General features: G+C 40.5%; 1 protein-coding gene across 2 annotated transcripts; it reads right to left on the bottom strand.

Annotated features, from left to right (window-relative positions):
• Window positions 1-25867: 25867 nt before the first annotated feature.
• LOC110916085 (NAP1-related protein 1) lies at window positions 25868-30498 on the bottom strand. 2 transcript variants are annotated; one of them, XM_022160845.2, is made up of 11 exons: window positions 30251-30498; window positions 28689-28811; window positions 28550-28600; window positions 28386-28457; window positions 28153-28266; window positions 27615-27697; window positions 26869-26929; window positions 26730-26786; window positions 26611-26634; window positions 26491-26525; window positions 25868-26109 (listed from the first exon to the last, which is right to left on the bottom strand). In XM_022160845.2, exons 1-11 carry the CDS (start codon window positions 30374-30376, stop codon window positions 26040-26042), a joined length of 816 nt encoding a protein of 271 aa, XP_022016537.1. In that variant the 5' UTR covers window positions 30377-30498; the 3' UTR covers window positions 25868-26039. The 2 variants fall into 2 exon arrangements, with proteins under 2 accessions (XP_022016537.1, XP_022016541.1); XM_022160849.2 differs by lacking the exon at window positions 26491-26525 and having other exon boundaries at window positions 30251-30492.
• Window positions 30499-72089: the final 41591 nt, after the last annotated feature.

Raw genomic sequence — 72089 nt, forward strand, 5'->3', positions numbered from 1 at the left:
TTAGCCTGAATAGTTCGATAGCATAACGATGAATACATGAATAATGGAAACAGGTATAAGTGGGTCGAATAGCCTGGTCGATCGAACGGCAGGTTCGATCGAGTGGGTTGTTCGTTCGCCTGGACAATCTGTTCGGACAGCCTGCTCGATCGGCCGGCAGGCTCGATCGGCTGGACTGTTCGAGTGGATTGTTTCTTCCTTTGCCTAGGATGTGTTTGTGTATGATGGTTTGAACTTTTGAAGTTTTTGTTGTAGCATTTGAGAACACTGAAGTGTACTTACCTTTCAGGTCGATCGATCGAACGGTCTGTTCGATCGGTCGGCTTAACCGATCGGTTAGGAACTTCAGTAGTAGTCCTCAGCAGGATGTCACTCGATCGAGTAGCATATTAGATCGAACAGCCTGTTCGTTCTGATAGCATGTTCGATCGGGTGGCACTCTAATGCGTCGAACGAGTTGAAAATCGATTAAGTGTTGAAGCATAGTATCTCATGATCCGAAGAGTGATGTTCACCAATCAGTCGTTCGATCGGACATTACTTCTTCAATACCATACCTCATGAACTTGTCAAATTGTGGGGCCTCATGCTAGTCGATCGGCTGACCTGCCCGATCGGGTGGGCTGTTCGTTCGAACAACCTAACCGTTCGGTCAGCATCCTGACCTGGTCGGCCTGTTCGTCTAACACTTGGCTGTTCTGGTTATTTGACGTTATATCGAGGTAGTTTGACAACGAGCTGAACCATGGAACTTCCATTCTTACTTGTTTCGCCTGTTCGGACAGGAATCACCCAAATCCGGCCAGTGAACGGTTCGGAACGGTAGTTTAATGTTTAACCCGAAATCGGTGAACCTTGTAAATAGAATCCGAATCTTGAACCACTCATCCACTAGAATACTTGGTGAGTTGACTCAAGCTCCGTTTCTACCGGTTTGAAGGCTTTGAGCGTAAAAGAGTTGAAAGAAAGTTTGGAATTCCTTCTTTCAATCATTCACATCGTGGAAATGTTTAGATCTTCGGTAGATCTTAGCTTGTTTATGTGGAAATCGGTTAGATCCAAGCTATTCATGGTGGATTGAAGTCAGGACATGGTGTTCTTGAAGAACACCATGATGACATCACCCAAGAATGCCTAGATCTTGGTGATTTCACGGTTAGAAATCAAAAATTGAAAGATAGAAAGGTGTAGGAGCATGTTTTGATTAAGAAAGTACAAGATTTAGGTTGGAAACTTACCGAAATCGGAAGAAATCTGAGGAAAGAGGAGGAGCACGAGCTGGTCGGTCAGAACTTTCCAAAAGTGGTAAAGAGTGACAATGACAGCCCTATTTATAGGCTCCAAAAGAGGAAAGGGCTGGCCGATCGGCCAGGCTTCCCCGATCGGACAGCCTGCTCGATCGAACAGCCTATTCGATCGGCTGGGCTGTTCGATCGGCGGATAGCCTGATCGATCAACAGCCTGGTTCGAGGGTTCGGGCGACGATTTTCGATATTTCGGTTTCGATCGAAGGCGTTACGAGTACGATAGAGTTTCCTATTCAAATGACTTTCAGTCCCAACTACTATATCTAACATACAATCACCTATAATTCACCTTATCCTAACGTTACCATTCGTCGTAGTTCGATTTCGATTGTATTCGATTTGAGTTTCGAGTTTCGACTGGCCACCACACCAAGCACAGAACATAAGGTAAACACGCACAGATAACACATAAGGCACACACACACGTATAACAACAACCAAAGTTCGCGTAATTCGGGATTCGAGTTCGACGATAGTTAGATCGGTTTGATTACTGATTAGTTAACTTTATCTCATTATTACTTCCTGTTATTCACAGTCGTAAATCGGTTTGCGTTAAAATATTCGATTACTTTGATTCTTTCTGATTACAACACTTACTCCACATAATACAAGTAAAACTAAAAATAGACTATCTACAGTCAAAGAAAGTCAAAGTTGACTTGGACTTTGACTTTGACATTCGAAAACACGGGGTGTTACAGCCTCCCCTTGTTTAGGGAATTTCGTCCCGAAAGTAGGCTCGAAGCTGCACAGTACTGTGAATTACCAATTTGACGCTTCAGATCTTCATTTGAACAACTGCGGGTACTTGGCCTTCATGTCGCTTTCGAGTTCCCAAGTGAAGTCCGCGCCTCGTTTGCCTTCCCATCGGACTTTCTAGATAGGGATGCGTGAGCGTCTGAGTTGCTTGGTTTGGCGATCCATGATTTCGACAGGCTTTTCCACGAAGTGTAGCGTTTCGTTGACCTGAAGATCGTCGAGAGGTACAATCAAATCATGGTCAGCTAGGCATTTTCGGAGGTTCGACACATGGAAAGTTGGGTGGACGTTACTGAGTTCCTTCGGTGGTTCGAGTTTGTAGGCGACCTTCCCGATCCTTTCCAGAATCTTAAAAGGTCCAACATATCGAGGCGCTAGTTTCCCTTTCTTTCCGAATCTGACTACACCCTTCCAAGGTGATACCTTTAGGAGTACGTAGTCGCCAACGTCAAATTCAAGGGGCTTGTGTCTTCTATCGTCGTAACTTTTCTATCTATCCCTGGCCTTTGCCAAGTTGTCGCGGATTTGGAGGATTTTGTCAGTCGTTTCTTGTAGTAACTCGGGACCGGTTAATTGCGAATGACCGATCTTGTGCCACACAATAGGCGAACGACATCTTCTTCCATACAGGGCCTCGAATGGTGCCATTTGTATGCTGGCATGATAGCTGTTGTTGTACGAGAATTTGACTAGCGGCAGATGTTTGTTCCAACTACCACCGAAATCTATAACACACGCACGGAGCATGTCTTCAAGAGTACGGATCGTTCTTTCAGTCTGTCCGTCAGTTTGAGGATGGAATGCAGTGCTCAGATTAAGCGTCGTACCAAGGGCTGCTTGAAACGTTTCCCACAGTCGCGAAGTAAACCGAGCGTCACGGTCTGAAATGATGTCACGAGGCGTACCATGATTACGAATGATCTCGTCGGTGTAGATTCGGGCTAGTCGTTCTACCTTGTAGTCTTCCCGTATTGGCAGAAAGTGGGCTGATTTGGTCAGACTATCTACTATAACCCAAATGCTGTCATGACCTGAAGGCGTGGGTGGAAGTTTGGTTATGAAATCCATAGCTATACTTTCCCACTTCCATATGGGAATTGGAGATTGTTCAAGTAAGCCGGAAGGTCGTTGATGTTCAGCCTTGACTCTTGCACAAGTCAGGCAACCTCCAACATAGAGAGCGATATCCCGTTTCATACCCGGCCACCAGTACTTGTAACGAAGGTCCTGGTACATTTTATCGGCACCGGGATGAATAGAGTATCGGGACTTGTGGGCTTCGTTCGTTATAATCTTTCGCAAATCAGTCCGTTTAGGGATCCAGATTCGGTCCAGATAATAGAAAATCCCATCTGCTTTACTTACAAGCTGAGCTCCATCGTGATAGATTCTCTCCTTCTTCAAAGTGCGTTCGTTAAAGCAAGCATGTTGGGCTTCGCAGATGAGAGCTTCGAGATTGTGCTGGGCTTGGGTATTGCGAATACTGAGCAAATAGCTCCGTCTGCTGAGTGCGTCGGCTACAACATTTGCCTTGCCCGGGTGATAACGAATCTCACAGTCGTAATCGTTAAGAAGTTTTACCCATCGGCGTTGACGCATGTTAAGTTCTTTCTGATTAAAGATGTGTTGTAAACTCCTGTGATCGGTGAAGATCGTACACTTGGTACCATACAGGTAGTGTCGCCAAATCTTCAATGCAAAAACAACTGCGCCTAGCTCGAGATCGTGGGTTGTATAGTTCTTCTCGTGGATTTTGAGATGACGAGATGCGTAAGCTATAACCTTGTCTCGTTGCATGAGGACATAGCCAAGACCAAGGTTAGAAGCATCACAGTAGACAATGAAATTGTCGTTTCCGTCCGGCAACGTGAGAACGGGAGCATTGCAGAGCTTGCGCTTAAGGGTTTGAAAAGCAGACTCTTGTTCAGTTCCCCAAACAAAAGACCTGTCTTTATGGGTAAGAGCGGTAAGCGGCACAGCGATCTTAGAGAATCCTTCGATAAATCATCGGTAATAACCCGCTAATCCAAGAAATGATCGGACTTCAGACGGGTTCTTTGGCGTAATCCAGCTTTTAACTGCTTCAATCTTCGCGGGATCGACATGAATACCCTGACTATTCACGATGTGACCCAGAAACTGAACCTCCTCCAACCAGAATTCGCACTTGGAGAATTTGGCATAGAGTTGGTTCCCCTGGAGTAACTCGAGGACCAAACGTAGATGTTGCGCGTGTTCGGCTTTCGATTTGGAATAAATCAGGATATCGTCGATGAACACAATGACGAAACGGTCAAGATAAGGCTTACACACACGATTCATCAGATCCATAAAAACCGCAGGTGCGTTGGTTAGACCAAAAGGCATCACAACGAACTCATAGTGGCCGTATCGAGTGCGAAAGGCTGTTTTGGGTACATCTTCTTCTTGTATGCGCAACTGATGATAGCCTGAACGTAGATCGATCTTCGAGAAACACTTGGCACCTTGCAGCTGATCAAATAAGTCGTCGATTCGAGGCAAAGGGTAACGGTTATTGATGGTCAGCTTATTCAATTCCCGATAGTCGATGCACATCCTGAACGACCCATCCTTCTTTTTGACGAAAAGGACTGGCGCGCCCCAAGGAGAGGTGCTTGGGCGAATAAAGCCTTTTTCAAGTAACTCCTGGAGTTGGTTTGAGAGTTCCCTCATTTCGGATGGCGCGAGTCGATAAGGGGCTTTGGCAACAGGGTTAGCTCCAGGAATGAGGTCGATACGGAAGTCGATATCACTACTTGGTGGTAGTCCAGGAAGATCATCAGGGAACACCTGAGGAAATTCACGAACCACTGGAACGTCCTTGACTTCAACCTTCTTTTTCTTTTCCTTCTCCGCTACTACAAGGTTGGCCAAGAAAGCGTTGTATTCCTTGCGGAGATACTTGCTAGCTTGGACGCATGACATAAGTTTAAGACCTTTCGAAGCTGTTTCACCGTACACACACAATAAATCTCCATTCGCGAGCGAGAATCGAATCATCTTTTCGAAGCACACAACTTCAGCATGGTTTTCGCGAAGAAAGTCCATGCCTACTATGACGTCAAAACTTCTGAGCTGCATCGGAATAAGGTCGATTGGGAAGAGGTGATTGTTGAGCTCTAGGGTACAATCACGAAGAACAGAGTTAACAGCGACGGTTCTTCCAGTAGCAACTTCGACTTTGAATGACGAGGGGAGATAAGAACGCTTACGACTAAGGAGCTTCTCGAATTCAAACGACACAAAGCAGTTATCGGCTCCAGTATCAAACAAACATGATGCATAAATACCATTCACAAGAAACATACTATTAACCACGTTGTTCTCAGCCTGGGCTTGATGGGCATTGATGTTAAAGGTTCTGGCATGAGTTGCTTGCTATTGCTGCTGAGGCTGCTGCTGTTGCTGCTGAGGCTGCTGCTGTTGCTGCTGCTGCTGCTGGGGTTCTTGCTTCACAACCCGGTTCGGGCACATGTTTGCAAAGTGGTTAGGATCACCACATGCAAAGCAGACTCGAGCATTGACCGCGGGTGCTTGAGCTGCTGGTTGGCCTTGAGGAGCTGGAAGTAGAGCTTGATGAGCGGCGGCTTGAACTGGGGCTTGACGGGGACCATGGCGGCAGTTCGCAGTGAAATGCCCGTAAAGATTGCAGTGGGCACAGAAACGACAGGCGATTCCCACCGGATGATGGTATGAGCATGTCGGGCAGAGCGGGTGGGGACCTGTGTAAGCGTGCTTAGCTGGCGGCGCATTGATCACTGGAGCTTGTCGGTGGTGAGACTGCTGCTGAGCCGGTATGGCCTGCAGAGGGGCAGCAGTCGTTGTTACAGCACAGTTCTTGTTGCTGGAACTGTTGTTGTTGTTGTGCTTCTTCTTTCTTCTTGACGACTTGGAGGGTTGAGCAGTGGTGGTGTCGACGGTTGATGTGGCGGTGGCTTGGTGTAGAGACTTGGTATGCTTATCCCAAAATCCAGACTTTACCCGCTTGTCATTGATCTCAACGGTAAGCAAATAGGTCTCTTCAATCGATGATGGCTTGGCGGCATGAACGAAATCGGCAACACAATCGGGTAGGGCTCAAATATACTTCTTGATGGCCATGTCTGACGTCTTGACCTGATCGGGACAGATGATGCTGAGCTGTTTAAAGCGTGTCGTTAAAGCAGCATTGTCTCCATCCTTCTGCTTGATGTTCCAAAACTCGTCCTCCAGCTTTTGGCGTTCATGGGGAGGGCAAAATTCGTCCATCATAATTGCCTTTAACTCCTCCCAAGTCAGCTCATAAGCTGCATCATTTCCGCGCTTGTTTCGTTCGGCCGTCCACCAGTCTAGGGCTCGGGACTGGAAGACGCCTGTAGCATTGAGGGTGCGGAGATTCTCAGGACAACCGCTTTGGCGCAGAGTGACTTCAACTGAATCGAACCATTGAAACATGGCGGTAGGGCCATCTTCTTCGGTGAACTCCTTGGGTCCGCATGCTTTAAACTGTTTGAAGCTGAAACCGGTCTTGTTGGCATCCTTAGGAGCGTCGATTCGCGACTCTTCAGATGACTTGCTGGCATTTTCAAAGACATTGCTTACAGCTTTTGCCACACTCTTGGCGATGATAGTAGCGAGACGCCTGTCTCTCTTCTCTTGGCGAGTGAGTGGGGTTCGGTGTCCAGATGACGACATGGTCTGCAACAGACATCATCGTATGTCTCAGACACAACAAATCGAATCTCACCTCACACGTCTACTACTTACTAAAGCTTAGAAACACGTCGAATCACACATCACATAAACACATAAGCACATAACCACAGATTCACGTAATCGCAGAAGCACATAAGCACATAGAGCACAGAGACACATAAACATAGAAGCACATACACAGAAGCAGTCAGAATACAGAAACCTATTATTCAAAGCTCGCGTGTCGTTTGTATATAGCACATCGAGTAGTTTCGTATAATTGTATAGCATGTCGAGTATAGTATAGCATATATCGCATTATGGTATCGTCTAGAATTGCAACGACTTGCTAGCGTTTTGAGGTAGAATAGCAATACGAGTCATGTGTGTTGATCGAAGTGATAGCAAAAATCGAGCGAATCATCAAAATCAAACACATAGACAGGAAAATACACATAAAACACATAAAAATCGACGAAGCATCAGAGTCGGCAGTTGCGGGCTCAGAATCGAAACACATAAAATCGAGGAAATGGACTGTCTGCGGCTACTAGACATTGACTACCCAAAGCGATTTGACTATTCACGATAGACTTGTCGTCACTTTCCGACTTTCGGGATCGCGTTTCTGCCTCGATTCTTGGGCATTCAACACGTATTCCCTAGGTCATACTCGTGAGTTCAGGTCGTTGGAGTCCGTCGAGGCTTTGGTGAGATAAGTAAAAGTTGGAATAAGTTGCCAAGGTTCGGGTTTCACCCCTGGCTTAGCAATTTCTTCCTTGTTTTAGTAAAATTTTGAGGAGATTGAGCAGATAATTCTGTCGAGAGTTTGCAGTTTCCACACCTATTCCCGATGAATAACCTCCTCTCATTTGTGAATAAATGGCAGCCGAAACAAATAATTTAGCCGAGGGTTTTGAGGCTTTCACACCTAATCTCGACCAAATCACTCGTTCGGTGTCAGATGATTAGGCGATAGCAGTGTAGTGCAAGGCAAGAATAATGAGGCATATAAGCTTGGTCTGTTGGTTCCTAACTATAGTGTAGGTCTCTAAGACAACGACCCGGACTAGGTCATGTCCTGCCTAATTCCCTATAGTTATGGCTCTGATACCAATCTGTCACACCCCAACCGATGGCGGAATCATCGGGGTATGGCACTGAGCGAAACAGATTGTCCAGAAGTTTCCATAACAATTATCATCACTATTCAGTTTAAATAACACGTCCCGTACCGTGTCCCAAATAACAAACAAATTATTACAGATAACAACGAGTCAAATATTCTGTTCCGACAACTCAGATTTAAATAAAACATATAAATATTGTTCGAATGCTCCTAAAGACCCAGCCTGACAAGATCTACAGACAACTATGCTCTAGTTGCTTTTTCCTGACAGACAACTATTTGTTGGGGGCCTCTAGAGCTTTATTCTAGCCTCGCTTTCCTAGCAAGCAAACATCTTAAACACCTGTCACATACGTTAAAATAAAGTCAATACATATAATGTAAAGGTGAGCATACAAGTTTGATAATAGCATATAGATTTCGAATAGTTTACGCCTAACCAGCACGTACACAGAGGAAAACGAAGCATGTTAATTATCGACATGGATCTATCGATACCAATGACTGCGGGTTGACCGTCCGAGACGGTTCGCAATACATGATTACTGTCACACCCCGACCACGTAGTACATACAGAACGTGGCGGAAACGTCGGGGAGTGTTGTAACAGAATCAGTTGTTTCAAATCCATGGCAATTGAAGTTTCGTTTTATTAATCAAACATGAATGTTTACATTGCTTTAAACAAGAAACAAAGAATACGTAACATAAATTAACTAGTTCTTGTCTTGTTTTAAGTCAGTAAGGCACAGGTTCGCCTAAGTATGTCTTGATAAGTCCTATGCATCATCTCCTGAAAACACATGTGAAAATAGGTATGTCAGCATAAAAATGCCTGTGAGATACATTGGTTTTGTGAAAACGGAATTTCATGACTTATGTTTGAGAAAATGTTTAGTCATGAACCTTGTAATTTGCTTTGTCTTGTAAATCATTTGAAAAACGATAAGATCAGATGATATGTATAAATAAGAGAACACTGTATGGTTAAACGGACAACCATGTAAAATGAGTTTGTATAAGATAAGTTGTTTGCAAAACAATGTCTCGTGAAAAGTGTGTTATTTGTATAAAATGTCATATGTCTCAAATTGAAATGATTCAAATAACGCTACGATATGTAATACCATACAAACACTTATATATAGGAAGTACCAGCGACGTATCCACCATGCTTGTATCATATTACACACGCCTCGTTACTTAATCACTTACTCAAACCAAACCATCAAGATGAAATGTTTAACAATTGTAGAAATGTTCATGTATAGTCAAATGTCTATTGTCAAATGTAAATCATGTCAACGGATACAACTGGTTTACACGGTTCAATGGTTACAGACGGTTCATGAAATCAAAGGGGTAAGACGGTTCACATAGTCAAATGGTTACAACGGTTCAAAATGTAGCATAATGTGTTCATATGCTGGATGAGCATATGCAACAGAAATGCAATGTAAAACCATGTACTAAGTATGCACACAATGGGCATACATAGCATGTAATGTAAAGCAATGTACTAAGTACGCACACAATGGGCATACATAGCATGTAATGTAAAGCAATGTACTAAGTACGCACACAATGGGCATACATAGCATGTAATGTAAAGCAATGTACTAAGTACGCACACAATGGGCATACATAGCATGTAAAGTAAATCAATGTACTAAGTACGCACACAATGGGCATACATAGCATGAACACAATGAAATCATGTACTATATATGTACTATCGAACATAGCAAGTATATGATGTGAAAACCAGAAAGCATGAAAGTAACAAGTAGGCACATGCGTTTCACCCCAAAACAGTTTGGAAAACAGTAAAAGAGGGGTTCAATGTACTCACCTGAGATTGCTTTGTAGTTCTTGTATAATGACCAAATAATGCTAGAGATCACGGAATATCAAACGGCACCTAATAGGTAGCTATATTAATATACCGGACCAAAATCGGAAGGATCGGATAGTATGCGGGTTCGTATACCAAACGAGTATGGAGACTCGTCAAATATGGTTTAACAAAGCCTACATACTAAAATGAAACCTATCCTAAGTGCTTGCGACCCATTACGACCCGTTTAGGTAGCTTATGCTACCTTAACGCGTCGTTCGCGTAGAACGCGTTTGGAACGCCTAACATCGTGACCACAAGGTATAACCTCGGAAGGTTATAGCTATGGTCACCTAATGTGTTTGGTCGGATCCTAATGATCGACCAAATGGGCCGGGTTCGAAAGTATAAGAGATGGTTTAGATCGCTTACCTTACGACCCTATATATGCACTAAACTAAAAGTGACGAGCTAAGCATGTCAGAACATGCTTAACTAAGTTTAGAAAACAGGTTTGGCATTAAAACAAATGGCTTTGATGCTCACGAGTAGTTTTGGTTACAAAATACGCAAGAATGCGCATTTTGGCCGAAACTACGACTCGTCACTGAGCCTAGATAACGTGGTACTTAGTAGGTATAGTCACTACAGACTATAACCATCGTGATCACGCTCACGTTATGAAGTTCCAACGAACTTCGCATTGACCATAAACTGGTCAATGCAGAAAGTCAAACATAGTTCGACTTTCGGACTTGAAAAGCGAATAAAAGAACGAAAGAATACTTACGGAGGGTCCCCGAATGCTAATCTAGATCAAAATGGCTTAGGTATGAAACAATGGTTCCAACTTAGAGCCTTTAGATCAGATTGTGTGAGTTTTTAGCAAAATGGGGGGGGGTATTTATAGGAAAGGCAAAGCCGTTAGGATCGTTTCTTGAATAACGTGCCACGATCTCGCCCGTACACTTGTCACAATGTTATGGTAAGTCAGAACTTGCCCCTCATTGGCTGGAAGAGACAAGGGCAATTGGACCTTTCACCATTTGAAGAGGCAAGCAGCTGGGTTCAGTAAATCTGCTGTACTGGGGACTCCTTACGGACCGTATGGCTTATGGCTTACGGTCCGTAAGCCCTCACTTTGGCAGATTTACAGTTTTGGTCCCTGCAGCCCCTAAACTTGGTATTTGATGCATTTTTGACACGTTTAAGCCCTGTTAACCCCATTTCAAAGCTCTAAAATGAAGTTAAAGTATAGGGAACTTAAAATGTGCTAAAAAATATCCCGGATGTCGGTTCATTTGGCCGTACGGTCGCGATGTTCGGTTAATTACGACGGAATGCGCATAAGCGCGAAAGACGATCCAAATTGCGCGACGAATGGATTTTTCTCATGCCATACACTAAGGCATAATACAAGGATGCTTACATAAATTTTTGGATGTCGGGATGTATTCAGAACGTAAGTTATGCGCGAAAGTGCAAACTTGTGCACTTTTTGACACTTTTAGCCCCTGAATGATCCAAAAGTTTGTTTTAGCATACCAAGCCCCTCAAAGCCTATTCCTAAGCTATGTAAAGGATATTTATGGTATGTCTAACTTATGGACATGTTCCGGAATGTTTATTATAGTTCAAATTGGCATACTTTCGCAGTTTGTCAAGTTTAGTCCCTGTAAGCGAATTAACTTGTTTTTGCCATACCAAAGCCTTCAAAACTTATTTCTAAGTTATGTAAAGGTTATTTAAGGTATTTTGAGTATATGTTGATGTTTTGGAGTAGTTGTCGCATTAAACTGAGTACGTATACGCACCAGTTTGCGTATAATTCTCCAGAAAGCGATGTAGAGTTTGAAATTGAACAAGAACTGATATGTGCAAAAGATACACATATTTATACAAGATCCCAAGTATGAAATACAATATTTCATTGGCTTGGTATTTGTTTGATGGTCGCGGTGTCACAGGTGTCACAGTCTCCCCTACTTTAGGAAATTTCGTCCCGAAATTTATTCGTAGGAGTCTATTTGTGACTTTGCCAAATACCCACCAGCGATATGCAAGGCAATATCATGTCATTTCTTTAATGGTCATTCTTCAGAAATGAAAATGAACTAACGGAGTTATTTTCAACGGTTGCTTCATTAGAGTTGGAAATGAAGGATTACACAATGGATATTCATTTCCCCAACGGATAATTCGTCAGAAACGAAAATGAACTAACGGAGTCATTTTCAACGGTTGCTTCATCAGAGTTGGAAATGAAGGATTACACAACGGATATTCATTTCCTCAACGGATAAATCATCAGAAACGAAAATGAATTAATGGAGTCATTTTCAACGGTTGCTTCATCAGAGTTGGAAATGAAGGATTACACAACGGATATTCATTTCCTCAACGGATAAATCGTCAGAAACGAAAATGAATTAACGGAGTCATTTTCAACGGTTGCTTCATCAGAGTTGGAAATGAAGGATTACACAACGGATATTCATTTCCCCAACGGATAAATCGTCAGAAACGAAAATGAATTAACGGAGTCATTTTCAACGGTTGCTTCATCAGAGTTGGAAATGAAGGATTACACAACGGATATTCATTTCCCCAACGGATAAATCGTCAGAAACGAAAATGAATTAACGGAGTCATTTTCAACGGTTGCTTCATCAGAGTTGGAAATGAAGGATTACACAACGGATATTCATTTCCCCAATGGATAAATCGTCAGAAACGAAAATGAATTAACGGAGTCATTTTCAACGGTTGCTTCCTCAGAGTTGGAAATGAATAGGGTTAACTCTAGACACATGACAGAACTTGCTGCGATTCCTGTGCACTAAATTCCATAATTATGTATGCATCCATAATTACGTAATCCCTTGCACAGTCCGCACAGTTTGTTTTGTAATGTTTTGGGGAAGGATATCAAGCTTGTGATGAGGGTGACTAGACTTCCATCGGGTCCTTTTAGTTAGATCCACAGGGGATCTTCTTAGTTAGGCCACCAAGGAGTCCTTTCAGCTATATTGTCACATGATATCCCTAACCAGACTTTTGGATGAATCTGTTTAACTAGACCACTCAAGGGGTCTAATTATGAAGTAGTACTTTATAACCCAAGGGACTTAACTGTAATGTAGAAGTCCATTAAGGATTTTAAGTAATACCTTTGGGTATCCTACGATAAATCTCTTGTACAAGGATGTAGGATTCTACGAGGATTTGGATAACATAATTTGGATCACACAACAACACATAAGGGAACACATAAGCACAAAGTCACATAATTGTTTAACTTGATTATAATTTGCTATTAACTTGTTATTGATTGAATACGGATATGGAAACCAATCGACGGGTCTCAATGTTCACTGGAATCTATCTGAGAAGATAGAAAGATCTCCCAAAATTCGGTTTTTGATTACAAGGAATCACCACATTCGAACGAAGGTATATAACAATTTAAAGACTTACGGGAGATCCTTAGGCACCCTATTAAGGATTTATAGTGGTACTTTGGGTATTCGTCTTGTGTTGTAACCTGCGCCTTGTACTTCGTTTCCTTAGAATAAACGGGTACTTAGGAATTTTGTGGAAGACGCAAGCGATTATAGAATGGGAGAATTTTGGGGGTAGTTTGTTCTTCAAGGAATACGGTTTCTTGATTGTCGGTATTGTAAGGGATATGTCGTTTATACATGCAACCACAGCAATACATTGCAATGTAAATAAAAGATTTATTTATAAACAACGATAACAACTGTTTCTTGGACTTTGACAACAAAAGAAAATAATACATAAGACGTGATTATTTCTAAACGATGTTGTCTTCTAGTCAGTCAGATGCTTATCCCTGTGCTGGATTTGCATTAGCAAGCCTTGGGCAATTTCTGCGGAAGTGACCCATCTCGCCACAATTGAAACAAGAACCTGGTAGGAAACGACCTTGAGCGGGATTGTTGCCAGCTTGGTTTGGTGCAGCTGCAGTTGGGCAGATTCTTGTTGTATGGCCTATGAGTCCACAAGTTTGGCATTTGCGGCACTGTACATTGGCGTGATGATGGAGGCTACATTGGTTGCACAAGGGTGCAGTTCCATTGTATGGTTTTCTAGCAGGGGGTTGAGCTGGTTGGTTGGCTTGACCATTGTGAGCGACCACAGCGAAGTTCTGAGAAGCCTTTCGCTTCTTTGACTTCTTAGAGGATTCAGTCTGTTCATCCATTTCGATTTCTCGACCGGCTTATGGTCACCTTTTCGGAAGAGTTTACCTTTCCTGATCTTTGATTCAGTCAAGGTTGCAGATAGCTCAATGGCCTGTCTAACTGTAGTAGGGTTGCTACCAGTCACAATGTCTTGTATTGAGTCAGGGAGGCCATCAATGTACTTTTCGATTGCCTTATCCAAAGGTGTAACCATGTCCGGGCATAACAAACTTAACTCCTCATAACGGTCCGTGTAGGCTCGATGCTCACCGCTAACTTGTTTAAGATCGTCGAACTCCGTTTCCAAGGCCCTGATCTCGTGACGAGGACAGAATTCCTTCATCATCAGAGCTCGAAGCTCTTGCCATGTTTGAGCCAGTGCCACATCGGCACCCCTATCTCTCATCACACCATTCCACCATGTCAAAGCTCGTCTCTCAAAGACGCTAGATGCGAATTCTACCTTTCGATCGTTTGGACATTGAACATGTCTGAAGGTGTTCTCTAAACTCTCGAACCATTGTAGAAGTGCAGTCGCTCCTTGAGACCTAGAAAACTTTGATGGCTTAGCTGAGTTGAACGTCTTGAAGTTGCAGTGGGCATTATTGTTGTTGTTGGCTTGGTTCCATTGAGCAAAGAGGTTTGGGAATTGAGCAGCCATTTGTTGTGCAATGATCTCTGCCAGTTTTGCAGTTGCTATCTGGTTTTCGCGTCGAGGAGGCATTCTAAATGAGAGACAAGAAAGAAAACAAATGAAATGGCATTGGGTAAGAATAGGATGTTACAATTACCAGCCATAATCATGGTTGAGGGTCATTTGTTTGAATCCACGAAGCAAACAAACAATACCAAGGCTGAGTCAAAGCAAATAGATCCTCATAGTGTATCGCGAAGACATGCTCGCCTATAAGTGGACACTCACCCCAAGAGTTCCCAGGTAAGAGTGACTGGTCCGATTATGTGGATTTGTACGAACACTCTAACCTTAGACAGAAATCCCAGGGTACAGGCATTCACTCTTCCAGTTCGCATGTGTTCACACTATTTAGGACCCAAAACCTTGACGAGATTTTGAAAACCCAAAGGGGTTCAAAACCTTATAACAGAGGGTTCAAAACCTAGTAATCAATCATCCTAGAACAGATGATTAGTTTTCAAAGCGGTTTTGAAATTTATGTTCTTGTTGTGGTCGTCGCCTAAGGATAGGTGACGGTATTGTTTTATGACTAAACGCAAGTAAACTCGCGTTAGGGCCCTAGGAAGGTTATAGACTAGGTCAAAGCATTACTAATAACCTAATTCCCTATAACCATTGGCTCTGATACCAACTTTTCTGTCACACCCCGACCACGTAGTACATACAGAACGTGGCGGAAACGTCGGGGAGTGTTGTAACAGAATCAATTGTTTCAAATCCATGGCAATTGAAGTTTCGTTTTATTAATCAAACATGAATGTTTACATTGCTTTAAACAAGAAACAAAGAATACGTAACATAAATTAACTAGTTCTTATCTTGTTTTAAGTCACTAAGGCACAGGTTCGCCTAAGTATGTCTTGATAAGTCCTATGCATCATCTCCTGAAAACACATGTGAAAATAGGTACGTCAGCATAAAAATACCTGTGAGATACATTGGTTTTGTGAAAACGGAATTTCATGACTTATGTTTGAGAAAATGTTTAGTCATGAACCTTGTAATTTGCTTTGTCTTGTAAATCATTTGAAAAACGATAAGATCAGATGATATGTATAAATAAGAGAACACTGTATGGTTAAACGGACAACCATGTAAAATGAGTTTGTATAAGATAAGTTGTTTGCAAAACAATGTCTCGTGAAAAGTGTGTTATTTGTATAAAATGTCATATGTCTCAAATTGAAATGATTCAAATAACGCTACGATATGTAATACCATACAAACAATTATATATAGGAAGTACCAGCGGCGTATCCACCATGCTTGTATCATATTACACACGCCTCGTTACTTAATCACTTACTCAAATCAAACCATCAATATGAAATGTTTAACAATTGTAGAAATGTTCATGTATAGTCAAATGTCTATTGTCAAATGTAAATCATGTCAACGGATACAACTGGTTTACACGGGTCAATGGTTACAGACGGTTCATGAAATCAAAGGGGTAAGACGGTTCACATAGTCAAATGGTTACAACGGTTCAAAATGTAGCATAATGTGTTCATATGCTGGATGAGCATATGAAACAGAAATGCAATGTAAAACCATGTACTAAGTATGCACACAATGGGCATACATAGCATGTAATGTAAAGCAATGTATTAAGTACGCACACAATGGGCATACATAGCATGTAATGTAAAGCAATGTACTAAGTACGCACACAATGGGCATACATAGCATGTAATGTAAAGCAATGTACTAAGTACGCACACAATGGGCATACATAGCATGTAAAGTAAAGCAATGTACTAAGTACGCACACAATGGGCATACATAGCATGAACACAATGAAATCATGTACTATATATGTACTATCGAATATAACAAGTATATGATGTGAAAACCGGAAAGCATGAAAGTAACAAGTAGGCACATGCGTTTCACCCCAAAACAGTTTGGAAAATAGTAAAAGAGGGGTTCAATGTACTCACCTGAGATTGCTTTGTAGTTCTTGTATAATGACCAAATAATGCTAGAGATCACGGAATATCAAACGACACCTAATAGGTAGCTATATTAATATACCGGACCAAAATTGGAAGGATCGGATAGTATGCGGGTTCGTAAACCAAACGAGTATGGAGACTCGTCAAATATGGTTTAACAAAGCCTACATACTAAAATGAAACCTATCCTAAGTGCTTGCGACCCATTACGACCCGTTTAGGTAGCTTATGCTACCTTAACGCGCCGTTTGCGTAGAACGCGTTTGGAACGCCTAACATCGTGACCACAAGGTATAACCTCGGAAGGTTATAGCTATGGTCACCCAATGTGTTTGGTCGGATCCTAATGATCGACCAAATGGGTCGGGTTCGAAAGTATAAGCGATGGTTTAGATCGCTTACCTTACGACCCTATATATGCACTAAACTAAAAGTGACGAGCTAAGCATGTTAGAACATGCTTAACTAAGTTTAGAAAACAGGTTTGGCATCAAAACAAACGGCTTTGATGCTCACGAGTAGTTTTGGTTACAAAATACGCAAGAATGCGCATTTTGGCCGAAACTACGACTCGTCACTGAGCCTAGATAACGTGGTAATCAGTAGGTATAGTCACTACGGACTATAACCATCGTGATCACGCTCACGTTATGAAGTTTCAACGAACTTCGCATTGACCATAAACTGGTCAATGCAGAAAGTCAAACATAGTTTGACTTTCGGACTTGAAAAGCGAATAAAAGAACGAAAGAATACTTACGGAGGGTCCCCGAATGCTAATCTAGATCAAAATGGCTCAGGTATGAAACAATGGTTCCAACTTAGAGCCTTTAGATCAGATTGTGTGAGTTTTTAGCAAAATGGGGGGGGGGTATTTATAGGAAAGGCAAAGCCGTTAGGATCGTTTCTTGAATAACGTGCCACGATCTCGCCCGTACACTTGTCACAATGTTATGGTAAGTCAGAACTTGCCCCTCATTGTCTGGAAGAGACAAGGGCAATTGGACCTTTCACCATTTGAAGAGGCAAGCAGCTGGGTTCAATGAATCTGCTGTACTGGGGACTCCTTACGGACCGTATGGCTTATGGCTTACGGTCCGTAAGCCCTCACTTTGGCAGATTTACAGTTTTGGTCCCTACAGCCCCTAAACTTGGTATTTGATGCATTTTTGACACGTTTAAGCCCTGTTAACCCCATTTCAAAGCTCTAAAATGAAGTTAAAGTATAGGGAACTTAAAATGTGCTAAAAAATATCCCGGATGTCGGTTCGTTTGGCCGTACGGTCGCGATGTTCGGTTAATTACGACGGAATGCGCATAAGCGCGAAAGACGATCCAAATTGCGCGACGAATGGATTTTTCTCATGCCATACACTAAGGCATAATATAAGGATGCTTACATAAATTTTTGGATGTCTGGATGTATTCAGAACGTAAGTTATGCGCGAAAGTGCAAACTTGTGCACTTTTTGACACTTTTAGCCCCTGAATGATCCAAAAGTTTGTTTTAGCATACCAAACCCCTCAAAGCCTATTCCTAAGCTATGTAAAGGATATTTATGGTATGTCTAACTTATGGACATGTTCCGGAATGTTTGTTATAGTTCAAATTGGCATACTTTCGCAGTTTGTCAAGTTTGTCCCTGTAAGCGAATTAACTTGTTTTTGCCATACCAAAGCCTTCAAAACTTATTTCTAAGTTATGTAAAGGTTATTTAAGGTATGTTGAGTATATGTTGATGTTTCGGAGTATTTGTCGCATTAAACTGAGTACGTTTACGCACCAGTTTGCGTATAATTCTCTAGAAAGCAATGTAGAGTTTGAAATTGAACAAGAACTAATATGTGCAAAAGATACACATATTTATACAAGATCCCAAGTATGAAATACAATATTTCATTGGCTTGGTATTTGTTTGATGGTCGCGGTGGCACAGGTGTCACAATTACCACCATAATCCATGCAAGTAATTGTCCTTAACAACCCCCGTGTGAACGGGTGCTGAGTCCAAACTATAGTACTACGTCGTTAAGGCAGGTAGACAGCATTCCACGTGTAAACACAATCAACAAGCATTCATTTAGTCACGTAATACATGCAAATCGGTTAGCGTTTAAATAATTTGCGTAGTGTGTTCGATGGTGATTTTGATAAGTAACATATGTAACACCCAAAAGTGCTAAAAGCAAAAAGGGATCGAGTATACTCACAGCGGTTGATTGATGGATTGAAGGGAGCGCTTGAGAGTAGGGTTAGCCTGAACAGTTCGATAGCATAACGATGAATACATGAATAATGGAAACAGGTGTAAGTGGGTCGAACAGCCTGGTCGATCGAACGGCAGGTTCGATCGAGTGGGTTGTTCGTTCGGCTGGACAATCCGTTCGGAAAGCCTGCTCGATCGGCCGGCAGGCTCGATCGGCTGGACTGTTCAAGTGGATTGTTTCTTCCTTTGCGTAGGATGTGTTTGTGTATGATGGTTTGAACTTTTGAATTTTTTGTTGTAGCATTTGAGAACACTAAAGTGTACTTACCTTTCAGGTCGATCGTTCGAACGGTCTGTTCGATCGGTCGGCTTAACCGATCGGTTAGGAACTTCAGTAGTAGTCCTCAGCAGGATGTCACTCGATCGAGTAGCATATTCGATCGAACAGCCTGTTCGTTCTGATAGCATGTTCAATCGGGTGGCACTCCAATGCGTCGAACGAGTTGAAAATCGATTAAGTGTTGAAGCATAGTATCTCATGATCCGAAGAGTGATGTTCACCAATCAGTCGTTCGATCAGACATTACTTAGTTCAATATCATACCTCATGAGCTTGTCAAATTGTGGGGCCTCATGCTAGTCGATCGGCTGGCCTAGTCGATCGGCTGACCTGCCCGATCGGGTGGGCTGTTCGTTCGAACAGCCTAACCATTCGGTCAGCATCCTGACCTGGTCGGCCTGTTCGTCTAACACTTGGCTGTTCTGGTTATTTAACGTTATATCGAGGTAGTTTGACAATGAGCTGAACCATGGAACTTCCATTCTTACTTGTTTCGCCTGTTCGGACAGGAATCACCCAAATCCGGCCAGTGAACGGTTCGGAACGGTAGTTTAATGTTTAACCCGAAATCGGTGAACCTTGTAAATAGAATCCGAATCTTGAACCACTCATCCACTAGAATACTTGGTGAGTTGACTCAAGCTCCGTTTCTACCGGTTTGAAGGCATTGAGCGTAAAAGAGTTGAAAGAAAGTTTGGAATTCCTTCTTTCAATCCTTCACATTGTGGAAATGTTTAGATCTTCGGTAGATCTTAGCTTGTTTATGTGGAAATCGGTTAGATCCAAGCTATTCATGGTGGATTGAAGTCATGACATGGTGTTCTTGAAGAACACCATGATGACATCACCCAAGAATGCCTAGATCTTGGTGATTTCACGGTTAGAAATCAAAAATTGAAAGATAGAAAGGTGTAGGAGCATGTTTTGATTAAGAAAGTACAAGATTTAGGTTGGAAACTTACCGAAATCGGAAGAAATCTGAGGAAAGAGGAGGAGCACGAGCTGGTCGGTCAGAACTTTCCAAAAGTGGTAAAGAGTGACAATGACAGCCCTATTTATAGGCTCCAAAAGAGGAAAGGGCTGGTCGATTGGCCAGGCTTCCCCGATCGGACAGCCTACTCGATCGAACAGCCTGTTCGATCGGCTGGGCTGTTCGATCGGCGGATAGCCTGATCGATCAACAGCCTGGTTCGAGGGTTCGGGCGACGATTTTCGATATTTCGGTTTCGATCAAACGCGTTACGAGTACGATAGAGTTTCCTATTCAAATTACTTTCAGTCCCAACTACTATATCTAACATACAATCACCTATAATTCACCTTATCCTAACGTTACCATTCGTCGTAGTTCGATTTCGATTGTATTCGATTTGAGTTTCGAGTTTCGATTCGAGTTTCGACTGGCCACCACACCAAGCATAGAACATAAGGTAAACACGCACAGATAACACATAAGGCACACATACACGTATAACAACAACCAAAGTTCGCGTAATTCGGGATTCGAGTTCGACGATAGTTAGATCGGTTTGATTACTGATTAGTTAACTTTATCTCATTGTTACTTCCTGCTATTCACAGTCGTAAATCGGTTTGCGTTAAAATGTTCGATTACTTCGATTCTTTCTGATTACAACACTTACTCCACATAATACAAGTAAAACTAAAAATAGACTATCTACAGTCAAAGTTGACTTGGACTTTGACTTTGACTTTGACATTCGAAAACACGGGGTGTTACAATTGTGGAAAATGCTCTTATGATTTCAGGTTTGCGATGCTAAACCCTATATCTGAAATACGGTTTGACGAGGGTGTTGACAAAGGGCCTTTTGGGGTTTGTGATGATAATCCCTATTCGTTTTTTTTTTGGTAAATGAGCTCACGCCCGACAAATTTTATAAGGGGTATACTTATGGTGTCTTATTTAATTTATTGATAGTTGAAGCGAATGAACAGTGTTTTGTATTTTGTGGTTGGTCATATTTGGTTTAAATGGACAGTTGTTACACGGAGGCTGTGATGAGTTATCAAAATAAAGGCAATATGCCTCCATGGCGTGGCAGCTATGGAGGATGGCAGCTTGGCACCTGCAACCCTTATTGCAGCCATTGTGGCTTGGTCCTTTTGCATTTTCTGAGCCTCATGAATCTGTTCACTGTTGCCTATTTGCTTAGAAGATCATGTACACTACAATGTAATGAGCGAATATTGTTGTAATGGTAACAAGCTTGGATTTATGATGGTCGAGCAAATGAGCCATGGTGTATGAAGTCACTTGGTTTTTTTAGGATTTCATCGCTTTATTATTGAAGAAAACGAGTTGCTCACTTGATTGTTTTCGACACACCTGATATTTTCTAAATGCCTAGTTAGTGAGTTTTTACTTTTCTTTGCTCCTCTGATTTGGTTTTTATTTTTATTTTCATTTATTTGTTTTTAATTTATCTTTTTTGTGTTGATATTAGGTTTTCTCGGCATCAATGTTGAAGTTGATGGTTCTAAATCTGATTTCATTTTTTATGGCATTCGGTTGAAGATGATGATGATTCTGGATCCAGAAAATTACTAAATGGTAAATTCAGATTTAAATCTTTTATTTCACGTGCTGTACCTTCTTATGAATTACTGGAGTGTTGTGATATGTGCTTTTATGTTGAATTAATATCATAGAGGGGATGTTTGTAATTGTGAAGGTGGCATAAAAGAATTTGATACGATGTGAGCTATTGATTTATAACATATATCTGCTGGACAAGGGACACCATTGCAATTTATCATGTTCGGTTTACACCCTTTTGCAAGAGTTATAGAGGATGGGTTGGGTAATGGGTCCACTACACTTTAATTTTTCTAAATAAAAGTAATAATAATTGTGATAGTCATGATCACAATACCAATTCTAAATCTATGGTTAACAAAAGCCAGGAGATTGTATGCACTAAGAATAAAAGTTGGGCGAGTTCCACCATCGCTAACTCATTTGAGATAAGAAATAAACCTATTCAGAAGTAATTCGTCCGTATACAATGATATGATTACTGAAATAGTTTGAAGCAGTTAGGGTCAGTAGTCTAATGCGCCTATCATTGTTGTATGGGATACAATGTATTGTTGGGTAAGTTGTTTTTGTGTGTGACTATTTGTATAACATACACATCCAGTTCACTTCAGTGATGTGATTGTAAAATGAAGAATGTGTTCGCCTTTTTCTCCCATGATTTGGTTTTTATTTCCAGTTATATGCTTTTACTTTTGTTAACGCTAACCTCGATAGTTTGGGTTGTCACATCATCCCCAAGTTGAAAGAAATTTCGTCTCGAAATTTAGCATGCAGTCACTGAAGTAGTTAGTGCAGTCGCGTTTTCACGGGGTGTCACATCATCCCCAAGTTGGTAATCTGAAGATGGCAAAAGAAATGCGGGATGCACTGAAAGCGCGTCATCTGGGAGCCGATCAGGTACGTGAAGCAAGACTACATGCACTCATGTCAGAAGCTGAGGCGTTAAAGATGAAGGATTCTAGTACAGTTGATGAGTTTTCGAGCAAGTTAACAGGAATGTCTTCAAAAGCGGCGTCTCTCGGTTCCGTAATCGAGGAGTAAAAGATCGTGAAAAAGTTTCTTAGTGGTTTACCAAGGCGGTTCATCCATATGGTAGCCTCAGTTGAGCAACTTGTGGATCTAAAAACAGTTGCATTTGACGATGTTGTTGGTCGAATGAAGGCGTATGAGGAGCGCATAAAGATAAAGACTCGGATAATCAAGGTACACAAACGAAACTCATGTTTAATAATTATAATTCCTCTTCAAGTTCTAGACATAATTCACACGATTTGAGTGAGGGGCGCGGGAAAGGCTCGAACCGTGGACGTAGTGGTGGACGCGGTCAAAACCAATCCGGTCAAAACTGTGGGTCACAAGATGGGTCCAACGAAGGAGATAAACAAGGAAATAAGGATTATTCGAAGGTTCAATGCTTTCAATGCGACAAGTTTGGTCACTTTGTTTCGAGATGTCCAGAGTGAAAGAAAGACAAACAAGCAAACTTGATCGATGCAGAAGAAATTGACCTGCCTCTATTTATGGTGCAAGACGTTCAAGAAGTTGTTTACTTGAATGAAGAAAATGTCATTCCAAAGAATTACGAGAATGGTTCGGAAGACAAAGCCTTGTGGTATTTGGATAATTGCGTGAGTAACCATATGACGGGAGTTGGCTCGGTAAATACGGAGACAAGCGAATCTAGTAGCGGTTCAAGTACATCAAATTCAAGTGGCTCAAATGGTGACAATGGTGATGAGAAAAACAACCACGATGGCACTTCTTCAAGTTCATTAGGTGGTACAAATGGTTTTGATAAGGTTCTTATAAATCCTAATTGTTCACATGTAAATAATACACCATCAAATAGTCAAAGTCATGGCCCATTGTCAATTAATAAGCCAACAAAAAATATGTATGATGGTGGGTCATGAGCAAAATTTGATCAGAGAAATATATTAGGTGATTTGGGCTCACCAGGCCCAACTAACCCTTTATTGAAGAAAAGGGATACGACAGTAAGCAGCAGCATATCGCATGGGGCAGTTTTGGGCTCACCAGGCCCAATTGCATCAACTGCTGTTAGTTTCAGCCCAACTCGCCAAAGCTCTTTAATGCGTGAACTAGCCCACAAGGCTCCAAACAGTAGCAGAGCTGATGACGTGAATAGTAGCAGCACTGAATCTGGAAGTTTTGTGACGCCCGGGCTAATTGTTCATAGATCTAATCGTGCTAAAGCCCGGTACGTTTTAATGATTATGTAATAAATTTGTGCACTATTAATGAAGATTATTTATTGCTTGCGGATGACGAACCGGCTTATTTTAATGATGCCAAAAATAAACCGGAGTGGATGAAAGCAATGCGCGCAAAAATCGAATCAATAAATAATAATACTTGGTCGTTAACCGAGTTACCACGTGGTGCAGAAGCAATTGGATTGAAGTGGGTTTTCAAGGTTAAATGAAACGTGGATGGCTCACTAAATAAACACAAGGCTAGACTCGTGGCAAGGGTTATGTTCAGCAACCCGGAGTTGATTTTGACGAAGTGTTCACGCCAGTTGCTCGACTCGAAACAGTTTGGTTACTTTTATCTCTCGCAGCGAATGAAGGTTGGGAATTACATCATCTAGATGTTAAATCCGCGTTCCTGCATGGCGAATTAAAAGAAGAAGAAGTTTATGTCGTTCAACCGGAAAGGTTCGTTAAAAACGGCGAAGAACATAAAGTTTATAAATTATCGAAGGTGTTATACGGATTAAGGCAAGCTCCACGTACGTAGAATACGACGTTAAAAAATATGATGTTAAATATGAAATTTCACAGGTGCTCGCAAGAACAAGTCGCATACCAAAGAACCGTTGGAACGGATGTGTTATTAATCGGCGTGTACGTGGACGATCTAATTGTGATGGGTTCAAATTTGAAACTTATTATGGAGTTTAAGCGCGAGATGACTAAGAACTTTGAAATGTCGGATTTGGGAAAGATTACTTTTTATCTTGGAATTGAAGTGTCGCAGAGCAAGGACGGGATAAAAATTAATCAAGAGGTGTATGCAAAGAAAATACTGACTGGAGCCGGTATGATTAACTGCAATCCTACTACCCGAACGTGAAAGTTTCTAAATTTGAAAACGAAGAAGATTTTGATGCAACGAGATATCGAAAGATTGTCGGGTGTCTCCGGTACCTTTTATAGACTCGACCAGATTTGGCGTTTGCGGTCGGAGTAGCCAGTCGGTACATGCAATGCCCGAAGCAATCTTATGCAGCTCTCATAAAGCAAATTTTTCGCTATTTACAAGTTACTCTTAGTTATGGCATTACCTATACTCGAGGAGAAAATATGTTGGTTGGTTACAGCGATAGTAGTCACAACATAGAACCGGATGATAGAAGTACTACGGGACACGTGTTTTATTTAGGGTCTTCCCCAATTACTTGGTGTTCACAAAAGCAAAGTACGGTTGTTTTATCATCATGTGAGGTGGAGTATATGGCGGCTAGTGCAGTCGCGTGTCAGATAGTTTGGCTAAAAGAATTAATTGGTGAATTACTCGACAAGAAAATTCAAGCGGTAGTGTTACGTATTGATAATACATCGGCGATAGCTCTCGTGAAGAACCCGGTTTTCCATGGAAGAAGCAAACACATTAAGTCTCGGTTTCACTATATTCGGGAATGTGTAGATCGCGAAGATATCGTGGTTGAGCATGTTAGTGGCATTGATCAAAAGGCGGATATTTTGATATAGGCTCTTGGGAAGATCAAGTTCAAGGAGATGACTGAAAAGCTTGGAGTAGAAGACTTGTCAGATACGAGTTCGAAATTCCAGGGTTGATTGTTGGAAATTTTGAATTAAAGGTTTCTTTGTGTGCAAGGAAAGGAAACTAATTAAGGAGCATAGTTTAAATATGCTAAGATTTAAATTATTAGTTTTAATTATGTCAAAAAATAAAGAGTATCAGCAATCTTAGTTATAATCTAATATGTGTGTAAAAATAATAAATCATGCTTTGTGTATTAGATATTGTGAGTCAAGTTTTGTGATAGTTTCTTGACATTAATAAAATTTGGGTGCTTAGACAAGTTCTTAGTGTTTTTCGATTTCAATTTCCGTCCAATACCGATTCGTCTTGAACTGAGGCTCTTAAGACTTCCCTTCGTTGGTATCAAAACTACCATTTTCAGATCAATAAAAGTTCTCTTTTCTATTTCGCTTTGTTCACATGCATGATTAAAAAAACTGCTACTGTCAAAAAAAACACAAAATGCTAAAGATGGATCAAACCATCAACATAGAAATATTTAACTAACCACCTAAATATGAAAACTTTTTCACTGTTATAGAACGCTTTACACTTCAATTCCCTTCATCGTCTTCTTGATCCTCCTCATCGTCTTCCGAATCATCTGTCCCATTTTCCTGTTCAACAAATGCATAAATAAATTCTAAAAAAATATATGATATTGTTATTTAGGTTTTCTTAACCAACTGACAGAAAAATGTTTGTCGGTCTGCCCAACACATTTTGACCCTACAAAACCTAAATATTTTACGGTAACTCAAAAAGTGTCGCATGAACCCAAACGCGGCACGTGTGTATTCATCGACACAAATTTTACATGGTAATACTATAAAATTCTAAGTCCACATATTAATTTTTTTGAAGCAATTATGTTTAAACTAAGACAATTTATTTTTAAACTTTTAAATTGTGAAACAAAATAACAAATAGTTTAAGTTATAATATAAAACACATTTAAGAAAAATGAGAAAAAGTGCTAAACGGATCAACCAGCAAACCTATTTTTGAGTTGACATGAACATGACCCATTTAGCTGAACGTGTTTTGGAGTTTAGCCCGAAACTGATAATCATAGAAAAATTTTAGAAAATAATTTATATCCAGAAAGAAGCATTTACCTCGAATTCTTCTTCATCAGCATCCTTATGCATAAAAATTGTCAAAAAAACGATTAGTAAATAATAAAAGAAGCTTAATTTACATCAAATGATTTATAAAAAGAAGATTAAGAAATTACATTATTGAAATACGTAAGAGGGTTAGTCCATAAATCCTCCCTGATTATTTCAGCAACCTAAACAAAAAAAGTGTACAAATCAACATAAAGTTGAAGTCAACAAAAAGTCAAACCCGCTTAAGTAACACGAAGAGCGTACCTCATCATGAAGCTCCACCACATCTTCGTTCTCTTGATTTCCGCTGAACCAGCTGAAGAAGCTGCGTCAACATATCAATATAAAAAATAAGTTTAGCAAAATAAAAATAGATGTGGCAATAATACAGTGATGTTCCTATGCGCATTCTGAAAGTGAAAGTGATAGTGTTTTTGAATCATCAAAATCAGATGTACTAAAATGAATGAGATAGTGTTTGGATGCGATTTTGCTGTTCAAAGTCGAAATAATCAGATCATTAGTGTTTGGAAAGATCTTCATAATCAATAAGAGTAAATTACACGGATAGTCCCTGTGGTTTTCCAAAATGTTGGATTTGGTCCCTAACTTTCTAAAGTACATGGATGGTCCCTGTGGTTTGCACTTTGTAATGCATTTAGTCCGCAACCAACAAATCTAAAGGTTTCAGGTAATTTTGGAAAAAAGTGCAAACCACAATCCATGTACTTTTGGACCATCCATGTTAGGGACTAAATGTGTTCCAAAGTGCAAACCACAATGACCATCCATGTAATTTTGGCAAAAGCTAGGAATTAAGTGTGTCACAAAGTGCAAAACACTGGGACCATCGACGTACTTTTGAGAAGCTAGGGACCAGATCCAAAATTTTGAAAAACCACATGGACTTCCGTGTACTTTACTCTAATTAATAAATTAACATATAAAAAAGAACATTCCTATGAAATAACTTTAGTTTATCCTCTAAATTAACAAAAAAAAAATGTAACCTTTCATTCTCATGGTCGTCATTGCAGTTGTCATGGCACCGCTTGTTTCCTTTCTTCTCATGGCAAACACCATTTGGAACACCCTTTGAAAGTAAGAGATAAAATCATAAAATAAGATCACACTCAAGCTACATAACTAATTGCCATTAATATTATTAATTGAAGGGATAATTTCATATATCCCACCCAAACTTAGTATAATATCATATTTACCCAATAAAAAATCATAAAATCAAATATATTAGTTAGTTTTCAAATCTTAAACATTCACACCCTTACCTTAAAACATACATTTAGATACGAGAGTTGTGAGTGTAAAAAATATGATAAAACGGTCATATTGTAAATTGTATTTAGTGAAATGAGTAACTGTCAAGTTTTAAGAGTCCTGAACATGTATATTTAATAAAAAAAAAATTTGTTTAGGTGGTGAACATGATATCATGCAAGTGTTCACTGGTATATATCATTATATGAAATTTCCCTTTAACTTAACGGAAATAACACAAGTAAAACGCTCAAAAAAAAAAAAAAGTACCATGCCCTCTTTCCACTTTATTTTGGTAGCGGTAACTTTTGTAGTACCCTCATCAAGAAACGTGAAAGTCTTGGTAAGTTTGGTGTCTTCAAAATACGGGTTGGGACCGAAGTTCTGAGGAAACAAGTATAAAATTGCATAATCATCATTACTTAAAATTTAATTTGAAAAAGATATAGTAAGCAAATAACAATTGTAAAAATATAAAAAGTGAATCTTGACTAACTACTTACAAATGAGATAGAGTAACCCAATTTCACATCTTTGAAATCTTCGACTTCCAAAGAAGTTAAATGCTTGAAGATCTAAAAGCAACAAATAACAACCATAAAAATAAAAACCTTAAAAAAAGGACAAAATTTAATATACATCTGATTTACAGGATTTGAGATATAACCTTTTGGTCTTCTTCGGTCAAAAGATCAGATAGAACAGGGTGGCTTAAGAACTGGAATAATAAGTAGAGATTAAACCTGAGTTAGCATAACTTTGACTACTCGGAAGTCAAAAGTGACAAATTGAAATAAATCGCTTACAGCAGTTGGCCAAAAATCAGGGATTGATTTGATGATTGCGTTTCGTTTATCATACACTGGCTTGCGTATCTCGTTGTATTTCTGTTCCACTTCCAAGACTTTATCGCTTGCCTCCTCATTAATCTGAATCCATATAAACCACAATGATTTCCATTTCAACTTAGTTATTAATTTGACATTTATGATCACAAACATTATACACACACACATATATATAGGATTAGGATCGTGTGAGAAGCATTAGGAAAATTGAGAAACTTGAGAAGCATTCTAGACCACACATTTTCCCTAAGCAAAAATGCAAAAAAAAAAAAAAAAAAATGCAATAATTTTTTTGGAAAAATCGGAGCTTTTTCCGGTCAGGGTTTTTTTTTGGATATATACATATATATGTATATACGTGTTTAAACTTGAAACATATGTATTGTAAATCTATGTTTGATAATGTACATGTAACTATGTAAGTACAAATGTGTATAAATGATTGTAGATATATGTATATAAAGAAAGATTATGGTTCTAAATATGTTTTCTCTGGTGTACACATGTCTAAAATATGTGTTTTAAGTTGAAAAATAAGTATCCTACATATATGTTTCATACTATACATGTGTATACTTCAAGAATTGACAAAAAAAAATGGCTTGGAGAATATAGTTGAAGAATTGACACAAAAAATGGCTTGGAGAAATGTGTGGTCCAGAATGTTTCTCAAGTTTTTCAAATAGGATGTTTTTCTCTTAGGATCCCTACCCTACATATGTATTTATGTGTATAGGCGGTTTGACTTAAGTTTCCTTGGCAATGGGTAATCCGAATCCCATAACCAATTACACAACCATGTCCTAAACATGTTTGGGTACCCTTTACTCATTACCCACATGCCTATCTGGTATACCCATTTACGATCTCCATTTCTTCGATGAATAAAAATACATGTTGGAATTCCCATTAGAGGAACCCCAATCTTAAACGGTTAAACTCACCACAAAAACCAACTTGAAATATCACACACTTCTAACAATTCTATAATTTAACCAATTTCAAGTTTCCAAAACTTAATATATATGTAAGCTACTTACTATATATATATATATTTTTTTAAATGTATGTAATATATTAACATATTCAGTTTCTAATACCATAGGTGTCCCAAACCCATGAAAAACATATAATTAATCCCATGCCCGAATAGAATGTTTCGGGTTATCATGGCAGGTTCAGATTTTACTGCATCCCTATTCAAAGTTGTTGAATATAACAATAACAATACAGCATATTACACATTACTAAGACGTAAAATAAGCTAAACCAAACATTACCAAAACCATGAATAGAGATAATTTTTAGTTGACTTTGTAAACCATGTATATTATTTGCTGACCCACATCAAACATACAAAGCACATGATAAAAAGGAACCAAGTTAAGTGTATCTATTTCTAACAAATGAACATAAAACCTTTAAAAAAAAAAAAGATATGCACACATTTTTTTCAGAATTAAGAAACTGGGTTCTTGCAATTCATGTTAAAGGTCGATTAAACATGAGAAAGGATGTACCTTTTCGAGTTCATCTTGGACCTCCTGCATTTTTTCGATGGATTGAAGGAGCTCACTGCCGATTTGTTCGGCCTCCTCCGCTGTCTTCTCTGCGATCTTCGGTTTCTTACCCTTTTCAGCCACCATTTTAGGATTGAGTAGAACCCTAAATTCTTGTTAATCTCAAAGGAGTGAAGGGAGGAGGAGGAGGTTGTTGTGTTGTTTAGGGTTTTAGGGTTTTGGGGGGAGTTTATAATCCTCTACATCGAGGCCCACCTATTCGACTCAATGACATGGATGTTTGACTGCTGAGTATTGGGTTAATTAGATCTAGGGGTGTTCAAGATCGGATTATCCGGTTTTCGGATATTCGAAAATCGGATATCCAAAAATTTCGGATAGTGAATATTGATATCCGAATCCGTATCCGAAATTTCGGATATCCGATTTTCGGATATCCGAAATTTCGGATATAGATTAAAATTAAACTTATATTCGATTTTATAAATTTCCAACATTTAAAACTAAAAACAATCATAAATTCACACGAATACAATTATTTATTACTTTTCTACTAACTTTTACAATACTTCAAACAAAATATAATGTTCATATACTATATATATTTATAAAAAAAATAATTAGTTTTCGGATATCGGATAATCGGGTTATCCGAAATTTTTGAAATTCATATCCGAATCCGAATCCGAAAATTCGGATTATCCGATTTTCGGATATCCCAATTTTCGGATATCCGAAATTTCGGATATTTCAGATACGGATTTTCGGATATTTCGGATTCGGTTTCGGATCCGGATTTTTTTGAACACCCCTAATTAGATCTATACTTTCTAACAAGAGAAAACTCGATGACATAAAGAAAAAGCTGGGGTGGTAGTTATAGAGGGTGTTCATAATGTTTTTCTTGTGTTATTATTGCATTATTATAAATCTTAATATATAAAATCACTTTAAATTTCATTTAAACCTCTGTCCATATTGAAAACTCTGGGCATATTATTATTGCATCACTTTAAAATCAAAACTCTGCCCATCTATATTTATATCTATATCTATATATCTATATATATTATATATAAGAAACCATTGGGGGACACGTGTCACCCTATGGTTAATCCTCATATGGTTTTCCCTCTCAAAACCAAACACTAATCCGGAAGACCCATTTACAAACTCGTATGACCCAAATCAATAATTAACCTTCTTAAACCAATCGTACACCACACTCTTCATTCTAATCTAACCCTAATTATCATCCTATGTCTCTCTCTGAAGATCATCGGCGACTAACCTCAATCGAAGCTTAGGGTTTGCAATTCTTTTTCTTCAAGGTGAGTTTATCTTACAGTTCATTTCCTCATTATAACTTTGGTTGTTCGATTTTGTCTTCAACATTCGTTGAGGGTTCGATTTCATATGATTTAGGGTTCATTTTCATATGATTTCATACCAAAGTTGAGATCTTCAGTTTCTACTCAAATTGTTTCACTAATTTCATCTATTTCAACAGAAATTGGTTCAAATATGAGAATCTAAATCGACTATGGGCAAGATCCAGTACTCCGAGAAGTATTTTTATGATACATGACGTGATGTCGTGGTCACAATCAAATTTAATCCAATTACAGGGAGTTTGTGGAATATGTGTTATTTGAAGATTTATCTAAGTTAACTAAATTAGACTAATTGCAAGAAAATAAAGTTCAAGAATTGATTTGAGTGAAATGGTTTTAGGACTAATTTTAACTAAATAAATTGCAAGAGAAAAGTTTGGTTGTAAACAAATTGGAGAATAATGACCACCTTTAGTTTCCGGTTTGCTTTGACACTTATACTAACATTCCCCTAGAAAGAATTACATAGATATAGTTCATGTGTAAATAATTGCAGTGATGAAAGGAACTAAGTACTCAGATTCCTAGAACGTGAGGTTGTTACCCGATGATCAATCAACCCTTACCCAAGCCTAACTATACCCATGATATCTCGATTCCCAATGGCACCAAGAACGTATGGTTTCTAATTGATTTAGCACAAGGATTAATAATTTACTAACAAGTAATCACACACCATAACAAGCAATTCAATAAAGAGAAGATTGTTATTCTAGAAATACGGAAATAAACATAAATGTCTTGCAAACCTTCCACCAAAGATAGTCACAAAATGTTTAGCCACTCATGGCTTGAAGCAACATCATAACAAAAGTTCTATTGTTCATAAAGATCAAAGCACAAAAACTAATGATTAAACAAGTGTTCTTCAAGCCCAAATCTCCAAAAGTTGCTCCCAATTCATCCCCAAGACAAGTGGTAACTGAAAACATATGATGAGCCACCATAAAAACCCATGAAATGACAATTTAATGCATAAGTCACAAAATTGGATCAGTCGGTGGGGTAACCTACGGTAGAGGGCCGTAGGTTACGGCGGGCAGCTTTCCTTTACGGCGGGTGGCTTTCCCTTACGGCGGGTGGCTTTTGTCTTACGGCGAAGGCTTTTTGCAAAGGTTGGGGCCGTAACCTACGGCCAAGTGCCGTAGGTTACGGTGCTGAGTGTTAGTTTTTCCTTGTTTCCTTCATTTAGTTCACCCTTCCTTCAATCCCAACACCGCCAACTTCTAGCATCTATCCAAGCTCCATAAAAACCGCATTTTAAGCTCTTTAACACCTGTAACATCAAACATCTTGTGATTACCAAATTCAAGCTATTAACCGGATAAAGTATGGTATTTTAGTCTATTTAAAGGCCTTAAGGGTTGTCATACGGACCACCCGTCACATCTCCACACTTACCCGTTGCTTGTCCCAAACAACTCATTCAAAAACTATTTTCAACACATACGCGATCAACATAAACTAAACAAAAACATGTCATCCTTTTACTAACCCGTTCTTAACACCCAAAACAATACACCCCTCTCTAAATCTCTCCTCTCGGCTACAAGTAAGTACTAGCAAAGATAAGCTAGACACACAATAGGCAAACGGGTGATTGCACAACTATAGGCTTGTACATAAATCGGTCCTCCTCCTACAAGTGCCAAACATGAATGCAAATCAAAGGGGCTTTTAAGGTTGTAACGAGGCTAGGCGAATGGGTAGGAAATGTAATATATATGAAGTAGCGAATACTTAACCCGGTCTTTTATTACCTAAAGAAACAAATGAACAACTATCAAACTTAACTACTATATACAAGACAACTAAACATCACTTTTTTTTCATTTTTTTTCATTTTTTTTCATTTTTCATTGCATTTTCTCTTTTTTTTCTTTTCTTCTTTTTTTTATAAAACAAACTAAATCACAAACTACTAGACAACCACTAATACTATAAGACCGGGTCAAATCGGGTAAATTTTTAGGTAACTAACTAGGGGTAACAAACGATAGGCTTGTAGGTACAAAATTGGGCAACTAAATGTCCAAACCCCCGCCCTTCTCACAACCATGCTCATTTATATAATTTATGAGGTCCAACCCCCCAAATCCCACACTCACACACACTAAAGACGAGGCTACCTAAATGCCCTTATCCTTTTCACATTCACGTCCAACTAAGGACTCAAACCGCATTCAAGCACAAGTTCTAATGCACCCCCGCCCGTTGCCACTCTCATCAAAGATAAATTTTATTTATGTACAAGTGTGGCTTCAACTCTCACCAAGAACAAAAGGGTATTAAGGGTTGCCGGTGCATCATCTGGGGTTAGACTAAGGTGTTCAAAATTTTCATGTTTTGCTTGATTTAAAAATTTTTCAAAAATCTCAAAATCTCTCCCCATCCCCACACTTGGGATACATTGACCCCAATGTATGGTTTTGAGAGACTTTGATCGCATAAATTCTTAAACACCAACTAAAAGCTTATAAACTCAAACCCCAAATTTCTTTTTGTATATATTTTTTTTAAACAAAATCAAACAAACTAACTACCAATATTTCAAAGCTAAAGAACACAACAAGACTAAGGAAAGAGTACATTGACCTGGTGAAGTTTCCACAACAGATGTTGTAGATAATCCGACTTCCTATCACCACTTTTACCCAAATATCCGTACATCTTCCCCACACTTGAATGTCGCCATGGCCCTGAAACATAGAAAGATAAAAACAACAAGATCAATATAAAACCCCGGGTTGCCTCCCGAGCAGCGCTAAGTTTCGAGTCTTCAGCCAGACCGTGCCACCCCCATTTATGGTGGCTCAAAGAATCGGTTACTGCCACTTCCATCACCACATTGTGCCATTGAGCAAAATGCATCCGTCTCGTTTCGACTCGGTGGGTAATCAAATACACTCCTACTTATACCCATATGTTTTTCTTCACGGTCCGGTGGGTGCTTTTTTCTCATTCTTTGAAACACATTTTTCATACAATCACTAGACTCACCAACCTTCCCCTTAATGGACTCATAACTAATCACTCTAGTTTGAATATCAAAGGACAACTTACGCTTCTTTTCGGTCATGGTAATAATCCCGTCTCTACAATTAATTTGAGCATTTGCTGTGTATAGAAACGGTCTACCTAAAATTACCCTTTGTTGTGCTACCATTTTGGTAGAAGCATAGTATAGAACTAGAAAATCCACCAGATATTCAAACTCTCCCAGCTGAATCCGTCACACCCCCAAAATCCACATGCGGAGTGCCACCGCCTGGGGGCGTGACCGACCAGGATCCAGCCACCAATTATACTGAGCGATTTAATTTATATCATAAGTAGTATTCACCAACCACAGGGTTAGCAAATATCATAATCAAAGTTCAAAAGATTTAGATTCAAACAGAACTTTAGGTGAGTAGCGGAAGCATAGACAAAATAGTTTAAAACAAGGTTCTTAGTTCAAGTTTGTTTAGAACCCAACACACGGGTTAGACGACCACTACACATCCACAAGCCGCAAGCTCCTGAGTCACTGGGTACCTGCAAAGCATGCAGTAGGATATCAACATAATGTTGGCGAGTTCATGAGGTGTCGAGTTTTAGTTTTTCAAAAACGTAAGTTGTTTAGATAAAGCATTTATAATCACGTTATGGGGAGCTACCCATCTGTAGGCTCACTAAACTGTCGATACCGAAACTGTTGACGTAAAGTTTTATGCCCCGAGTCAATGTCTATCGTCATTGACCAAGATGCGAGGTCTACTAGTTCACGCCCGATCCCCCCGGTCACGGTGTGAGGTTGTCAAACCTAATAGCGCTATCAACTAATAACCTGTTCGCCCCCGGCGATTAATCGGTACTGTAAGCAGGGACTTAATGTGATAGAGTTTCGTTTAGTTTTGCTAGTTGTGATTTATAAATAATATCCAAACGTATCTCCCCCGGAGATGGTAATTTAAAAGTATTCGTATTTCCCCCGGAAATAACAGTTCGAAAGTGTTTTTCCCAAAGTTGGCAGTTTGTCCGTGTCCCTCCCTGGGACGCATGCTTTTAGTGTGTGAACTCACCTTGGGTTGCTCGGCAGATTAGGTTACTTGGTCAAGCACGCTGGTCACCACGTCCTAGCATGGTTACCAGTATGGGTCAGGTTTGGGTACAGAGATGTCACGTATATTTTACACAGAACTTAACACATAGCATGCATAACATACAATTATCATTTAAGTTATTGGGTCTGTTCCAACCCGTAAGCATTCAATCAGCACATAGCACAGTAGCACAGATACAAGCCTCAAAACACGTTGTCACATTTGGTGGCCCAATAGCTAAGTCGGACAGCCCAATCGAGACTAAGCGGTCTCGATTCGAGAACAGGCGGTCTCGAGTCGCAACCAGGAGGTCTCGAGTAGTGTAGGCTTAAGTCGCAACCTTAGAGGTCTCGAGTCCAGTCTCGAGCCGAGACTATGTGATCTCGAGTCGAGACCTTGATGGTCTAGAGTCCCTGAAGTCTGTTTTGAGTTGCATGGTCTAGGTCTCGAGTCGCAATCACTGCGGTCTCAATGGTCTCGAGTCGAGACCAAGGGTTTCGACTCCACCACCTGCCGTTTCCTGCATGTCTGCATAAGTTGTACTATCCAATAGAATTCCCATGTCATGCTCCCATGTACTATCCAATGAAAATGCACAAACATGTTTTGTTGTCTAATTCTCCATCAAAACGAATCAAAGAAGCATTTTTCAAATATTCATAACATGTTCAAATCATATTCATATTGTTCAACCTTTAGGGTTTTCATTCAACTAGAACATATATCCTACAATTTTTTTTGTGTACCAAGATAACCATGTATGCAATCATTCTAAATCCGAAAACAATCCTTGTAAACCATCATAACACACATGTTCCATAATATCCATCATTATTTTACTATTTAACACCTTTTACCATCACATTATCCTACAAAGATTCACATTCTTGCAAAAGGAAATCATGTTCATCTTGCATTCATCACACTTAAGAGTCACAATGCATATTATCAATACTCAACCATTTAAACACTCAAAGCAACCAACAACCATTATGCTATTCATTCACTCTAGTGACACCATTTAACACCTAAACATCTAGTAAAGCACTTAAAACACTAACCGGTTGTGAAAAGGCACCGAGTCAAGAAAGAAAGTGAGAAAATGAAGTGTCCGAGTGATGATGATGAGCTTGACCGAGGCTCCTTGTTGTTGCCGATTGATCTGAGAGAATGGAGAAGAAAGATGTTGAGACTTAGGGTTTTAGTGAGGGAGAGAGTGTGTAGGATGATGTGTGAGAGTGTAAGGGAAAGGTAGGTGATGGGTTTTTATACTTGGTTTGGGTGGTGCACCCTACAAGGGTTTCGAGTGTGGCTCAAAGGGTTTGCGGCCCAACCAGCCCAACTACTTACTGTTCACTCGAGACCGAGTGGTCTCGAGTCATGGTCTCGGTTCACTAGTTCTTATGCACACACACACACACACACACACACACACACATATATATATATATATATATTTCATACACGTTATTAACACATAGCACATCAAGATAATTCACACCTTTCATTTAATAATTTATACATACACATAGTTAATACAAGAGGGTTACTCGGAAAAACCTAGAGTGTCACATTATCCCCAAGTTTTAAGAACTTTCATCCCGAAAGTTAAGGCAGCCACTGTCAAGCTAGTATAGGTGAGAACGTTTCAACGGGGTGTCACATCATCCCCCCGTTAGTTTGGAATTTCGTCCCGAAATTCGGTTGTAGCTTCAGTGCTGGGAGTTTCGTTAGGGAACAACTGGGGATATTTGTGCTTCATCTGGTCCTCCCGCTCCCAGGTAAACTATGGGCCATGACGCGAGTTCCAACGAACTCGCACAATAGGTATCTGGCTACATTTGAGGGTTTTGATCCCTCGGTCCGTGATCTTAATCGGTTCCTCAGTAAAGTGTAGCCGTTCATCAATGGTGAGTTCCTTGAAAGGAATGATGAGTGTTTCATCTGACAGACACTTCTTCAGATTAGACACGTGGAAGACGTTGTGCACCGCACTCAGCTCTTCTGGCAGGTTCAACCTATAAGCAACCTTACCGATCCTCTCGGTAATTTCGAATGGTCCGACATATCGCGGATTCAGCTTGTCCCGTTTACCAAAACAAACCACACCCTTCCAGGGTGAGACTTTGAGTAGAACCCGGTCCCCGACCTGGAATTCTAGCGGTTTCCTACGCTTGTCAGCGTAACTTTTCTGACGGTCACGAGCTGCCGCCATGCGTTGTCTGATCTGGGCAATCCTTTCCGTTGTGTCTACCACCAGTTCTGGGCCTGTGATCTGGCTGTCACCAACTTCCGCCCAGCAAAGAGGTGATCGACATTTACGACCGTACAATGCCTCGAAGGGTGCTGCCTGAATGCTGGTGTGGTAGCTGTTATTATACGAGAATTCCACTAGCGGTAGATGCTTCTCCCAATTCTTGCCAAAATCGATCACACATGCCCTAAGCATGTCTTCCAGGGTTCGGATGGTGCGTTCAGACTGCCCACCCGTTTATGGGTGATAAGCGGTGCTCATGTCCAAACGTGAGCCAAAGGATTTGTGCATAGCTTGCCACAACTCAGAAGTAAAACGTGCGTCTCGATCGGAAATAATGGAGATTGGCACCCCATGCCTCGAAACCACTTCCTTTAAGTAAACGTCTGCCAAGGTAGAAAACTTGTCTGTTTCTTTAATAGCCAAAAAGCGTGCAGACTTGGTCAATCGATCTACTATCACCCAAATAGTGTCATTCCCGCGTTGGGATCTAGGTAGGCCAGTGACGAAATCCATGGAAATTTGCTCCCATTTCCATTTCGGGATTTCTGGTTGTTGGAGTAGGCCCGCTGGTTTCTGATACTCAGTCTTGACTCTCGCTCAAGTCAAACATTTGCTGACATATGTTGTTATGCGGGCTTTCATGCCAGGCCACCAATATGTAGTCCTTAAGTCGTGGTACATCTTATCCGAACCAGGATGTACTAAGTAACGGGACTTATGAGCTTCGTCCATCACAAGTTCACGTAGATCTCCATAGAGTGGAACCCAAATGCGCCCTGTCACATAGTAAGCACCGTCTTCTTTTTGTTCTAATTGCTGCCTCAATCCTCGCAGGGACTCAGCCCTGATGTTCTCTGGTTTCAGTGCTTCAACCTGAGCATTTCGAATTTGAGTAGGGAGGTTAGACTGGATGGTAAGTTGTAGCGCTCGCACGCGCTTGGGTGTAGTGTCTTTTCGGCTGAGGGCGTCTGCCACGACATTGGCCTTGCCCGGGTGGTACTTGATTGCGCATTCGTAATCATTCAAGAGTTCGACCCATCGACGTTGTCGCATGTTTAATTCCTTTTGCTTGAAGATATGCCCGAGACTCCTATGATCGGTGTAAATGGTGCACTTGGTACCGTACAGGTAATGTCTCCATATATTAAGAGCAAAAACCACTGCTCCCAGTTCCAAGTCGTGCGTAGTGTAGTTCCTTTCGTGAGTCTTGAGTTGTCGAGAAGCGTAAGCAATAACTTTCTCGCGTTGCATTAACACGCAACCGAGCCCATGAATAGACGCATCGCAGTAAACCACAAAGTCGTCGGTGCCTTCAAGTAATGAGAGAATAGGAGCACTACAGAGGTTATTCTTCAGCTTCTGGAATGCGGACTCCTGAGCTTCATTCCATTTGTAAGCAATGCCCTTCTAGGTGAGAGTCGTGAGGGGCTGAGCAATCTTTGAAAATCCCTTGATAAATCTACGATAGTATCCTGCCAATCCCAAGAATTGGCGAACTTCGGTCGGAGTTTTAGGTGTAGGCCAGTTCTTTACAGAGTCGATCTTAGCTGGGTTGACGTGAATTCCGTCCTTATTGACCATGTGCCCAAGGAAATGGACTTCTCGAAGCCAGAAGTCGCATTTCGAGAACTTGGCGTACAGTTGCTCATTTCGAAGGAGTTCGAGAATAAGACGCAAGTGCTGTTCATGTTCCCCTTGACTTTTCGAGTAGATCAGGATATCATCGATAAACACAATTACGAACTTGTCGAGGTAAGGCTTGCACACTCGGTTCATGAGGTCCATGAAAACTGCAGGCGCGTTGGTCATTCCAAAGGGCATGACAAGAAATTCGTAATGACCATAACGAGTTCTGAATGCAGTTTTGGAAATGTCTTCGTCGCGGACCCTTAGCTGATGATAACCTGATCGCAGGTCAATCTTGGAGTAGTAGCTCGATCCTTGCAACTGATCGAATAGGTCGTCAATATGTGGGAGAGGGTAGCGATTCTTGATGGTAACCTTGTTCAGCTCACGATAGTCGATGCACATCCGGAATGTGCCATCCTTCTTCTTAACAAAGAGCACTGGTGCTCCCCAGGGTGACGAACTAGGACGGATAAATCCTTTATCCAATAGTTCCTGTAGTTGCGTAGAGAGCTCCTTCAGTTCTGCGGGGGCTAGTCGATAAGGCGCACGAGCTATAGGTGCCGCTCCAGGTGCTAGCTCGATTTGGAATTCGACCTGGCGGTAGGGAGGGAGTCCAGGCAGTTCTTCAGGAAATACCTCGGGGTAGTCGCGTACCACTGGAAAATCTTCAATCCTCTTTTCCTTTTCCTGCGTGTTGGTGACAAGTGCTAAGATAGCGGTGTGCCCCTTTCGTAAACACTTCTGGGCTTTTAAGAACGAGATTATGCCTGTGACTTCTCCGCCTTTGTCACCTTGTATGATGAGGGGTTTGCCAGAACGGCGGGGGATGCGAACCTTTTTCTCTTGATAGAGGATTTCAGCGCGATGTTTGGATAACCAATCCATACCGATGACGACGTCGAAGCTTCCAAGAACGATAGGGAAAAGATCGATGCTATAGGTCTGACCAGACAGTACTAGTTTGCAGTTGCTGATAACATGTAAGGCCTCGATGTTTCTACCATTAGCTAACTCGAAGATATGCTTAGAACTTAGTAACGTAAGCGGGTGCTTAAGCTTCTTACTAATACGTAGGGATACATAACTAGCATCGGCTCCAGAATCAAATAATATGGAAACATAACGATCATCGAGTAGGAACTTACCCGCCACGACGTTGGGGTCATTCCTTGCTTCTCCAGCTCCAATCACAAAAGCCCTTCCTCTTGCACCATTCCCAGCATTGTTGTTGTTTTGATCGTTGTTCCCAGCTCCCTGGTTGTTGTTGCGGTTCTGGTTCAGTTCAGGGCAATTCCTCTTAATGTGTGTGACAACTCGAGTTTCCGAGATTCCACTTTCGCATTTATTGCACGTTCACTGCTTGTTTAGTGTTTACTTGCATAATTGGTTTGCTTTGTAATTGTATACATTGTGACTTGATTAAATGTATGGTGATAATTGCATGTTATGTGTTATCTTTCGAATGATTTGACAAATACATGAACTTGGTGATGAGACTGTAAATTGTATTGAGATGGGTGTGTTTTATGTAAAAGATGATACTTAGGGGATGAGTAGAGCAGTTAGTGAAATCTTAATCACTCATAACCCTAATCCCCTTCACTAATCATTCACACAATCATCATACGTACTTTCACCATTCCTCTACAATTCTCTGTACAATCATCTTCTTGGCTCAAGCTCTTAATCATCACTCTCGATCCCTCTCTTCATCTAGAATCAATCCAAGGTAATTGTTCAATGATTTCTTGTTGTTGATTTTTGATTATGTGATTCATACTAAAACCCTAGTTCTTCATATGATATTCTGTGCTTATTGATTTATTCTGATTGTTGTGAAATGGTTATGGTTGTTGTGTAATCATTTGCTTGATGATTAAGACGCATGATATTAGAACAGTTGATGATTAATTTGATTACTGCACTGTGAATACATGAAATTAGGGTTTCTTAATCGTATGCGTAACTGTTACAGTGAGTTTGAATGTTTGCACGATTGATGTCTGACCTTTGATTTCACTTAAATTCCGAATTTCTGCAATGCATCAAGAGTCCGAGTTTTATTATAAGGAGCCTTAATCCGAGTTTTAATAACATCACATGGTCCGAGTTTGTGTAAGAAGACCTAGTCCGACTTTTGTTGAATAAACATGTCCGAATTTTGTGCTTGATGATATGTCCGACCTTTAGAATGTATGCAAAGGGTCCGACTTTTAATGTGCTTGTTTGTCTGAGTTTTTATGATAACATACCTTGTCCGAATTTTGTTTAAGTATCATGATGTCCGACTTTTGAAGGTTAAGGGGATATGTCCGAGTTTTTCAAAATGAAAAGGGTGGTCCGAATTTTATTGTAAGGGAGTGTTAGGTCCGAACTTTTATGGATTTGTATGAATGGTCCGAGTTTTAAGGGGCACCCTTGTCCGACTTTTGTGATGTTGTTGTGTGGTTCGACTTTTGTATTAATTTAAATGGTCCGACTTCTGTGATTAATTGGTTGACACTTGACATATATATGCTTGATAGCTGCTAATGTTCACGTTAATATGAAAGTATATGTGTCAACCTTCATGCATATTTGAATGATTATAAGTTGTCGGCCACTGATTACTTACGCATGTGTTTGTGAAGTTCAAAAAGTTGTCAGAATCATGTGTGAGTAAATCTAGTATGTCGGCCATTACACGAGAAGTTACTATTGATGGTGTATGGTTTATTTACTGAAACTAAAACATGGGATTAGTTAGTAACATGTTGATGGTCGATTTGCATATTAATGGTTGGTGTGGTACATATGATGGTGATGGTGATGATGACTGGTACAATATAAATCGATGAGCTAGGGTTAGTTAGCATGTCCACGAGGTGTACTGTTTTCATGATGATGATAGTCTTGAGCCTTATGAATAACATAATTGCTTGAATTGATTTCATAATTACAACGAGTAACTATTAGATGACAACTAGCGGGTTGTGAATTGATATTGTTGGGAGTTGATTTGGGGCCGCACATGCCTAATAGTTGGGCTTGAGGTATGCAAGCAAATCTTATGTGTATGTAATGTGTTGAGCTGTTACATGTTAAGCAATCATCCGGTGGCACTAGGTGAATAGATTAACCGTCATGACTGGAATTGCATGTGTGAGTTGCGTGTGCATTAAATGTGTTTTATGGTACAATGAATACGTTAACTACGTGACTTGAGTTTATGTGAAACTGATTGGTTTTGATAACCATGCTAGGACTTGATTGATCATTGTGTGAAACGTGTAACTAATTCTACCGAGTAAAACTAAGGTGAGTTCACACTCTTTACTAAGGCATGGGATTCCCGGGGATTGGGAATGGGTTGAATGATGGAATTGAACGATTTCTCGTACTTACACGGTTACTAGACTATCTACCATGGTCCTCGGGTTAAGCAGGACACTTACGTAAAACCTACGTAAAAAGGAATATGCTACTGTCTTCCGGAGTCAGGAAGGACACTTACGTAAAACCTACGTAAACAATAACATACTACTGTCTTCCGGAGTCAGGAAGGACACTTACGTAAAACCTACGTAAACCTCACGCGTACCACTGTCCTCGGTTAAAGAAGGATACTTACGTAAAACCTACGTAAAGCTTGTACGTACTACTGTTCTCGGTTGCGAAGAACACTTATGGTTACGAATAGTCTAGTGTATATGCAAACATGGGAAGCCCCCACTAATAGAACATACAAACATGGGAAGCCCCCACTATTATCGTAAAAAGGTTTGGGAAACAGGGTAAACGGATTAATCATGTTTTTAACCATGGGAAACCCCCACCATCTATGGATACGTTTTGGGAAACAAGATAAACTGGTCAAACATATTTTCAACATGGGAAACCCCCACGGCAAGTGAGCCAGCTAAAGACAAACTACGTTTTCGTAAAACACTTAAAACGTACACCCAACTGTGAACTCGCTCAACATTGTTGTTGACTCGTTGTTACATGCCTTGCAGGCCTTTAGGTGCATATCAAAGGGACTTGCTGTCTGAGAAGCTGGAGTGGTCATGGGTCGGGACACATGGAAACGCAATATAAGACTAAGAGCTTACATATGGTTATATAAACACTTAACGAGTTAAATATGCTTCCGCTGTAAAGTGTGAAATATTGTAACATTGTACCACTTGTTGTTTATAAATGAATGTATTATTTACCTATGCTTATGAGTTCAATGTGATTGATGGTTAAGATCCTGGTCAGTCAAGCCTCCAAGCGGTGGCACTCCGCATGTGGATTTTGGGGGTGTGTCAATGTGTCCCTCAGCTCCACACTGGAAACAACCCTTGACATTCCCATGATGTTGCTGCTGCTGTTGTTGGTTCTGCCCTGCGGGACGTGGACTCCTATAGTCCTTTGTGACAACCCAGGAAAACCAGCAAACGATATAACTTACCTAGCTTTAACTTATCTAGCTTTCTCAGTGAGTGCGTACCAAATTTCGGGACGAAATTTCTTTTTAGTTGGGGATACTGTGACAACTCGTAATTTGAACCTACTTTCTGTAACGTTACGTGCTTATGTGAACTATTATGATTATTGAATGTTATGATTATGTGCTTTGTGTAACGTAATGTATGTATGTATGTATGTATATAACGGCCCAAACGCACAACATGATCCGATCGCACAACACACACACCCGATCACACAAGCCCACTTGGGGCCGTATCCATTGTAATCGGACCAAAGGGGCAGCCCGTGATGGGCCGGCCCACTCCTTTTCTACGCAAACAAGAACTCACCTTTGGGTTTTGTTTTCTCATTTGTCACAACTCTCAAACATAACACACAACCCTAGTTCTCTCATTCTCTCCTCTCAAACCGACGACAACCGAAGACCATGGTGCTCGGATCACCCTCTTGTTGAATCATTCTCGTTATCATTCCTCTTCTACTCTTAACCGGTTAGTGCTTGATGTTGTTTGTTTTAATAGATGATGCTTTGATTGTGTATGATTACATGTTTCAATTGCATGATTTGAGGTGTATGTATGATGATCAATGATATCCTTATGTGTATGTGAATCGGCTTTCATGCAAATAATCGGTTGGATATATGTTTTTGGATTTGCGTAAATTCTAATCAGCTTCATGTTTGTTAATCGGCTGATGTGTGTGTTCATATACGGATGATATGCCCAATTGTTAAGTTAGTATGTATACTTGTAATCGGACCGAATCATACGATTTAGTAAGATGTTAGCTATGTTGTTCATGTTTGATTATGATGGAGTTCATAAGAATTTGCTTAGAAAATGCTTGTTTGATCGATTAAGGGTTGGATAGAATCTTTGATTGTGTTGATTGGCTGTTATAAATTTGGAAACCGATTAACTGTTAATTGATATCGTATGTTTGGAGACCTTGTAATTGATTTGGTTAGATTAATGTGTGTAACCGACTTGCATGTTATCCGGAAATTAAAACATACCGCACAAGATCAGATCCTACACAATCTGATCTGATCGTACAAGATGGCCAAATCGCACAAGTGCATTGCACAAGGCCGGGTACAAACGTATAGAACACATGGTACTGCTTAGCTTTGCATGATCGCACAACACCCTTCCGATCGCACAAGTTAGTGCCGATCGCACAAGATGTTGGGCCACACACCGTTATTGAACTTGATACGTTATTTGGGCCGAACAGCCCAAATCATAATCACACAACTGTTCGGATCGCACAATTGTTTGTATCGCACAAAGGACTCTGATCGCACAAGTTGACTGTTTTGTTTGTTTGTTTGGGCCGAGATCTTTATGTGAACCCCCTTAACTGTTGGGCCGGGTGAATAGTTGGGCTGGGCTAGTCCGATCGCACAAGTATTCGGATCGTACAAAGGTACCCGGATCGCACAAGTCACTTATGTGCATTTAATCGGGCTGAAATGTTATTGGACTGTTATGATTATTGGGCAGACTATTTTTGGGCCTAGACTTTCAAATCGCACAAGTTGAATTAATTGACTGTTAAAGTGCTGCCATGATCTATACGTGTTTGTAACGTGATAACTCTGTGTAACCATACGTGCTTTACTCGAACCAAACCTGACTCGTATGATAAACATGCTAGGACATGGTTGATCACATTGTAGCTTAACTGAATCTTTTCGTGTATCATACCGAGCAACCCCAGGTGAGTTCATTGCATTTTCTCAAGCATGCGTCCCGGTGGTTTGGGACAACTGGTAAACATTTGGAAGGGAAACTTGGGGTAAACAACTGGAACATAGAAACAATCATCTACCGGATTGCTTGTAAGGCAATGGGGTAATTAGTTGATAGCGCTATTAGGTTTGGCACCCTCACACCGGGCCGTAAGGACGGGCGTGAACTAATTACTGGGACAACTTGTGAATACAACGCGAATATAAGACCTCCTACAGCTTGTCAAGGTTGTTTGATACCTTGACTTTGACCAATGCCTGGTTACGGGCATTGGGGTTAGGCATTCCCATCATTGACACTGCATACGGTACAATAAACGAGTTAACAACGACATCTGAACCAAAACAACGAGTTGATTTAACTAATATCTGGTAACTTCACACGTAAGCAACACCTTGAACTCACCAGCGTAGTCTGACACACTTGTTTGCATGCTTGTAGGTCGTTAACCTTGGAACATGGACTTGCTATCTGGAAGTGCTGGAGTGGTCATGGGTCGAGGCTTTCGGATTAACTTGCATTTTATACATTGGTTTTAAGTACTATTACGAAACATTTGCTAAACGATTTATTACATGCTTCCGCTACACAGCACTTTGGGATTTGATATTATATTTTATTTAAGTATTTACCATTGGTTCAATGTGATTGGTGGCTCGAACTCTGATGCGTAACACGCCTCGCGGGATTTCCGCAGGTGGGATTTTGGGGGTGTTACAGTTGGTATCAGAGCCACTGGTTATAGTGAACTAGGTTTTAAAACGTTTTTGTAAAACCAGACTATAACCGAACACCTTCGAAAATCGATCATGACACTCAGCTCCAGATCGCAAGGTTAGTCTTTCGTATACTCATTGTACTACGTAACTAGTGGACACTTACATATGATATTGCATGCTGGTGCACGTTAAACACGATAGTATGAACTTACGTATCCCTTGCACGTGTTATATGACTGATAGGGTGGTAATTCCCTAAACATTCGTGACTTATGTTATGTGATGCTCTTTGTTTGCTATTCGAGTTGGGGGAACCATTCGACATGAGTTAGGGGGAGCTGAGATGAGCATGCAAATCACAATATTATTGTGGGTGCACACATAATAATATTGTGGGGTGCATGCGAGTCCCAGTGAGGCTTAACAAGTGAAGGAGGGGTTCCGCTCTGTTAATTGATCAGTGTGAAACGTAACAAACTAATAGGAGTCATAACAGTGATCGTCTCCTACTCAAATGTGACTTTCTCACCTCTCTTTGAATCCTTTTGAAATCGCAATGCTATCGAGTATTACTTGAACGTCCCTTTGAACGCCTAGCGAACTAAGTAGAATGCTAGGTGCTTGTACGAACGTCCCTGAGTGGATGTTGCAGCGTCCATGATTGGTTTATACCCCTTTTCTTTCCCCCTCACTCCTCTTTGTTGTTGGAACTCAATATACTCACATCTCAGACCCTGAAGGGCGGTCACACCTGCGACACTCTGGAAACCTACCGTGTTTTACCCAGTCAACTTGTAAGAACGATGGGCATAAGGGTAAATATAGTACTCTACCGACTTCAGCATTTGAACGACTCCAATTATTGACAATGAACGTTAACGATCTGACTCCAAACAAATCCTTAATTCTAGTCAGCAACTTATGGGAGCCGACTTTTATGAATCAATCGAAACGTAAACATTGACAATCGACCAGAATGTGGACTGTGTAACTTCCAACACAACGAGTAGCACCCTGGAACTTAGCACGAAATATGAAGAGATGGACATCGTTGGCGAAGGATCGTAGAGTCCTGTTTCGAGCAACAACATTAGAAGCAACAACTATCGTACATCAAGGTACTTGTAATGGTAGCTTACAGTATGGAAATGAAGGTGCCTACGACATGTAATGGCAGTTGATAATTCAAGACGACAACAACCAAGGGAGCGATGACAGTATGGTAGAAATCCGGGTGATTGTAACAATAACACCGGCAGTGGTGCTCGCGAAAGGGTATTTAGGATTGACGTGGGCGACGACAGGACAATAAAAACATGGTAGTTTGGATGGATAGCAAATCGCTTCGGCTCGATTCCGTTTAACCCTGATGCTTCTTGAAACCAAACCTGTTATGAAACCGGCTGATGGCAGGTCAGCGGAAACCGCATATGTTAGTTGGGACGCAAACTCGATATCGCGGGGGCCAGACATTCGACACCGGTGTCACCTCTGCTATCCTTGGTAGTTACGGCGCAATAGTTAGTGTTGGTGGGTTATTAGGACATATCGCCCGGACGTACCCTGTGGGAAGAAATTTAGCGTCACTATATGCTCTAAAGTACCAGAGTGGTGGAAAGATTAGCATCATGTCAGTAATGACAGCCTCGAAAGCGCCTATGGAAGGAGGACCTCACTGTATTAGCAAATATACCTAATGATCAGACTAAGTAAGATAGGATCGAGGACCCACTGATTGTTGTGACTCATCTCAAAGTGCAATTGGAGGAGCTTTCAGGTCTACTACCACAACTATTAGTCAGAAACTCAGTGATCTCACGATTAGAGGGAGCTCCGAATACTCATACTCTTACCGTCTTACACCAGGAGGGTTGCAAGAACTGTGTAATCTACTACGAGAATTGTTGCACAAGAGTTTGTTGGACCTAATTCTCACTTTGGGAAGCCCCAGTTACATCCGTGAAGATAAGCCTTTTTATGTGTACGTACCAATTATCGAGCACCCATCGAGACGACAGTTGAGAACCGTTTGCCGCGGCCATGTATCGAAAACCGATCGACTAGTTACAAGAGACGAGCTTTCATTCGAGGAATAATTTCGAGCGAACCTTCATCAGACGGCAGTCCAAGCGGAGGATGTTCCTAAAGAAGCCTACCAGACACAAAACGACCATGCGACTCTGCAATCCATGACTGTTAGAATGATCATCACACCAGCAGCTTCATGGATCATGTGAACCGACCATGCCATTGAGTGACATTTCGAATCCTTTCCAGGAGGAAGGAACAGCACGGACAACTTTTTATCCTATTTGAGAGGTCCTGAGGGAGAAGCCACATCACGCGAAATCTTGATGAATGCAACTTCTGGATTCAAGAGGTACTTGTTGGGTAATGTAATCAACAAAGTGGGGATGCACGTGAATCTCGCTAAGACCCGTTTTGGTTGGACACTGATCGACACTAAAGAGTCCTTCGAGGATACAACGATTACTTGGTTCCGCTTGATAGTATCGCACATTAATCACAGAAATTTTGAGGGTCGTGTAGCTACAACCTCTTTAGTACAACCGGGTGCTGTGTTCGTGAAAGACAGAACAGGAGGATGCCTTTTCAACTTTCGAGCCCCCAACTCCGTGATGCACTGGGGCATCGTTTTTACACGAAGGATCAGGCGATTCAGTGGTATATCATCATGGTTTGAATCAGAGTCCCAGTTACACGCCGACGCAACACGAGAGAATAACGACTTATGTAATGAAATTACAAGGAAGAACTGCATGACACACAACTGGTGGTGGAAACCGTGGTCTTTGGAGTTACACGGGGGCATTACTTGGACGGTACCAAATGCGTTACTTAGACCGGTCACAAGGGCCTTCCGTGTACTCTGATTTCGAAAGAGCTAAATCAGTAAATGGCATCGTTGGATGGAACTTCTGGGTGGATTACGACTGTGGAACCTGAACGTGTATGGACTTTGCAGCTCGCCATCGACTCTAACCCACCTGACCCAACTCGTTCTGTACAAACTAAAGAACTAACGGTAGAGAATTATCAAGTTGGGTCCATGCGGGGCATGGAAGAGCAACCTTGGCGAAACGAACGATATTCATTAACTCATAGAACGACGATAAATCTTATCTCACAGCAACGGTAGGGAAGTTGTGGTTAGCAAAACACACCGGCTTCGAAAATTCTATTCAACTGGATTTTAAAGAAAGATGTTTGGACATGTAAATCTTGTACTGATGATTGGGCATGAAAACCCGTCTAACAATGTATGGGTATGACTTTTGACTTTGGGAAAAGTCAAGGCGAAGTATAAGAAACTGGCAACACCTATGTGGAAGATGGGAGCAGACTGCTATGAATGCTGCCACTAGTCTATTTACAACTCGAAATGGAAACACAAACAGTAACAATCGTTGATCGCTGAATGTGACCAGCACACCTCCTTGCAGTCAAGGGAACTGACGAATCTTCTCAGCTTGTGAAAATTTCTCTGGAAGAGACGGATTATAGGCATGAGGACAATCGAGCAAAGTGACGAACCATCTGAGCACACGAAAGCATGTTGTAAGTATGTGCATAACCGACTTTAGTAAACGTTTGGGAAGGACACTTATCTTGGGGAGAAGCTCTAATGCAGCTGCACCATGATAGTATGCATACAGCCCATGCTGAGGCATAACCTGGACAGTAACTCTAATCTCCTTGTTGGACCAATGTAGTTGACAACGTAATCGCAGGTCCAGGACTTGAGCTCAAAACTCTCGAACATTGCTTAGATCGGAAATTGTTTGATGGCAGCGCATGAGCGCTAGCAAAGCTGATTAGCTTAGGAAACACTGGGAGTTTGTTGTAGGCAAACGTGTCATAATCGAAAGCATCACCCTGGGGGGGGGGGGGTGCGGTATGCTATAGAAAACATGGCAAGCTTACTTTACGACGCGTGAGACATTCGGATTACTGAAACAAACGGTGACTTGGCTCACAAACTCAGGCTAATTGATGAAACGGGATAACTATCGTAATGGTATGACTGCCCTAGGTTTAAGGCAGTGGTTGCCCGACGAAACCCTAGTGATACCCTTACCGGAATTTGAGGTCATCGGATCAGTTGTATATATCAGGGAACCTATCGAAAGCATGGGCTAAGAAGTCAAGGTTCGCTAGCATGACAATCGTGAGGGCTTGTTAAACTTCAATACGTGGACTGAAGTTCACATAGGAACGGAAGGATATGTTAAAACTTCAATGTTCTCAATTGTTCAAGGGATTGAACCAACTCTTGATATCATTGGTGAATTTCGGGACGAAATTTCTTTCAAGTTGGGGAGGATGTGACACCCCAGGAAAACCAGCAAACGGTATAACTTACCTAGCTTTAACTTATCTAGCTTTCTCAGTGAGTGCGTACCAAATTTCGGGACGAAATTTCTTTTTAGTTGGGGATACTGTGACAACTCGTAATTTGAACCTACTTTCTGTAACGTTACGTGCTTATGTGAACTATTATGATTATTGAATGTTATGATTATGTGCTTTGTGTAACGTAATGTATGTTTGTATGTATGTATATAACGGCCCAAACGCACAACATGATCCGATCGCACAACACACACACCCGATCACACAAGCCCACTTGGGGCCGTATCCATTGTAATCGGACCAAAGGGGCAGCCCGTGATGGGCCGGCCCACTCCTTTTCTACGCAAACAAGAACTCACCTTTGGGTTTTGTTTTCTCATTTGTCACAACTCTCAAACATAACACACAACCCTAGTTCTCTCATTCTCTCCTCTCAAACCGACGGCAACCGAAGACCATGGTGCTCGGATCACCCTCTTGTTGAATCATTCTCGTTATCATTCCTCTTCTACTCTTAACCGGTTAGTGCTTGATGTTGTTTGTTTTAATAGATGATGCTTTGATTGTGTATGATTACATGTTTCAATTGCATGATTTGAGGTGTATGTATGATGATCAATGATATCCTTATGTGTATGTGAATCGGCTTTCATGCAAGTAATCGGTTAGATATATGTTTTTGGATTTGCGTAAATGCTAATCAGCTTCATGTTTGTTAATCGGCTGATGTGTGTGTTCATATACGGATGATATGCCCAATTGTTAAGTTAGAATGTATACTTGTAATCGGACCGAATCATACGATTTAGTAAGATGTTAGCTATGTTGTTCATGTTTGATTATGATGGAGTTCATAAGAATTTGCTTAGAAAATGCTTGTTTGATCGATTAAGGGTTGGATAGAATCTTTGATTGTGTTGATTGGCTGTTATAAATTTGGAAACCGATTAACTGTTAATTGATATCGTATGTTTGGAGACCTTGTAATTGATTTGGTTAGATTAATGTGTGTAACCGACTTGCATGTTATCCGGAAATTAAAACATACCGCACAAGATCAGATCCTACACAATCTGATCTGATCGTACAAGATGGCCAAATCGCACAAGTGCATTGCACAAGGCCGGGTACAAACGTATAGAACACATGGTACTGCTTAGCTTTGCATGATCGCACAACACCCTTCCGATCGCACAAGTTAGTGCGGATCGCACAAGATGTTGGGCCACACACAGTTATTGAACTTGATACGTTATTTGGGCCGAACAGCCCAAATCATAATCACACAACTGTTCGGATCGCACAATTGTTTGTATCGCACAAAGGACTCTGATCGCACAAGTTGACTGTTTTGTTTGTTTGTTTGGGCCGAGATCTTTATGTGAACCCCCTTAACTGTTGGGCCGGGTGAATAGTTGGGCTGGGCTAGTCCGATCGCACAACTATTCGGATCGTACAAAGGTACCCGGATCGCACAAGTCACTTATGTGCATTTAATCGGGCTGAAATGTTATTGGACTGTTATGATTATTGGGCAGACTATTTTTGGGCCTAGACTTTCAAATCGCACAAGTTGAATTAATTGACTGTTAAAGTGCTGCCATGATCTATACGTGTTTGTAACGTGATAACTCTGTGTAACCATACGTGCTTTACTTGAACCAAACCTGACTCGTATGATAAACATGCTAGGACATGGTTGATCACATTGTAGCTTAACTGAATCTTTTCGTGTATCATACCGAGCAACCCCAGGTGAGTTCATTGCATTTTCTCAAGCATGCGTCCCGGTGGTTTGGGACAACTGGTAAACATTTGGAAGGGAAACTTGGGGTAAACAACTGGAACATAGAAACAATCATCTACCGGATTGCTTGTAAGGCAATGGGGTAATTAGTTGATAGCGCTATTAGGTTTGGCACCCTCACACCGGGCCGTAAGGACGGGCGTGAACTAATTACTGGGACAACTTGTGAATACAACGCGGATATAAGACCTCCTACAGCTTGTCAAGGTTGTTTGATACCTTGACTTTGACCAATGCCTGGTTACCGGCATTGGGGTTAGGCATTCCCATCATTGACACTGCATACGGTACAATAAACGAGTTAACAACGACATCTGAACCAAAACAACGAGTTGATTTAACTAATATCTGGTAACTTCACACGTAAGCAACACCTTGAACTCACCAGCGTAGTCTGACACACTTGTTTGCATGCTTGTAGGTCGTTAACCTTGGAACATGGACTTGCTATCTGGAAGTGCTGGAGTGGTCATGGGTCGAGGCTTTCGGATTAACTTGCATTTTATACATTGGTTTTAAGTACTATTACGAAACATTTGCTAAACGATTTATTACATGCTTCCGCTACACAGCACTTTAGGATTTGATATTATATTTTATTTAAGTATTTACCATTGGTTCAATGTGATTGGTGGCTCGAACTCTGATGCGTAACACGCCTCGCGGGATTTCCGCAGGTGGGATTTTGGGGGCGTTACATCCTTGGCCTCATGCCCCATCTTGTTACATCGCTGACACTGACCTTTCCCACAAGGCCCGCTGTGGTGTCGGTTGCACTTGTTGCACTTGGGGTGGTTTCCGCGATAGCCACCCTGTTGTTGAGGGCCCTTTTTGTTTTCAGTTTTCCTTTGCTGGGTTGGTGCCTGAGTGGGGTTAGTATCCTTGCTTTAATTTCCTTCCCACTTACGCTTGTTGTCACTAGAAGTTCCAGCAGTAGCACTGATCCTTTTGGGCAACTTGCCCTGTTCCACAGCCTGATCAGTGAGTTTGTGAGCAAGACAAATGACTGGCTGAATGGTATTGAGGTTAGCTGCGGTCACATGGCTCCGGATTTCCGGGGCCAAACCCTTGATGTACAACTCGATCCTTCGGTACATAGGTCGAGACATGTTAGGGCAAAGAGCAGCATAGTCGTTGGACTGTTTGGTGTATGCCTCGATCTCTGATCCAACCATCTTGAGCTCAAAGTACTCGTTTTCGAGCTTGTGGATGTCATCCCTGTGACAATACTCTTCCTTAATCATATCCTTGAAATCTTCCCACGCGGTAGCATTAGCGGTTTCCAAACCAAACATCTGAATTTGCGCCTTCCACCAGGAAAGCGCGTTTCCTTCAAGCGTACCAGTAGCAAACTTCACCCAATTTGCAGGAGGACACTCACAGATAGCGAAGACGGCTTAGACTTTCTCAATCCAGTGAAGGAGACCTATGGCACCCTCAGTGCCATTGAAAGGGAGATGCTTGCAATCCATGAAGGTTTTGAAAGTACAAACATGTGGTTGCGTAGGCGCATGCTGACCTGTTGTGAGAAGCAAAGCGAATAGGTTTAGAGGTGAAAAGACGAGGCGGCGGTAGGATCTAAACATCCTAAAATAATGAGTTTACCTCCAGGGTGAGCTGCGAAAGCTGCTGCTACCGTGTTAAGCAGGTTAGTGAATTGAGCCTGAGTCATGTTGATGTTTCCTCTTCTACGTCCACTCATTGTCTTCATAATCAGAAAACATAGTATGAGTGTGATGTCGTAATGTAGCGAGAATGAGATAGAAGAGGGAGGTGTATCTATTTAACTAGGAACACTAGTACGTATAGCAGAACAGAAAGCATAAAGCAAGCAAGCAAGTAAACACTAGTCCGAGCTATGAGGTCTAATGTGTTGAGTCTTGCACTTGGAGTGTAGTGTCGTCACGAGTCACGGGTTATAGTCTGGTTTTTTCTCAAAAAGATTCCCTTTTCAAAACCAAGTTGACTATAACCAATGGCTCTGATACCAATCTGTCACACCCCCAAAATCCACATGCGGAGTGCCACTGCCTGGGGGCGTGACCGACCAGGATCCAGCCACCAATTATACTGAGCGATTTAATTTATATCATAAGTAGTATTCACCAACCACAGGGTTAGCAAATATCATAACCAAAGTTCAAAAGATTTAGATTCAAACAGTAGTTTAGGTGAGTAGCGGAAGCATAGACAAAATAGTTTAAAACAAGGTTCTTAGTTCAAGTTTGTTTAGAACCCAACATACGGGTTAGACGACCACTACACATCCACAAGCTGCAAGCTCCTGAGTCACTGGGTACCTGCAAAGCATGCAGTAGGGTATCAACATAATGTTGGTGAGTTCACGAGGTGTCGAGTTTTAGTTTTTCAAAAACGTAAGTTGTTTAGATAAAGCATTTATAATCACGTTATGGGGAGCTACCCCATCTGTAGGCTCACTAAACTGTCGATACCGAAACTGTTGACGTAAAGTTGTTGTGCCCCGAGTCAATGTCTATCGTCATTGACCAAGATGCGAGGTCTACTAGTTCACGCCCGATCCCCCCGATCACGGTGTGAGGTTGTCAAACCTAATAGCGCTATCAACTAATAACCCGTTCGCCCCTGGCGATTAATCGGTACTGTAAGCAGGGACTTAATGTGATAGAGTTTCGTTTAGTTTTGCTAGTTGTGATTTATAAATGATATCGAAACGTATCTCCCCCGGAGATGGTAATTTAAAAGTATTCGTATTTCCCCCGGAAATAACAGTTCGAAAGTGTTTTTCCCAAAGTTGGCAGTTTGTCCGTGTCCCTCCCTGGGACGCATGCTTTTAGTGTGTGAACTCACCTTGGGCTGCTCGGCAGATTAGGTTACTTGGTCAAGCACGCTGGTCACCACGTCCTAGCATGGTTACCAGTATGGGTCAGGTTTGGGTACAGAGATGTCACGTATATTTTACACATAACTTAACACATAGCATGTATAACATACAATTATCATTTAAGTTATTGGGCCTGTTCCAATCCGTAAGCATTCAATCAGCACATAGCACAGTAGCACAGATATAAGCCCCAAAACACGTTGTCACATTTGGTGGCCCAATAGCTAAGTCGGACAGCCCAATCGAGACTAAGTGGTCTCGATTCGAAAACAGGCGGTCTCGAGTCGCAACCAGGAGGTCTCGAGTAGTGTAGGCTTAAGTCGCAACCTTAGAGGTCTCGAGTCCAGTCTCGAGCCGAGACTATGTGATCTCGAGTCGAGACCTTGATGGTCTCGAGTCCCTGAAGTCTGTTTTGATTTGCATGGTCTAGGTCTCGAGTCGCAATCACTGCGGTCTCAATGGTCTCAAGTCCAGACCAAGGGTTTCGACTCCACCACCTGCTGTTTCCTGCATGTCTGCATAAGTTGTACTATCCAATAGAATTCCCATGTCATGCTCCCATGTACTATCCAATGAAAATGCACAAACATGTTTTGTTGTCTAATTCTCAATCAAAACGGATCAAACAAGCATTTTTCAAATATTCATAACATGTTCATATCATATTCATATTGTTCAACCTTTAGGGTTTTCATTCAACTAGAACATATATCCTACAATTTTTTTGTGTACCAAGATAACCATGTATGCAATCATTCTAAATCCGAAAACAATCCTTGTAAACCATCATAACACACATGTTCCATAATATCCATCATTCTTTTACTATTTAACACCTTTTACCATCACATTATCCTACAAAGATTCACATTCTTGCAAAAGGAAATCATGTTCATCTTGCATTCATCACACTTAAGAGTCACAATGCATATTATCAATACTCAACCATTTAAACATTCAAAGCAACCAACAACCATTATGTTATTCATTCACTCTAGTGACACCATTTAACACCTAAACATCTAGTAAAGCACTTAAAACACTAACCGGTTGTGAAAAGGCACCGAGTCAAGAAAGAAAGTGAGAAAATGAAGTGTCCGAGTGATGATGATGAGCTTGACCTAGGCTCCTTGTTTTTGCCGATTGATCCGAGAGAACGGAGAAGAAAGATGTTGAGACTTAGGGTTTTAGTGAGGGAGAGAGTGTGTAGGATGATGTGTGAGAGTGTAAGGGAAAGGTGGGTGATGGGTTTTTATACTTGGTTTGGGTGGTGAGCCCTACAAGTGTTTCGAGTGGGGCTCAAAGGGTTTGCGGCCCAACCAGCCCAACTACTTACTGTTCTCTCAAGACCGAGTGGTCTCGAGTCATGGTCTCGGTTCACTAGTTCTTATGCACACACATATATATATATATATATTTATTTCATACACGTCATCAACACATAGCACATCAAGATATGTCACACCCCGACCACGTAAAACATCAAATCGTGGCGGAAACGTCGGGGAGTGTTGTAACAGAATTATTGTTCCACAACCAAGGTAATTTAAATAATATTTTATTCATCACCCAAGGGTGGAATACATTGTTTCAAACGAGAACCCACAAGTTACATTGTCTTAAAATAAAAAGAAACAAAGTACATAACAAGTTTTAACTAGTCTAGATCCATTTTATCGTCACTAACGCCCAAGTCCACCCTAGTGTATCACGATCATCTTATGCATTTGCTCCTGAAACACATGTGAAAATAGGTACGTCAGCATAAAAATGCCTGTGAGATACATAGGTTTTGTGAAAATAGGATCCATGACTTAGGTTTTAGAAAAATGTTTAATGAAATGTAATCATGAACCTTGTTGATTGTATTGTTTGTAAGTCATTTGAAAAACGATGGTAGATATGTATTTTTTGAAAGAATAATGTATGGTTAAATGAATAACCAAGTAAAATAAGTTGTATAAAACAAGTTGTTTGTAAAACAATGTATTGTGAAAAATATGTTATATAGCTAAACTGAAATGATTTAAACAACGTTGCGATGCGTAATATCATACAAACACTTATATATAGGAAGTACCAGCGGCGTATCCACCATGTTTGTATCATATTACACACGCCTTGTTACTTAAATCACTTACCCAAACAAACCACCAATGTAAACATGTTTATGTTTAACCAAATGTCAAAATGTTTAAGCGAAAAAACCATGTCTAACGTCAAGTGTATATCATGTAATGTGTGTAACAATGTCAAAATGTCTATGTCAATGTCAATCATGTCATGTGTAAACAAAAGGTCATGTATGGTAAGTGAAATATGTATCAACTAAACCATAGGTGAAAATGCACAAAACAAAGTATTGAAGTAAAACTCAGTTTAAATCAACGTTATGTTTTGTGGAGATGCATGCTATACTGAATACAAACATTTATGCGGTATTGTGAAAATGCATACATTCAAGCCTTGTGACTGTGGTGATAAACCTTTAAACAAATTAAAGGTCTATCGGTTTTTATGTTTAAATCGAATTCGGTCATTCCTTTCATCCAAACATACCCAGGATGTCAGGAACGGGAGTTGTCAATTCCTATGGTACCACTACCTACTAACGAGCGGCGTGATCAAAGTTAATGAATGTATATTGTCCCACTTAAACAAACCAAATGTCATACCCAAAATATAAACATGTGAAAACAATGCACTAAGTATGTAATCAAATGTACACACATAGCGTGAAATATCATGTAAAACAAATGTACTAAGTATGATGAACATACATAGCATGAAAATGTCATGTAAAACAATGTACTAAGTATGGTAAACATACATAGCATGAAAATGTCATGTAAAACGATGTACTAAGTATGCACACAATGGACATACATAGAAAAAACATAATGAAATCATGTACTAATAATGTGCTAATGAACATAGCAAGTATATAATGCGAAAACATGAAAAGCATGAAAGTAACAAGTAGGCACATGTGTTTCACCCCAAAACGTTTGAAAAACAGTAAAAGAGGGGACTATGTACTCACTTGAGATTGCTTAGAAGTCCTAGGATAACCACCAAGCAATGCTAGAAGATCACAGAATCAAACGGCACCTATATTGGTATCTACATTAATAAACGGACCTATCGGAGGATCGGGTAGTACGAGGTTTCGTAAACCAAATAAGTGTGGGAACTTATGTAATATGGTCTAACAAAGCCTACGTACTAAAACGAAACCTATCCTAAGTGCTCTTGACCCGTTACGACCTGCTTAGGTAGCTTAAGCTACTTTAACGCGTCATTCGCGTAAAACGCGTTCGGAATGCCTAACTAGCCCTATGACAAGTAAGATATGCCTTAACATGTTTAATATAGTTGCTAAATCAGTTTAGATACCAAAGATTGTGTTACATAGGCTTAAAATGAATTTTGGCGTAAAAAGGGTATTTTGGTAATTTACCTAAGGCACATACATTACCTATCATACAACTAGTTAAACGATGTGACCATAAGGCATAACCTCGGAAGGTTATTCCCTATACAACTATGGTCACCTAAAGTGTTTGGTCGAATCCTAAAGATTGACCAAATGGGTCGGGTTCGTAAGCATAAGCGATTGATTAGATCGCTTACCTTACGACCCTTAGACAAGCACAAAACTAGAAGCGACGAGCTAAACATGCTAGAACATGTTTAGTGAAGTTAGAAAACAGGTTTGGTATTAAAACAAACGGTTTTAATACCCTAGAGTAGTTTGGTTACAAAATACGCGAGAAAACGCATTTTGGCCGAAACTACGACTCGTCACTGAGCCTAGATAACGTGGTAATCAGTAGGTATAGTCACTAGGGACTATAACCATCGTGATTACGCTCATGTTATGAAGTTCAAACGAACTTCGCGTTGACCATAAACTGGTCAATGCAGAAAGTCAAACACAGTTTGACTTAAACGCTAAAACGAACGAAAAACGCGAAAGAATACTTACAGAAGGTCCCCGCAAGATTGATTTCCGAGTATTTCTCAGGTATGAAGTGTTTATAACTCCAACTTAGAGAAAATCTCAGAATCAAGTGTGAGGGAAATGGGCAAGGCATGGGGGGTATTTATAGATTTGGTAGAGCCGTTAAGATCGTTCCTCGTTATCCGAGATTCAATCCTAGCCGTACACATCAAGTCCATAGTTTTAGAAAACCATGGGGGCCCCTAAACCAGCCCATAGACTCAACAAAACCATGTGCAAGGGTGGGTAACAGCTGGAAATGGCTGGAATGCAATTCTGCTGATCTGGGCATGGCTTACGGACCGTAAGCATACCCATACGGTCCGTAAGGACCCTGCAGACCAGCAGATTTTGCATTTTGGCAGTTTTGGTCCCTGTGCGCGTATAGTTGTGTTTTGGCACTTCTAACACCCGCCAAACCCATTTTTGAGCTCTACAAGGATGTTAAAGTATAGGGAACATAAAACATGCTCAAAAATATGCCGGATGTCGGTTCGTTTGGCCGTACGATTGCGTTGTTCGGTTAATTACGACGGAAGTCGTAACGGACGCAAAAACGGTCCAAATTGCGCGACGAATGGATTTTTGACAAGCCAAACACTAAAACATAATATTTTAATGCTTACACAAATATTTGGATGTCCGGATGTATTCAGAACGTAAGTTATGCGCGAAAATGCAAACTTATGCACTTTTTGACACTTTTAGTCCCTGAATGACCCAAAAGTTTATTTTAGCACACCGAACCCCTAAAAGCCTATTTCTAAGCTATGTAAAGGATATTTAAGGTGTGTTTAACTTATGATCATGTTCCGGAATATTCGTCACAGTTCAAATCGGCATACTTTCGCAGTTTGTCAATTTTAGTCCCTGTAAGCGAAATAACTTGATTTTGCCATACCAAAGCCTTCAAAACTTATTTCTAAGTTATGTAAAGGTTATTTAAGGTATGTTAAGCATGAATTGATGTTCCGGAGTATTTGTCGCTTTTAACTGATTACGTTTTCGCACCAGTTTGCGTATAATTCTCCAGAAAGCGATATAGAGTTTAAAATCGAATAAAAGTCAAAACATGAAAAACATCAAACATAAACAAACAAACATAGGGATCGAATAACTTTATTTTATTGATAACTGAACTGTTTACAATGATTACAAGCACAGATATCACAGTCTCCCCTACTTGTGGGAATTTCGTCCCGAAATTCGTTTAGAGGAAACTCGTGGGAAAAGATGTGGATACTTCGCCTTCATTTGATCTTCACGTTCCCAAGTAAACTCAGGTCCACGTTTAGATTCCCACCGAACTTTAACCAACGGAATGCACTTGCGTTTAAGCCATTTGACTTCACGATCCATAATTTCCACAGGTTTCTCAACAAAATGTAGTGTTTTATCAACACGGATTTCATCAAGTGGTATGTGGAGGTTCTCATCAGCTAAACACTTTTTGAGATTGGATACGTGGAAGGTTGGATGAACATTTCCAAGTTCGGGAGGTAATGCAAGTCTGTAGGCTACCTTACCGATTCTTTCGACGATCTTGAATGGTCCAACATATCTTGGTGCAAGTTTTCCTTTCTTTCCAAATCTGATCACACCTTTCCAAGGTAAGACCTTAAGTAATACACAATCACCGACTTGGAATTCTATGGGCTTGCGTCGTTGGTCTGCGTAACTCTTTTGACGGCTTCGAGCTGCCTGTAAGTTATCACGAACCTTCTTAACCTTGTCAGTTGTCTTTAGAATGAGGTCAGGTCCAGTAAGCTGAGCCTCACCTATTTCATTCCAGCAGACAGGTGAACGACATTTTCGACCATAGAGAGCCTCGAAAGGAGCCATATTGATGCTGCAGTGATAACTATTGTTGTAGGAGAATTCAATCAATGGAGGATGTGAATCCCAACTACCACCAAAATCGATCACACAAGCACTAAGCATATCCTCCAGTGTCTGGATTATTCTTTCAGTTTGGCCATCTGTTTGTGGATGATATGCTGTGCTCAGATTGAGTTGGGTCCCCATAGCAGATTGCATGGTTCTCCAAAAACGAGAAGAAAAACGAGCATATCTATCAGAAATAATGTTCAGGGGAACACCATGTCGAGATACGATTTCATCCACATAGATTTTAGCCAGGTCTTCAGCAGAAAGATTCTCACGGATCGGTAGGAAATGCGCTGACTTAGTAAGACGATCAACAACTAGCCAGATGGCATCATGACCTTTCTTAGTACGCGGGAGTTTGGTAATGAGATCCATAGCAATGTTTTCCCATTTCCAAACTGGGATCTCAGGTTGCTCCAAAAGACCATAAGGATGCTGGTGTTCAGCCTTAACCTTGAGACAAGTAAGGCATTTTGAAACGTACAAGGCAATGTCTTTCTTCATACCAGGCCACCAATACTGAGTACGAAGATCCTTATACATTTTGTCTGAGCCGGGATGAATAGAATAACGAGACTTATGGGCTTCATCCATAAGCAAAGTGCGAAGATCATCTTGGCTTGGGACCCACAAACGGTCCATGAAATAATATGATCCATCTTCCTTCAGCACAAGATCAGGCTTAATGTGATAGGGTAATTCCTTACCCATCAAGTCTTGTGAAACACAAGCCTGTTGAGCCTGAGTAATGCGTGCTTGGATATCAGACCGAGCTTGAACAGCAGATTGAACACAAACACAATGAAGCATAGTACGTTCCTTACGACTTAATGCGTCAGCCACAACATTCGCTTTACCAGGATGGTAGCGAATTTCGCAATCATAGTCGTTTAGGAGTTCGACCCAACGTCTTTGCCTCATGTTGAGTTCTTTCTGATTGAAGATATGCTGAAGACTTTTGTGGTCAGTGAAAACCACGCATTTTGTACCATACAAATAGTGTCTCCAGATTTTGAGACCGAAGACAACTGCACCCAACTCAAGATCATGAGTGGTGTAGTTTCTCTCAGGTACCTTCAATTGTCTTGATGCGTAGGCTATGACTTTATTCCTTTGCATCAGAACACAGCCAAGACCCAATTTCGATGCATCACAGTAAACAACAAAATCATCATTGCCTTCAGGCAAAGTCAGAATAGGTGCATCACAAAGCTTCTACTTCAAGGTCTGAAATGCTTCTTCTTGCTTAGAACCCCATTCAAAGGGTTTATTCTTCTGAGTTAGGGCAGTTAGAGGAACTGCAATCTTCGAGAAGTTCTCGATGAAGCGGCGGTAATAACCCGCAAGACCAAGAAAAGAACGAACCTCAGTAGGAGTAGTAGGCGTATCCCAATCCTTAATCGCACTGATCTTGGAGGGATCTACATGTATACCTTGTTCGTTGACAATATGTCCTAAAAATTGAACTTCCTTAAGCCAAAATTCACACTTGGAGAACTTGGCAAAAAGTTGCTCTTTCTTTAGGAGTTCCAGAGTAAGACGAAGATGGCGCTCGTGATCAGCTCGCGTCTTAGAATAAATCAAGATGTCATCAATAAAAACGATGATGAATTTATCTAAATAAGGCTTGCAGACCCTATTCATCAAGTCCATGAAAACAGCAGGAGCATTGGTTAAACCGAATGGCATGACTGTGAACTCATAATGCCCATATCGAGTGCGGAATGCTGTCTTGGGAATATCCTCTTCATGCACACGAAGTTGATGATACCCAGAACGAAGGTCAATCTTCGAAAAGCAAGTAGCACCCTGTAACTGGTCAAAGAGATCATCAATGCGAGGTAGGGGATATCGATTCTTGATGGTAAGCTTATTCAGCTCATGATAATCGGTACACATTCTGAAGGATCCATCCTTTTTCTTGACAAAAAGAACGGGAGCACCCCAAGGTGAAAAGCTAGGACGAATAAAACCTTTATCAGAAAGCTCTTGAAGCTGCTTAGACAGTTCTTGCATCTCAGATGGTGCAAGACGATATGGAGCTCTGGCAATAGGATTTGCACCAGGTACGAGGTCAATACGGAACTCGACTTGGCGTGCAGGAGGTAGACCAGGTAACTCTTCAGGGAACAGCTCAGGATAATCCTGAACAACAGGGATATCTTGAATAGACTTACCTTGGTCTTTATCTGCCGTAACATGTGCCAGGAAGGCCACATAGTTCTTTCGCAGATACTTCCGAGCTTGAAAACAAGACATAAGCTTGAGGCTACTAGCAGTTTTTTCACCACGAACCTGTAGTATCTCACCTGACGAAAACAGCACACGAACGATCTTCTCAAAACAAACTACCTCTGCGTGATGCTTGGCTAACCAATCCATACTAACAATAATGTCAAAACTCCCAAGTTGCATAGGCGTGAGGTCTATAGGAAAAAGATGGTCGTTGAGGTTCAACTGGCAGTTGCGAAGAACAGAATCAAGAACAATGGGTTCACCATTCGCAACTTCTACTGTCAAAGGCTTTCCTAGTTTCGTTCTAGACATGCGAAGCAAAGGCTCAAAAGATAACGACACAAAACTCTTATCGGCCCCTGAATCAAAAAGAACAGATGCAGGTTGATTATTAACTAAGAACGTACCGTTCACCACCTCGTTGTCTGCTTGCGCATCAACAGCATTCATATTAAAAGCTCGTCCACGAGCCTGAGCCTGAATTGGATTTGCATTAACCAGCCTTGGACACTGGTTTCGATAATGGGTCAGGTCTCCGCAATTAAAGCACGAGCCAGGAGGATAGTGAGGTCGTGCAGCTTGTGCTTGCTGTTGAACAGGTAGTTGAGCTCCCTGTTGGGCTGGATTTCTAGCAGAACGACAAACCTCTGCAAGATGACCCGATTTTCCACAGTTGGTACAGAAACGACACGGGAGTTGCTGTTGATGGTGACTATTGCACCTATTGCACAAAGGTGCATTCCCTTCATACCGCTTCTTTGCGGGAGGCTGCGCTGGCTGATTGGGAGCCGCTTGGTTCTGTTAGGCGGTGATGGCAAAATTTTGGGAAGCTTTTCGCTTCCTGGAGCCCTTTGATGAGCCAGAATCCTTCCCCTTCTTACCTTTCTTGCTATCCCCTTTGTCAGACGCCTGATTCTTGCCCTTGTCACCCTTCCTATGCAATTTACCCTTTCTGATCTGCGATTCTGTCAACGTTGCAGATAGTTCGATTGCCTGACGAACAGTGGTAGGTTTACTACCAGTAACGATGTCTTGCACAGAGTCAGGTAGACCATCGATGTATCTTTCGATAGCCTTGTCAAGTGGGGTGACCATTGTTGGGCATAACAAACTCAACTCTTCATATCTATCAGTATACGCCCGGTGCTCACCACTAACCTGTTTCAGATCGTCAAACTCCCTTTCCAACTTTCGTAGCTCATGACGAGGACAAAACTCACTCATCACGAGAGTCCTCAATTCAGCCCATGTTTGCGCTAAAGCGACTTCAGCACCTCGATCTCTCATAACCCCGTTCCACCATGTTAATGCCCTCTTCTGAAAAACACTTGAAGCAAACTCAACTTTGCGATTATCAGGACACTGAACATGACGGAAAGTATTCTCAATGCTCTCAAACCATTGAAGGAGCCCAGTTGCCCCCTCAGTACCACTGAACTTGAGTGGTTTAGCCGAATTGAAGCTCTTGAAGTTACAAGGAGCGTTCTGATTAATGTTGGCTTGGTTAAACTGAGCAATAAGATTCGGGAACGCAGCAGCCATATGCTGTGCGATGATTTCTGCCAGTTCGGCATTGGGTAGCTGATTTTCGCGTCGAGGAGGCATGCTAAAAAAAGGAAAACATGAGAGGAAACGAGTGAGATAATTAGATGAAAAGAACGAGACAAAACAAAATCAACAAAGCAAGGATGGTGGTCATTTGTCCGTATCACAAAGCAAACAAACGACACACAATGACTAATCAAAGTAAATGGGCTCATAAATAATGCTTAGCGAAGACATGCTCACCTATAAGTGAACACTCACCCCAGGAGTTCCCAGGTAAGAGTGACTGGTCCGATTATGTGGATTTGTACGAACACTCTAGCCTTAGACAGAAAACCCAGGGTACAGGCATTCACCCTTCCAGTTTGCACGTGTTCACACTATTTAGAACCCAAAACTTTGACGAGATTTTGAAAACTTGGAAGGCACAAGGCCAAAAGAATCATTTAAAAACAAATGATAAAGTTTCAAAATCAAATTGAAAAACCAAAAAGGGTTCAAAACCATATAAGAAATCATTTGAAAACAGAAGATTGTTTTTCAAAAATCGTTTTTAGAAAACTGGGTTCTTGTTTTGGTGATCACCTAAGGATAGGTGAAATGCATGTTTTAAGATCTAAACACAAGATAACTTGTGTTGGGGTCCTAGAAAAGTTATAGTCTAGGTCAAAGCATTACTAATAACCTAATTCCCTATAACCATTGGCTCTGATACCAACTCTTCTGTCACACCCCGACCACGTAAAACATCAAATCGTGGCGGAAACGTCGGGGAGTGTTGTAACAGAATTATTGTTCCACAACCAAGGTAATTTAAATAATATTTTATTCATCACCCAAGGGTGGAATATATTGTTTCAAACGAGAACCCACAAGTTACATTGTCTTAAAATAAAAAGAAACAAAGTACATAACAAGTTTTAACTAGTCTAGATCCATTTTATCGTCACTAAGGCCCAAGTCCACCCTAGTGTATCACGATCATCCTATGCATTTGCTCCTGAAACACATGTGAAAATAGGTACGTCAGCATAAAAATGCCTGTGAGATACATAGGTTTTGTGAAAATAGGATCCATGACTTAGGTTTTAGAAAAATGTTTAATGAAATGTAATCATGAACCTTGTTGATTGTATTGTTTGTAAGTCATTTGAAAAATGATGGTAGATATGTATTTTTTGAAAGAATAATGTATGGTTAAATGAATAACCAAGTAAAATAAGTTGTATAAAACAAGTTGTTTGTAAAACAATGTATTGTGAAAAATATGTTATATAGCTAAACTGAAATGATTTAAACAACGCTGCGATGCGTAATATCATACAAACACTTATATATAGGAAGTACCAGCGGCGTATCCACCATGTTTGTATCATATTACACACGCCTCGTTACTTAAATCACTTACCCAAACAAACCACCAAACATAAACATGTTTCCCATTCCACTATGTTGGGAATGATTTAATTTAATAAATGGGTCTTTTTTTATTATATCTTGTGTTTGCTCAATATGATTGGTGGCTGGATCCTGGTATGTCACACGTCTAGCGTGTATCCTGCATGTGGTATTTTGGGGGTGTGGCATAGTAGGGTTGCATTCTTATTATTTTCATATTCATGACCAACCTAAATCATCAAAAAAGTTGGTAATTTTGTGCTTTGGTGAATAATACAATGAGGTTTAATGGATAAAATCATCCTACATCCTTGCATGACTATTTTCGAGGATCCATACTTTATAATCGTTTATGTTATTCTTTATACTTCAAATCCAATCCGATAAACAAAAACCGCAACTCACACACCTCCGTTTCCCTCTTAGGGTAATTCCGGTGTTCCACAAACTCAAGACTCGTCAAACTCACTTTCATGGAATCTCTATGCAAACCGTGAGTATACATGACCCTCTTTCCGTTTTTACACTTTTTGGTGCAATATATATTCCATATAAAAACTCACACAAACACACGTATGCAAATACCATATTCATACAAACGAATACGATATACATGCTTTATACATTTATACTGTAGAAATACATGAATGCTTTGCACTATACTTTGTCATTAACCTCATACAAGCCTCCCTTAACATGTATAGCGTTATACGAGTAGCACACCGCCCTTGTTGGGTCATTGTTAAGTAATCAATCTTTACGTTCTTGTCGTTGCAATGACAAGATTACACTAGTGGAATCTTTGCGTTGACGTGTATGTAAGGCATGCTAGTACATGATATGTTATGCCTTAGTGTACGTTTTTGCCTTGTGGATTTCGTTAAAACTCGTTTATACATATGCTAGTACACTAAACTTGTATGCTCACCAATACTTTTGTGTTGACATGTTACTTTAATATATATTGCAGAAGCATGATGATGATGCGTTGAAAGAATCTAGTATGATGGCTAGAAACGCACTTAGTTTAAAATTATGTTTTGTTGCATAAATTTTTGTGTTCTAAATTATGTTTTGTTGCTTAAATTTTTATGTTCTAGTTGTTGTAATTTCCATTTGAACAATGTATTCCTTTTAGCATGAAATGAAATTCGAATTATTTAAATATTGTCGCAATCTGCAGAAAGTTGTTTTGTGCATCCGGGTTGGCAAACTTTCCCACCTCCATACACCCCAATCACCTTATTTCTTCACAAAAACTCAAACCCTAATTCACCAATATATAACCAAGCCTCCTACACCTTCATTTCACTTTTCCAACTCTCTAAACTCACTCATAACATTCTCTAATCAGTAAGAAAAGCAAGTAGCAGAATTCTCCTAAGTCCAAAAATTCTCCTAAGTCCAAAAGTGAGCTCTAACCTCACTTTTATTCATGTTTCTTCATTTCTTCTTCTTCTTCTTAAAAGATTGGAATACCTCTAGAAGTGTTTCCACAAGTTTACCATGGTAAACTAAAGTGGAACATCATCATTTCGAGGCCGAAACTTTCTGTTTTGAATAAACTTTCACTTAAACTTCTATAAACATGTTTAAACTTGTACAGGCTTACACCTACCTTGCTTCTAAACAAACCTATGGTTATGGAGCTTATGTATGGTTGATTACTATAAGTTTAAAGGTCTAAACACCCTCTAAAGTTTCTGTTTTGGCAAGGTTTTAAGCAACCTTCAAGTGTTGAGACCATCGAAGCTCACCATCTTCCAGCAATCTCGTTTTTGTCTTACTCTGATGTTTCCGCCATCGGTTGGGGTGTGACAACATTTTCCTTATTTTTGTACACTCTAGTGAGTAGTGACCTAACCAACCATGAAAAAAAGAACTCAATAAATATAATAAATCGATGGATTTATTAAAAAAGTAATCAACAAATGACGTTTATCAAATAAATTATTACTTGGTAAATCCATGGATTTATTTTCTGATGTACTTCGTAACATAGTGTCCCCATAAAACTGTTACATTCTAAAATTTTATCAAACATTAGTAATTTGGAAGTGGTTATAAATCATAGGACACGCATATCAGAAAAATTTATACCGTTTGAACCAATAGGGTATCTGGGTATGTACCATTTGGAAGGAAAACATATGTTCCATATGCCTAAACAAGAAAAAGAAACACTTATGAGTGGGGCTCGCCTAAGTTTTGCGCCTATTCACACATTATCCGATATTTCATTCCATAGCTTAACCATACCATAGTTAACATGTATTTCCTCCCGAGAGTTATAAACCGAAAACATTTAAAAGAAAAGGGGGACATAAACCCACTGGGTTGTCTCGTTGTTCATATGCAGACCAACCCAGTCCCGTTGTTGTAACTAGGACAATCCCGTCACTAGTCATGAAAATCATGCGCATTTCGAAAATACGCGTGTGTTTTGTAAAACCGGTATGTTCAGCATAAACCTTTCGTAAACCATTTGAGTTCTTTGAAATTAATTTGCAACATGATTTAGAAACATGAGTTTTCATTCATCGAAATATTGTTTACATTTACAAAACTTACATGTGTTTCCACCCCCAAAAACATTTATAAAAAATGTAAAACCGTAAAAAGTGGGGGTTATGAACTCACCTCGATATCCTTGTGCAAAGCTAGCTTAATATGATTCCGTAATGTTGTTCCAAGAACGTACCTCGCTAGCATGCGTTTCTATAGCATTCCTACCAAGGAATAACTTATAAGTTTCTAATAAAAATGACGTAGCTAAACTATGTGTCACCGAGCTCTAGAAGGATTAAAGGTGAGTTCACACAGCCAAGGCATGGGGTTCCCAGGGTGGGAATGGGTTTGGATTATTTACTTGTACTTACCTAGCTTATGGAACTTAGTTATATGGTCCTCGGGTGAGGAAGGGTTGTTGATAAGATACGACTAGACTAGTGATACTTACAGAACTGATCTTCGCACACACGTCGGGGTTGGCCGCGATAATATGACAAATCTTCGCACACATGCCTAGGAAGGCCGCGAACTATACACTAAACTTCGCACACATGCCGGGTGGCCACGATACAAATATACCTAGTCTAGAATACTTGGGAACTTTCCCTAATCTTCGCATACATGCCTAGAAGGCCGCGATACGAACTAATACGGCACATGACTTAATGAACGAACACAAGGCTTATTATACTATTACAATTACTGAACTATTAACTGTGAACTCGCTCAACTAGTTGTTGACTCTCTGTTACATGCCTTGCAGGACCTTAGGTACTTATGGAACTTGCACAGGGAGGAGCAGGTCGTTGTGGGACATGGATCGAGGATGCCATGTTAAACATTTAAACATTTGAACTTATGATTTACTTTGGGTTTTCATACTTATGCTTCCGCTACTCAAATTATGTTTTATTGAACACCAGTTATATTGTGATGGGTTGTAATGATTACTTTTAATATTTAAATGCTATGTTCAATATGATTGGTGGCTTGATCCTGGTCAGTCACGCTCCCAAGTGGTGATACTTCGCGTGTGGATTTTGAGGGTGTGACACTCGGTATCTTACCAACACTATACTACATCCACGATGGGTGCACTTGCCCATATGTGTGTTTAGTGTTAGTAAATATTGTGTTTTATAAATTTAAAACTTGGCTAAAAAGTGTAAAAAGGGCTTAAAATATATACTTAAAACATATACACACTGACACGCATCATCTAATTTGTCTGATAACTGTGCTATCTCTGTTTCGTGCATCATTTGAATCAATAAGTGTTGTATGCAATAATGATATGACATTATGCAATACATGATGCACATGTATGTATGATAACAATAATCAGAAAGCAATTCAAGTCATTAACGGTAAATCAGCACAGTCATTAAGTCATAATTACTGTTTAATAATTGTACGGATACATGGAATTTTGACAATTGTCACACTGTTGTCCCTCCGTCAGGATGGGCTCCATCCGTCTGGATGGACATTGTTACATACAATACCTTATCTAACTTATACTATTCTATACAATATTCAACACACGCTCTATCTAGCCTATTCGCACAGTGGCAGGCATATACAATATGCACCAACACCCTTCTTTTTGGGTGGGCCCACTAAAATTTGCAAAATCCCCAAACTGTCCTTATGGTTGCATGCATTGTAAATCAGGATTCACACCATGACAAACCACCCTAAATCTTCTATTATCATTCCTTCCTATAACCAACTGTCTTCTTGAGTCCAATGCATGTTTTTAACCAACTGCTTCAAGTCTTCTTTATTATTAAACAACTGCCCAACATAGAATGGCCCTCTTCCACCCTTGACCCCCTTTCTCCTCCTTCTCATTTTCTTCAGACCCTTCTTTAATGGAGGGTCATTTTCATCAGCACTTTCAAAGTCTTCAAGGTCAATCTCAGTGGGTTCCTCTTCATTTTGTTCGTCATCATTCTGATTTTCTTCATCATCTTGATTTTCTAGATCATTACCTTCTGTTTCAACAATTGCTCTAAATGTATCCATATACACTTCAAGTTCTTGAATCACATTGTGTTTATAATTATTGTATTCTAAGTCATCACCATCATCATTATTGTTTTTACTATGCTTGTTACCTTCATGCACTCTTTGCTCATCATCCTCATCCGTATTAGGTGCCTCATGTTCCATCCTGTAATCTGGATCATCGGAATCCTCTTCCTCATCAGTAAACTTCGAAGATGATTCTTCAGTATCATCAATTCCATTTTGATTATCCTGCTCATCTACTTGTTCACTATCTTTTCCATTTTGATTATCCTGCTCATCATTTTGTTCACTATCTTTTGCACATAAGTCATTATTTACACCATTCACACCTAAGTCATTTCCATCTTCTAAGTCATTTACACCATTCAGTTCTAAGTTAATACCACCTTCTAAGTCATTCCCCTCATTCACACCTAAGTCATTTACAGCATTCACACCTGATGGGCCATTTTCATCCATCCACTCAAGTGTAAGTCTTCTAACACACGCTCTATGTTTAGCTCTAGCACGAACAGAAACATTCCCAACTGATGGGGCATCTTCAACAATTTCTTCAATTACACATTTGATGTTGCTTTAGGTGGTGAATCAAAATATGTGTCAAGTTTTGGAAGCAGAGGGTGTCGTGGTAAAATCTGCAGCAAGCAAACTATTTTTATAATTTGTTTCCCTCTGCTTACCATCCAACTCACAAGCCTTGATAGGAGAGATCATCTCAGATAGATTGCATCTAGTGAGATCCTTTGTCATCTTGATCATAGCCACATGATGATCCTAGCTCTTTGGTAAATCATTCAGAAGTTGTCTGTTCACTGAGGCGTTTGACAATGGTAATTCGGCAATTGTCATTTGAGTGATTAACTTCACGAACCTCTGAACTTGGTTG

This window comes from Helianthus annuus, chromosome 2, assembly GCF_002127325.2.
Source record: "Helianthus annuus cultivar XRQ/B chromosome 2, HanXRQr2.0-SUNRISE, whole genome shotgun sequence".
NCBI classification, from domain to species: Eukaryota; Viridiplantae; Streptophyta; class Magnoliopsida; order Asterales; family Asteraceae; genus Helianthus; species Helianthus annuus.

Coding starts and splice junctions, on each gene's coding strand:
- LOC110916085 (XM_022160845.2), bottom strand. CDS start 30,376: ATGGTGGCTGAAAAGGGTAAGAAACCGAAGATCGCAGAGAAGACAGCG. Junction 28,812..30,250: donor TCCAAGATGAACTCGAAAAG/GTACATCCTTTC, acceptor ATATGGATTCAG/ATTAATGAGGAGGCAAGCGA. Junction 26,526..26,610: donor CTGATGAAGAAGAATTCGAG/GTAAATGCTTCT, acceptor AAACACGTTCAG/CTAAATGGGTCATGTTCATG.